This window comes from Gossypium raimondii, chromosome 7, assembly GCF_025698545.1.
Source record: "Gossypium raimondii isolate GPD5lz chromosome 7, ASM2569854v1, whole genome shotgun sequence".
Taxonomy (NCBI): domain Eukaryota; kingdom Viridiplantae; phylum Streptophyta; class Magnoliopsida; order Malvales; family Malvaceae; genus Gossypium; species Gossypium raimondii.
In genome coordinates, this window is record NC_068571.1 from 46,617,441 (window position 1) to 46,670,597 (window position 53,157).

Genomic DNA, 53,157 nt, shown 5'->3' on the forward strand with positions numbered 1-53,157 from the left:
TGTACATGATTCCAAAGAAAATTGAATAAAATTGTGTTTCTTCATGTGATACAAGGGTTGGGCATGATGTTACCCTTTGTTTTTTCACTACTATTCTATGGCGAATATGGTAAAGAAATTACTGAGCTTTTTTCTAGTTGATTTGTTGTAGAGGAATTTGGTGAAGATTCCAAGCTTGAAGTCTTAGAAGATAAGGAAACCCTCATCGTTAGAAGGTACAATTTGATTGGGGAAAGATAGGTTTTGGTTTTCAACTATTAATTCATATAAATTAAATTTGTGTTGATCAAGAAAAAAGGGAAACTAAGGTTTAAATCTTTTCATAGGTGGTGTTTGATTGCCAATAGAATCCCTAAAAGAACAACTAAGGAGGTTGAGAAGTATTGGACTTTAAGATTCTCTAATAATAATCAAATGCCCAATCTAAATTAAGGTTATCTTCATATTAGATCTTTGAGCTTTGCATTGGTTGATTGTTTCAGGGTTTTTTTTTTGTTCATTGTTGACTGTTTCAACTTTGAGTTGTATTACATACATGTTTTTCATTTCTAACCAGGCAAATAAAAGAATGCTTGGGCTTTGTATATTATCTCATTATTGCTATTTTTAAAAAAATCAAAGAGTTCTAATTTTTTTATATAGTTCTTCTATAATTTTATAATTTTTTTATTTTTCTATAATTTTTACCAATTTTTTGAATTTCTATCATATTTTTAATATTTTTTATTTTTAAGAATATTTTTATATTTATTCTTTTACATTTTAAATATTTTTTTAATTAATTGTCGACATGACGTGTCAACAATTAATACATGTGGATTGCCATGTGGCATCCATGTTAGCAAGTTAGCGACACTATTAACATTTTCATCAAATTCTGATCAATTTTTTTTAAAAAAAATAATAGTTCAAGGGCTAAAAGAGACAAAAAAAAATAAAGAGTTGATTTGATTTTTTAGAGAAGGCTGAGGGCCAAAAATGTCATTATGCCTAAATTTTAGCTTAAAATTGGTCGAGTGCATTTGGAAACATAAGATTTTGTGTTTTAAACTTAATTTAATATGACAAATATGTATGAATGCTTTAGGGCATGTTTGACAATGTTTGAGCTTGTTTTGGGGTTGATTTGGTAGGCTTATACTGTCTTTCTTTTTTTTTTGTAGATTTTTTGGGTTTTGGAGATGAGGTATCAAAACCTCTTCACCAAGCATCGGTACCTTGTATGAGATATTAGAACATGGATCACAATATCGATACATTGCATTATGTATTGGAACATTGGCTCTTATGTATCCAAACCTGTAACTTGCACCTGGAATTTTGAAAACCTGGTACCAAGTATAAGTACTTTGAGACAAGGTATTGAAACTTGTACCGTGTTTTTGATATTTTGGCCCCGAATGTTGTTTTTTAAGCTCCTTTTCATTGTATCTTTGCTTAACTATTGTCTAGAGTGCATGAATGCTTATAAATACATCTCATCATGTTTAATAAACATGAATTTGATTGTTTCGATTTTGTCTAAGGTTAATCCGGTAATCAATATGGTATCATGCATCCGATCATCTTTCGAGTTGGGTGTAGAGTATTACATATTCTCAATGGGCAAAATTATTATATTAATATGATTGATTACAAATTGATGTTATTGACCCCTATGTGATCACAAGATGTTTAAAAATATTATTGCTTCATGTACACCTTTGATAATCTAGATGTTGTGGTTACTCTAAATTACTTAAACATACATGATCAAATAACATCATAACTTAAAATTATACAATATTGTAAACTACAATTTATGTCATTCACCATATATAAGTGCAATATGTTTAATATATCATAATTTAGGGTCTGTTTGATTGACGGAATTGATTTTCCGGAAAACCATTTCTAACTTTCCAGCGTTTGATTGGCGGAAAACATTTTCCATTTGGAAAATGAACTCCAAAACAAGGGAAAATGGGTTACATTTTAGGGAAAATGTCTTACACTTTCAATTTCCGTAAGACATTTTCCGTGCTCTCCTCTCTATCGCCTCCTTCATTCCTTCATTCATTTCCGTAGAAAAGCGCTTACATTTATCGATTTTCCAAGAACTTGTTTTTTAATTATTCAATACTTGTTTTTAACACAATTACAAATAATTTATTTGATATTAGTTTTTTCAATTTATAACGATTAATATTGTAGCTTAATAATTGAGTATTATTATAAATAAATCATTGCAATATATGTAAAAATAATTTAAAATATAAAATTTATTAATATATATTAATATATGTAAAAACAACTTTTCCGAAAAATATTTTCAAAAATCATAGCAAGAGAAAATATTTTACATGATTCAATCAAACACCGAAAATATTTTCCAAGAAATCATTTTACGAAAAGTAAAACATTTTCCGTAAATCATTTTACGGAAAATATTTTCTTGGCAATCAAACAGAACCCTTAATGCATATGTATTTAGTATTTCAGTATTTTAGATGTTGTGGCTACTCCAATTTACTTGTACATATACAATCATATGACATCATAACTCAGTGTTATACAATATTATATTTAACATTGCATATAAAGTTGTATATACATAATAAAGTAAATATACATAATATCCATGCATTTTCCATACATAAAACATCAATTTATGTAAAATACAACCATCCAAAGAATCTCACAGAGTAATAAAATCCTTGATAACAAAAAAAAAAAAAAAAAGGTTTTTCTTATACGAGCTGATGTCATATTCCGGAGCCACGTCTTTTGTGCGGGCAGCCTACTACCTTCACTCATTGTGGCCTGCTGCCACAACTTTCTCTTCCAACCATCAAAACACTCGTCTAGTCGTCACAACCTCCAAAATTCAAGTTGCAACTTTGAAGTAAGTTTGATTATAGACTTAGAATGTTGCAGCTTGCTCCATAACATGGCCTTGGTTTTGAAAAAAGAAGAAAAAATATGAAAATTCTTTTGTATTTTGGAAACATAAATTTACAGAAAATTCAAGGCTACCATAGATGAACTTTTTGCAATTTCTCCAATTACCCAAAGTTGAAAAATACATAATAATGTCAAAATTTATTAGTCATCATAAAATCAACCAGAAAAAATCCGACCCTCATCGAGATGATAGAGGCAAGCAACCTATCAGGGGGATCATTGATGTGCTTGTTGGGGGCAAGCATGTAGAATGGGTAGCCTCCAATTTCAGGCGAAAGGCTCACCTTAGGAGTGTAATGTTAGGGGGCGCCCCAGTGAAATAGCCCAGGACTTCTCCATGACAGGTTTAGTTTTCGGAATTTGATGAGAGGGACGTCTTTGATGTTAAAGGAGACAGTCTTCTCATGGTTTTTGCCACTATCTTCTCATTTCAAGTAAAGATGATCTTGATCAACACAGGTAGCTCTGTGAATATTCTCATTGTCAAGGTTTTCAATCAAAAAGAAAATTTTAATATAATAATAAAGAAATATATTTTTAATTAAAAATGATAGGTATCATTACATAATCGGACCAAAAATCTTGGCATAATGATTTATTTAGCCTCCAACTTTATAAAAAATTTATTTTAGATATCCATTTAATTTTTCATCTTTTTAACTCTTAAACTTGTGTTTTGTTAAATCACCCTAAAATGAATGAAAAATTAACAAACATAACTTTGTTGTGGACTGACACGTAAATGTCACATCAACAATTAATTATTTTTAAAAATTCAAAAATATAAAAATTTATTTAAATTATTTAAAATCTTTTGAAAAATTAAAAATTAAAAATCTTAAAAATTTTAAAGGTTAAAAGAGGCGAAAAATTAAATGGAGTGCTAAGATAGTTTTTTTTTTTTTTTTGTAAAGGTTGAGTGCTAAATAAGTCATTATGTCAAAAATCTTTAATAACCAAAGTGAGAAAAATCATATACTTTAAATAGAGGTACTCATTGGTTGTGTCGAGCTGGGTTCGAGCTGAGCCCATGCAATGTATCTAGACTAATTGTCCAAGCTCAGACTCAACTCAACTTGAAAAATAGGCTTACTTTTTTACCCAAGCCCAACCCAATTTAAGAAAAGTAAACTCGGGCCAGCTCATATTTGATTTTTTTAAATTAGTTTTTATTTAAAAATAATTTTTTAGAAAATATAATATACTAAATGTACTAAAAAAAGCTAAAATAAAATTTTCTAATACATTAAAAATATTTTACCATAAATATAATAAACGTTTTATTGTATTAAATATAAATTTTATATTTTGTATTTTGAATTGAGTTATGTAGTTGAGAAAGGTTTTTTTTAAGTTTTAGATAATTGATTTAATTATTATTAGATTAATAATTTAATATAAATATATCTAATTATTATTTAACATATATAATTAATATAATTATTTTTATTGCTTTGAATTTAACTAAACTCATTTTGTAAAGGGGCCATCGGAATGAGCAGCTCTACTTTCAAGAACTAAAGTACGTATTGAAACAAAATTAAGTGCGCAACCCTAAAATAGTCATTTTGCGCGCTGCTTTCTCCTTATATTTGGGCTTCATCTGGAGTCTGGACTACGCTTTTCAGTATACGAAAACCCCTCCTCAAGAAATATTCAGTCTCTGTGCAATTACAACTCGTAAGTTAACTAATAATTTCTTTTCAATTTTTTTAATTTTCTAATATCAGTTTTCTTTTATTTTAATTCCCCAGTTGCTGCCTTCACAAAATTAGGGTTTTGTGTTAATATTATTTCTCTGTTTTCAGCAAGAAAAAATGGCAACGGAACTACCAAAACCGGCAACCGAAGACGTAAAGTTTGATTTGTTTGAAGATGATGATGAGTTTGAAGAATTTGAGATTGATGAAGGTAATTGTTTTTACCTTATTTTAAAAAAAAAAAGGAAAAATTCGTGGATGCTAGGGTTTAATTTTGGGTATACTAACTGATCAAAAATTATGAAAAAGATTATGCCGATTAGCTTGATTTTTTTACTTTCTTCTATAGTTTTCTTAATGTTGAATTATAAAATATGAGCTGTTCAATTTATTGAACTTCTACGCTTCTGGTTTTATCTAGATTGGAATTTATATTTGAATTAGAGAGGGAGTCTGTATTGCGGCGATACTTGTTGGAGTCCAAGAGGCCATTGGCTTTTATGGCAGATAGTCTTTGAAAAATGTGAATCTAATGTAGTCATTGCCTGGTTGCTGATTTGGTTGCGAACCCTTTTTTATATTTGTTTTTTTGTGTCCGAGACTTTGTTTCTCTTTATATATGATACTTATAAGCTGCCTGAATTCATTTGCTGGTTACTAGGATCATTGGAGTGCTTGTTTGTGCAATTAAAACTCCCATTTTTATATCTGGTTAACCATAATATACTAGGTCTAGCTTGAAATATTGTTATAAATTCTTGTTGGAAACGTACACAACTTGATTCTTGATTCATCAAACTCTTGTTGCAGTCAGAATGAGAGCTTCTCTTAGCCTCTCGCAGAATTTTGACACTCATAATTTTCTGACCTAGCCCCCAAGCTGAACTGACCTGTTTTCACCTTAATGACCATGTTAGTATTTGCAATTCACAAAATTTTGACATCATCTTATACCCATATTATCCTTCCATGAGCCTGACTTTCAAATTTGCTAATTATAGAATTATATTTACTTTCACCAATTAGGAATAAAAATAAAACATTGGATTTCAAGAGTTTTCCCTGGCAGCAGATCACAAACAATCTTTAGTATTCTTGGACTCCTAATCTCTGATGCAAGCAACTGATAACATGGTTGCATGCTGTTGGCTTAAAGAATTTGTGATGATAATTAATGTTCATAGTATAATTTAATTCCACGTAGTATACTTTTTGCTGCCCTAAGATCATTACTTGTTCTTCTGGGATGTATCATCTGTTTCTTTTCTGAATTACAGCTTGTTTCTTTTTGATAGCGGTACTTGGTTCACTAAATACTTGCTCCCTCTTGCTAGTCTCAGCTGATGGATCTGTGTTTGGTTTCAGTTTTTTTAGAGAATTCGTAATGTATTTAATATGATATCTGAGAGAATTGCAATCTGAACTTTTCTGTTTTCTGGCAGAGTGGGAGTTAAAGGAAGAAGGAAAGGAGATTACACAGCAATGGGAAGATGACTGGGATGATGATGATGTCACTGACGATTTCTCTTTACAACTGAGGAGGGAACTTGAGAATAACACTGAGAACAACAACTAAGCTGGACTTATGCATTCCTCTGCACTGAATGCATTCCTCTGCACTGAACTTGTCTGAATCGGGGTTATTTTTTTTGTTTGATTTTCTTTTCCATGCAAAGCGAATGAAGGAATGAGCTGTAACTCTTTATGCTTGGATGTACTGGTAGAAACTTAAAAAGCAGAAACTGGTTTGATGGTTCTCTAAAATATAGACATTTGATTTAGCTGCTTGTGCCGCGTTAGAGCTATTGTCTACGTATTGTTTGTTTAACTTCTCAGTATGATCTGCTCCCTTATTTACGTTTTACAACTTCCCAACCATTTCCAAGTAATCTAAAATGCAATCTCGAAGGGGCCCAAACTACTAATTAATTTTAGAACTTGATATTTGGCTTAAGCTCGATTAAGCTCGTTTATCAATTTTTATATTTAAGTTTGAGTTTGGCTCGATAATTAAATTTAGGGTTAATAATATATATTAAAGGTAATAATCTAATTTAATAATGTAAAAATATGAAAAGCTTGATAATGCTCATGAGTCCGTTCAAGTTGAGTATTACTATCAATAGTTAAAGTTGCATGAGCTCTAGCTCAGCTTGAAAATTATCGGATCAAGTTTGATTCTTTTTCGAGTTAAATTCGAATACTTCATTAACACCAGTATCTCATTTATACTCTTAAACTATGATAACCTTTGAGAATAACAAAATTTGTGAGGGATATGCTAAACGAAAACACGTCTTTTTTAAGTCAAAAAAATGCAGTCTCAACATCTAGATTCACATTAATTTTTTTTGGACCAACTAGACAACGAGCTTAGGTGGTAAACAATATTGATTTGTGATTGTTGATGACTGTTTTAGATATACTTGGGTTGTCTCTTTATTTTCAATAGACAAAGCTTTGAAAAGAAATTCATTTCCTGAAAATTAGTTCATATCGCATAAAGCCTCAGCTACACCCAACTCACCACTGCTCTCCACCATCCTTGCCATGCTTTGAATAAAGCCTCTGCTATACCCTCCCTTTAATCCAACTTCACTGCACCATTACATCGCACCAGGCAGCTTGGCATGGGATACCAGTCCCGATATAGGCACAATATGGTGACCAAATGATCAATGTTGAGGTGATAAGGGCAGGCGGAAGGGGGCTTTGTATGAAGAGCTATCGATAGGGCTTAAACCATTTGGTGAATGATGTAGAGACTGGGGACAAAATCAAGGAAGTGATGGGGAACCAGATGATGAAAATGGAAGCTGCAATAATCAATGAAATGGCAGGGCAAAGGTCAGAGGTTGGTGGGGGTTGTGAGAATATGATGAAGACACTTTTCCAAGCTTGTAAAAGAATCGAAAACATTTTTCTATAAATTTTTATAATCAAATAATTTTTTCTATAATTTTTTATAATTATTAATAAATTTTACATAATTTTATATAATTTTTTTTATATTTTTACAATTACCTAAAAATTACTAACAAGATGAATCTGGACAATCATTTAAAAAGTTATATGGAGGATTGTTGAGTTGGCAATCTGTTGGAAGAAAACAATAAAATTAATGGCAGTGATCAATTTGTAAATTTTTTTTATTTAGAGTGACTAAATTGAGAAAAATATAGTGACTAAAATAAGACAAACCCTATTTGAAAGTGATCATAGGTGTAGTTTACATTATTATTCATGAATCAAAATATATTTATATATATTCAAATAAATATTTGTTATGCTCATGTGCCACAGGTGAAAAGAAGTAAGTTAGGGAGGAGGTCGTAGTTAGGTATTTTCCTAGGGTATTGCAGCAATAGAAAGGGTTATAGAATTTATGATTCTTCCTCCAAGAAAATTTTGGCGAGTAGGGATGTTGTGTTCGATGAAGGTAAAACATGAAATTGGGATGCTACTGAAGTTGAAATACTTGAGCAATGGGAGTGCGAACAAGGTTCGCAAAATTATGATGATGGAAGCGAGCTAAGGCCGCAATCTGGTAATGATCTAATTGAAGCAGACTTTGACAACACTTTAGTAAAGGGCACACGATCGATTGATGAGATCTATCAGCAAGCTGATGTAGCACTACTTGAACTTGCGATCTTTAAAGAAGCTAAAACCATAGAAGGTTGGAAAGAAGCCATGCAAGAGGAGTTGAATATGATTCACAAGAACCAAACTTGGGAGCTCGTTGACAAACCGTCGTACAAAAAGGTTATTGGCGTTAAGTAGGTGTTCAAAACCAAAATTAATGTTGATGGTTCGCTCAATAGACTGAAGGTGAGGTTGGGTGGGAAAGGTTTTAGTCAGCAATATGGCATTGATTATTGGGAGACCAACAGCAAGGTTGGACATGATTAGATTATTATTGGTCTTGGTAGCACATATGGGTTGGAAAATTCATCAGTTGGATGTTAAATCAGCTTTTCTGAATGGCTACTTGCAGGAAGAAATCTATGTGGAGCAACCTCCTGCGTTCGCAATTAGAGGAAAAGAAGAGAAGGTATACAAGGTTAAGAAAGCCTTATACAGATTGAAATAGGCTCTGCGAGCTTGGTATGCTAGGATAGATGAGCACTTTACGAGTTTAGGGTTTCAAAAGATCCTTAGCAAGCCTATCCTGTATGTGAAGAAGACTAGCGAAATCACTTTGCTGATTGTTTCATTATATGTTGATGATCTGCTTGTGATTGAAGCAGCAATGATTTAGTAAAGGAGTTCAAGTTGCAAATGGAAAATATGTTTGAAATTTCAAACCTTGGGGAAATGAAATATTTCTTGGGAATGGAAGTGTGACAAGTTCAAGAAGGAATTTTCATAAGTCAATAGAGCTTCGCACTAAATATTTTAAAGAGGTTCTGCAAGGAGAAATGTAAACCAATTGGCATGCCTGTTGCACTTGGAGAAAAACTTAGCAGCAGTGAAGATTTTCAGAAGGTTGATGAAAAGAATTATCAAAGTCTCGTGGGTTGTTTGTTGTACTTACGAGCGAAATGACATGATATTATGTTCGCAGCTGGCTTGTTGTCAAGATTTATGCACTACTGTGATACTTCTCATTTGAAAGCTACGAAGAAGGTGTTGAGATATGTCAAAGGAACAATCGATTTTGGTGTTTGGTTCGCAAAGGCAAGCACGTTGAAGCTTGTTGGGTACATTGACAGTGATTAGGCTAGATTAGTGGATCATACGCGAAGTACCTCCGGATATTTCTTTTCACTTGGATCTGAGGTACTCTCTTGGATTTCAAAGAAGCAATCGGCAGTTGCTCAATCTACAGGTGAAGCAGAGTATGTAGTTGCGACAACAACAGTCAACCAAGCAATTTGGTTGAAAAAACTTTTGTTTGAATTGAATCTTGTACAGGTTAAAGCAACCCAAATTTTATGCGACAACCAGTCCGCCATAGCAATTGCGAAGAACCCAATCTTCTATGGAAAGACAAAACATTTCAAGATCAAGTACTATTTTGTGAGAGAAGTCAAATAAAGGAAAGAAGTGACTTTGGTTCATTGCAGTACTGAAACTCAACTTGCAGACGAGGTTTGAAAAGCTGAGAAATAAAATTGGTGTTTGCAGAATGAAGGCCAAGGAGGAGTGTTGCGAGATGACCATTCATGCAACATGCACATTTGGCTAACCCTCCAAGATTGGCGAACTCAAGGTAAGTGGTGAGCTACCTCAAATGAACAGTAAGTAGCGAGCTCATTACTTTGGCAAACTAGAATGTGAACTAGGGTCGCGGGAAAAATGCGAACTAGGATCGCAAAAAAGATGTGAGTTGTCTAAAGCTAGACCATGAAGCTGGGAAGCAACTGGATTTGAAGAACTTGCGTGCAAGTTATGTTTTCATATTATGTTTTCCAGATTGTTAGGAGATTTAGCATTTATTAGCATAGTATATTTGATGTTTATTAGCATAAAATCTTTGTTATTTCTTTCCATAATTAGGAGTTTTTTTTTCTTGTTATAAATACCATTGTTTCATTGTTCAAAAAGTGTGTAATATATGAAACTTTAGCAGACAGTTTTGTTGCTAAATTTCTTGCTTTTCTCTACAATTCTTCCTTTTTTAGCGTTGAAATTTCAACATCGACCACTTGCCCTCCAGAATGTAACCACCATTCAATCCTCTAGGCATTTAATCTACTGTTAAGAGCATAATCCTTTTGGTCACTAAACCCCCACATGGGTTCAACTCCGTACCTCAAATCAGAAAGAATGACAAGAATGACACCCATCACAGACATCCTCATCCTATTAAGGACATCTACCACATGTATCCTACAATGATCTACCACATAAATGCTACCCAACACGGGACCTCACCTATAAACACTCCCCAAGATGATGAAGTGGGGATTAACTCTTCAGCACACTTATCTACACTCTTCCAATTTATTCCCAACTTCCACCTCCACCACCTTCACTCTTTCTACTCTCCAGTTCTCGCTCGACAGGGTGAATCGATCTCCGTCAGCACCACCACTTCCTCTTCCTTGTCTCCACCTTGTTGATCCACACATCAATAAGAATCAAATTGATAGAAAATATAAATATTAAAGGCACCTTATTTTTAATCAATTTCAGATCACTCTCATATTAGAGTTTAGAGCTAAAAAGGATATAATTATGTTAGGATAAAATGAAAGTATTTTTAACCATTAAGTTATTATATCCAAGGCAAAGCAAACGCACCGCATCCTTCTCGGTTAGAGTGGAGCTCGCATGAAACTGATTAAAATTAGTTGCATGAAAAGCAACTAGTTCGACGTAAATTGCGTATGACCAATCTTTTCTTTTCTTTTTTTAACCTATATATGGAGAAGTCAAGAGTTCTCTCTCGATCCACAGTTCTAGCAGTACAGCACAGAAATAATCTTATCCAACAACTACTATTTATGCAATTTGTTCACTAGCTAATTTACTCCACATAATCCTACATTTCTAAGCATCATTGCATTCAAAAAAACAAAACCAAGGTTTCAGTCCTTTTTGTCCTAATTTTCTCGACCTACTTTCTTCTCCAAAGTTGCAGTCAAAATGTTGAGCACAAATGCGATTAGAACCATCGTTGGGATCATCGGTTCGTATCCAAATCACCATTAAATCAAATGCTTAGTGAATACACACATATATATACGTATGCATGTATTTTGTTATTATTTTTCTAACTTTTAGTATATTATCTCTTTTTATTCAGGAAATATCATCTCCTTGTTCCTGTTTCTCTCGCCCGTGTATGCAAATTTATGCTTCTAATTTTTACATTTTGTCATTTCTGTTTTTTTATTAATTGCTAAAAGTGTTTTTGTTGGTTTGTTTGCTTTACGATTAGTCCCACATTTATTAAAATATTTAAATTGAAATCCGTGGAAGAGTTCAAGCCGGATCCATATGTAGCAACAATCTTGAACTGTGCCATGTGGGTGTTCTATGGTCTTCCCATAGTCCATCCCGACAGTCTTTTGATCATTACCATCAATGGTGTTGGCCTGGTGATTGAGGGTGTCTTCGTAACCATCTTCTTTATCTTCTCTAACAACAAGAAACGAGTTAGTATAATTACATACATACATATATATTCACCATAATTTTCCATATATTGAAAAGAAATCCCATTCTTTTCCTTTTGCAGAAGAGGATTTGCTTTTATCTTTTGATCGAAATCATCTTCATGGTAGCCGTAGTTTTGATTACTTTACTTGTGTTCCAAACAACCCAAAAAAGGTCCATGTTTGTTGGAATTTTGGCCATTGTCTTCAACATTGGAATGTACACTTCACCATTGACAGTCATGGTACGTATGAATTTAGTTTTGTTTTTATACCTTTCCATTAGCTAAGTAAAATTCTCATATTTATTGAATTATTGACGTTTTGGCAGCGTATGGTGATTAAGACAAAAAGCGTCAAGTACATGCCCTTCAGTCTCTCACTTTTTAACTTCTTAAATGGAGTTGTTTGGGTGATTTATGCATTACTCAAATTTGATATTAACGTCTTGGTAAACTCTCTGCAAGCTCCTCTTATATATATTTGGAATATATGGTACAAGAGTATTAACTTTTATATATAAGGAAAGTGAACATAATCACGTATGTTACATGTCCATGTCTATGACCTTAATCGACACTTTGTTTTTTTGTGTAGATTCCGAATGGCTTGGGAACCCTGTCAGGTTTGGTGCAGCTTATACTTTATGCATGGTTCTATAGAACTACCAAATGGGATGAAGATGATAAAGCACCAGCTCAACAAGTTCAACTTTCCGAGATTTGATGATGACGCCATCAAATTTTATTTCTCTTTATCCTCCTTTCAGTGGATTTGTCGTTCTTGTTTGTCTATCATTCCCAGGTTTTCAGATTTTCGTAGACAAAATCTGTACAACAAATATTTTCTTGCCAGTATTTCCATTCCACTTTAATTGCAGAAAAATGTTTGGTTCCTGTTCCTACAAAATTTGAGTTCAATCTTGTTCTTGTTTCTTATTAGTTTACTACTTTAATTCCTCGGCTTCAAACAGGACTCATATGTGTGTGTGTGTGTGTGTGTGTGTGTGTGTGTGTTGCCTAAGACCACAATCCACCATTTGCAGACATGTTCTTCAACTTAGGCTATATCCTTGCAGAACATCTTATTGTGCACATTTCAATTTTGAGTGTTATGCAAATTTTTGTCAGACCTGACTATCTCAAGAGCCATGTAACCACAGGTTCCAATCTCTCTTGTCATGTCATTAACCCAAAATCAACAATCCTCACTGTACGTTTCTTGTCTAGCTTATTTACATCTATGTGAATGAAAGTAACTCAACCTACAAAATCATAGACTCCCTCTTAAGCATAAAGCTCAAGAAAATTACAAGACACACAGATATGTATGCATTATGCTTGAGCTATGAAACCATTTCACTACAACACAACAAAGAAAAGAAATTACAAACAACAAAAACAAGACCTAGGTACTCTCTTGCAATATCAAGGGAATGTTGAGCAACCACTTTAAAAGCTAGCTTTCTTTCTCCTATTCTTTGTAAGATAATAGTTCAGAACACCCCTAAGAAGATATTCAAGAACAACACAACACACACTACTTGGCATGCCTAATTAACCACCCTTGGCCTGTATATATAGCCTTGATGAGCTCATTGTTGCCCCTATAAACTATAACGTTTGAACCAGAATTAGTGAGATTAAAAATAATAAGAAACTACAAAGATGATCAACGACCACAAAAATAATTAGAACTTACAAGCATGCTAGTCTCTTTTAGAATACACAAAACAGCCAAGTCCTTATAAATCATCTGACATAAACCCCAAGATAATAACCCATAGTAACTTAGAACCACTGAGGCTAATGAACTATGAGACGAAGGGACCTAAAAGCAACAATAACGAGACCAAGTATTATAATATCCCTTGATTGCATCAAAAACTAGAGTAAACCTTAGTAGAAACGCCTGATTTTACCGTCTGCTTTCAGCTGTGAAATCCTATTAAAGAATAACCTTGATTACACAAAATTAAACTGAACTATTCACTAATGCAAATCATGTGAGAATATAAAACTTAAATTAGTCAATTCGTCTAAAAGGTTGTGGGGGAATAGCCTTGAAAGAAAACAATATCAAGGGAAAAAAGAATTATTTTGCATTTGGGCACTCTAAAAAGATTCTAACCAGCAACATCCTGGCCATCATATTTTCCACGGTGAACAGTACCAAAGGTACAATGAGCAATGATAGTTTTGATGATGAACTTGGAAGATCGATCCCCCACCAATGTCTCCCCTTCTCTAAAGTTGCCTTCTTAATGGTGCTATATTTGCGAGCAAGCCTCATCATCATCATCTCTCTTACTCTTGTTGTTGCCACTAGTCCTAAGTCCTAACCCTGTAAAGATACCTGTCAAGTATCTAATCGGCCCTCACAAACCTACCATAGCTATCCTTCATACTTTTGAAAAGGCAAAAACTTTTTACAGAAACTAAAGGAAGAAAAAAACAAATAAAAAAGTGAAAACTGAGAGAGTTGCTCAATAATAAGTGATGGGTGATTGTTACACTGGGATAAAAAAGACCAGCCTTTTAGTCCTTGTTTCTTCTTGTTTTTTCTTCTTTATTGTTGAAGTTGTTCCCGGAAGAGAAAGAAAGAGAAGAAGAAAGAGAGGGAGGGCCACATGGACGCATGGAATTGCCTGAACACAAGGTGTGTAGCTCACCCACTTTTGTCTCGTCTTCTTTCTCCAATGTTTCAAATTCTACTACATTCACCGTTTTTTTTTGTTTTTTTTTTCATTTTTCACTCTACATATTTTTACTTTTCTTTAATATTTCGGATTAATTTACTAGAAAAAGGCCGATTTCTAAAAAAAATTACGGAACTGTGTCATTTTGCCTGATATTTAATGAGATGGCCCATTTTTTGTAAAACGCGTTGAGTTGAAATTAATTTTAGAGAAAAACCAAAAAAGCGTGTCTAGCTCAATACTTTTTTCCCCTCTGACTTGTACTGTAAATAGCATTCATGTCAGCGCGTTTTACTAAAGCGCGTCCACATAAGCGCATTTTTTTCCTTATTCCAATGGCCATTTCTAACGGCAGAAAAAGAGAGTATAAACCCCCAACACATTTTTTAGTCCGCCATCATGTGATTGTGTCCACTGATCGAAGAGTATGTTAGTAAGGTATGTTGCCTCTGCTGAGTTAGTTGACTGCAATATTTCCAACATCTCATGAAAACGGTTCTTCATGATCTCATACCCTGTCAATATAAGTTAGCGACGATTACATACCAAAAAATATTTTTAAAAAACAAACGAAATATTACAAACCAAATAATATTAGTGGCGATTAAATACTCATGTTGGTCACTTGTCGTCACTCAGAGATACATGTCTCATCCATTAATTGAGTGTCGTGCAGAGGTCATGTATTCCATTCTACCACCAAAACCCAATGGTTCGGTGTTTTGCCTCCCATGATTGAAATCTAAGGCTGAGACGGATGAGTGTATTCCCATTGATGATTCTAGGATATCATAATGGGAACTTTCTAATAAAGTGGTTGGACTATCAACATTTTCAATAGTTCTCGCCTCTCGAACAGGAAGAGATGTTGAAGTCGCAAGTCCTTCATCTGGCCTTGAAAATTCCACTGTCAAGGTACGCCTACACCATTGCCTCCAAGCCCCGAACACCTTTGATATCAAATGAGTCATATCTCACAGGGTCGACCAAAGCACAAAATCAATACTTAATAGACAAAACTCTCATTGTCATAGATCCGAAGATTTTTCGCCTAATTCTTTTACGAAGTTCTGTCAACCCTATATTCTGGTTAAAAGCCAGTTGCGCTATGTTCTCCAATAAAAAAACTATGTCATTCTTGGTGTCAAGACCTCACCGTCGTTATAAATAATAACACTAATTCGTCCACTCATTTTCAACCAAATTATCTGTCGAGAGACATTTGAAACAAAAACATTATGCAAAAAATATAATGCTTTATATAAATATTAACACGAAAAATCAACTTATACCTTTCTTACGAACTTCTATTCTTCTAAACTTCTTCAATTTCTATTGCTCTAACTTATGCCACTAGAAGCTGAAATATGGGTCATTTATAGCCTAAGGGATAACATCTCACTCCTTTCTGTAAAATGCTCCGGATAGTTGGGGTTGAAATTTGTAGAGGAAAAACGCTCTAGGTAGGACGCACTATCAACAGCAGTGCTAAAAAAGGTGTCCAATTAGAAGCGTTTTCAGTACTTTTGCTAACAATTTATCCTGCTTACAGTGTTTTTCCTCTACAAACCTCAACCCCCACTATTCAGGGCATTTTTCACAAACCTTTTAGATATCCCGAGAATCTCGGGATTTTTTTTAGAATCATCTCTTCACATTTATTTTTTCAGAAGTAGTAGTACTGAAAAGGGCGTCCAGTTGGAAGCGTTTTCAGTACTTTTGTTGACTATGCATCCTGCTTGTAGCTTTTTTTCTTCAAAATTATTTCTTCAGAACTCATCTCGAAAAATTATTTTTTCAAAACCTATCTTGTCAAAATTATTTTTTTAGAACCCCTAAACCCTAAAAATTAAATAAAACACAACAACCCATAATTAATAAACACTTAAAAATAAATAAAACCCTAAACCTAAATAATTACAAATAAAAAAAACTCTAAACTCTATTTAAAATCCCCACAACCCTAATTTCATAAACCCTAAGCCCTAATTAACAATTAAACCATTGAGAAAACACGGGCAAAAACGTACTTATGTAGAAGTGTTTTAGTAAAACGCACTGACGTGGACGCTATTTGTAGGTAAGAGGGGAAAAAAGCTCTGAGCTAGACGCACTTTTCTAGTTTTCCCTTGAAAACGACTCCAACTCAATGCGTTTTACAAAAAGCAAGCCATTCTAGTAAATATCAGGCAAAATGGCTCATTTCCATAAAAAAAAATTTTTAGAAATGGGCCTTTTCTGGTAAATTAGTCCATTGTTCACATTCCAATTTCCATATATTTAGTAAATTTGTTCGAGCAGATCTATTCTTTGAATTTTAATTTTTAAAATTTTATAATATTTAATATTTAATTTATATATTATATAATTTATATTGTATGAAAAAAATAAATATTAAACATATATTAATTTGTCTATGTTTATAAATTTAATAAATATATAGACAATTGTATTGATTTATTGTAAGATTGAGGCATTCAGAACGTTGAGATCTTATGTTCAAGTATCATTATGTGTAATTTCTCAGTGCAAATTCATTTTGGCTTTTCCGGATTACTGAGTCTAATTGATATACATTTTTTACCATATTCGTTGAGTAGTTTTTAGTAAACTAACTAAACATTTGCAGTGTTTTATGGGAATTGAATAGTTATTTGGATGGAAATTGAATAGAGATGTAATAGTTATTAAGTTATTTGGTTGATTGAATGGAATGGTGAAGGATTAGTATTACTTTGTTTGGTTATGTAGAATAATATCAAATAATATGTAAGTAATATGTTTAAATGATATTTTAAAATATTTTAATGATATTATTAATATCTTGTAAAAATTTTAAATAATATCATATTTGTTAATATAGAAAATAACATGATAAATTATTTTAAAATTTTTACATATGATTTTTAAAATATATAAAATAATATTATATTAGATCTAGTGCCCTAAGTGTAATATTCGTTTTGTATGCTTGTATTTTTGAACAAATTGGTTTAATAAAATATTCTTTTTTTCATTTTTGTATAATGTCCTTAATAGCTTTTTTGTACGCAAAGCAAAACAAAAGCAAATATTAGCTAATTGGTTATCTAATGTTTAACTAATATTAAGCGGTATTACATGGTCAGATCGTAATACGGAAGGATAGATTGTATTAGTAAATAGATATAAACATGTCCTTAGTCTAATCAGAGATGAGTAAATCAATTGAAAGGCTAATATGCTGCCTATCAAGTCCAAATGGGAAGATGCTTCATCTTGAGCATCAGACCGGATGACTCTAGAAGATAGAAACATAGATGTGACTAAGTGGATTAATAGTATATTAGATATGACCTAAGCAGAATAAATCCTAGGTCTGTTTATAAATTTATTCACTTGTGATGTTCATAGTGTAGCGTACATTAATCTTGAGTGTTCATAATGATTTCCAACGATTTCAAGTGTTCACAATGCCAATATATCTTTTTTTTTAACACATTCACCACTCACATTACAATGGGGCTCCCAATACACATATGGGTTCGCACATATTCAAGGTTCCCATTCAGTATATGGCTCGCACACAACATAGAGCTCGCACATGTATATAGGCTCGCATAATACAGAGCTCGCACACATATAAGCTCACACAATTGTAAAGGTTCGCATAATATGCGACAGGGATCTCACATGCAAGGGGTTCACATAAATCATACGGGTTCGCAAACAATGTATGGGGTTCCCATGTCACTTAAGGCTCGCACATATCAATGGCTTGCATACAGGATAGGCTTGCACACAATGTACATAGCACTCACACTTGGTATCAGGGTTCGCAAGTCACAAGTCAGGGCTCGCATAAAAATATAACAGGGTTCGCATGCCTATCCTGGACTTTCTTGAGCACGCGAACTGGTGTTTAAGTGCGATATGCAAAAACACTCACTTGCAGTTCGCTGTTGATTCCCGAAGCTACACCACCTTCTGCATGCCCTTGTCCTTGCTCATGGACGCACCTTTGCATTGAGAGGCTTTGCATATAACATGAAACACACAGATTACTAACATTCACTAACAAAATAACCTCTTAACAACCCAATAGCAGCTCGCCATTCTTACAAACTGGCGAGCTCAACTCGCCTAACTTTAATCTTAAAATTACTTTGTTTTTAACTCAGTTAAACCCCTAATTCTTACTTCCTAATCTCATAACTAGTGTTTAATTGCAGATCTGGACCATTAATTCCATTCAATTTCACAAATCAACTTTTTTTCGGAAAATCACGTTTGTCTTCCATCTCAAAGAAGAAAATCATTTGATTCATGAAAATTCTTTAAGGTTTTGTTAAATCAAGTTTGTAAACCTCTTAATTACCTCAAAATAAGTTAATAATTGTTTTATAACCATCTCTTAGCTCCTTACTAAAAGATCCACCATTTTTAATCAAAATCAAGCTTTAAAACCATAGATCTTAAGTTTTCTTGATTAGATCTGTAAAAGTTTGAATTGAAATCACATAATAAATGTTTAAACCATAAGAAATCAGAATGTTTACCTTTAATTTGAAGATCTCCATGAAATTTGATCAATTTGAGCAAAAACGAGCTAAGTGTTAATAGAAAATTGAAAGAGAAAGAATGAATTCCTTTTGAAATTGAAGAAGAAAAGGTATTTGGATGTTAAGAAAATCAAAAGGATGGAGGGAATTCTGAGGGGAAACTCTTGATTTAAAATGGGTGAAAATGAGGAGGGAAAGGAAGGTGGCTGGTGTTATATTATTACCAACCAAATTTTAAATTTTGGCCTACTTACCCCAAGCCCCCTCCTATTTTCTCCCTTGTTCTAATAGCTCCCTTTTCAATTGAAACTCTTAATTTATCATTTGACTTCTAATTTAAAATTTGTTTCAATTTAATCCCTATTAGCATTTATTTATTAACCCGATTGTTTTTATTATTATTGACTAATTAATTAATTTTTTATTTCTAATTACTACAACTTTAATATCGATATATCTCTCGAGCGCACGATTTAATTACCTGATTTTACTAACCTAATTTTTGGGATGTGACATGCTACATTAGCTTAAGGTATATGTGGCACACCAGTTGCCACTGTTTGGTTGCTTCATTAGTTACATCATCACTTAAAAGTATAAATAGATTAAATTTTTAACATAAAATCAGATTGCTTTTTTATCTGAGATTAATTTATCCATTTTTTGAGTAGATGAGCAAAATGCAATCTAATTCCTAATAGAGGAACCTCTATGATACTTTTACTTCCTCATTTCATTCAAGGGGCTTAGATAAAAAGACTTTAAAAAATCCAAATCATCACTTAACAAAACATATGGATGAATTTTTTAATGGAAGAGTCAAATAGTATTTTTATCTAACGTATAACAGTTAAGTTATCTATTTTTTTATAAAAAAATACAACAGGAACCTCTATAATATTTTATTTTAATAAATTAGTCCAAATGAGAATTCAACAATGAACTCAAATTGCAGCTCGACCTGCCTCTATTCTAGTTTATTATGGAACAAGGTACAATTGAGGCCCAACCTGAGGTAGAATGTCCAAATTCAATCCACCAATACAAATCGATTGTTTTTCCTTGATTGGAAATACATGTGTTCAACAATTTCTAGGAGCTAAAAGATGACCAGCAGTTGCAGTTTTTGTAAGGCAAGCTAAATTGAATATGACTATGAGTCCAGTTCCCACAACTTTAAATTGACCATCACTTGCTTAATGTTTAAGTCCACATTCAAAGTTGGAAATTGGTTGTTCAGTTTGCATGATATTTAATTAATTTGATTATCAAATTTAGATGGCCGAATTAATTATGCTGTCATCATGGTTGACAGTTGACAGCTCTAGTCATTGCCCCACTTAATTGCCCTCTCCTTCAACCCCATGTGTGTGTGCTACCTTTTTCTCTGCTTCATTTTCTATCCTATCACGTTGTCTTTCGAACTTTATATGCTACATTTAACCTTTTAGTTCCGGTAAATTTGCACTGTGGCCAAAATTCTATTTTATTCCTTTTAAAAATAATGAAATTATAAATTAATAAATGATAAATTTATATTTTGATATTTTAAAATTTATAATTTAATCTTAATTTTTTTTAAAATTTGAATTCACCACTGCAAAAAATAAAAATAATTTTATATAGTGAATGATGTTTTGACATATAGATACCTTAAAATTTTGTTACGTATTGCTTAATAAATGTAATTTGTTTTATTTAATGTAATTTTAATTTAAAAAATAATAAACCCAAATTGATTATATTTTATTTTCCTCATTATTTACTTTAAATATATTTCAATGAAAATTATATTAAAGATAATAAATTTTAATTTTATAACTTTTAATTATAAATACTCAAATCTTAAGTTATATTTAGTTTGATATTCACTGTACAACTTTTTCTATAGTTACTTCTTTTTTACTTTAATGTGTGTTAGGATCGTCCCGATTAAGCAACAAGTAACAAAAATAGCGGAATAAATTAAGAAATTGAACACACAAATTTAACGTGGAAAAACCCCTCCAAATAGGATAAAAAACCATGGGCAAAGATAATTTTACTATAATGGCAAAAGAACGAAGAGTACAAAAGATGGAGATAAAACTAAACCTCAAAAACCCAAAAACAAAGAACCCTCAAAACGTAAACACAAAATTCTCTAAATGTGTTTTGAGTTCTAATATCTAATGGGTGTCTTTATTAAGGTTGTAAAAGAGCCTATTTATAGGCTAAATTCATATGTCAAATAATAATAAAATAATCTAAACTAATCTGTGTTTGACTGAAACAAATAAATAGAGTTTAACCAAAAGATTATTTTTCAAATTTGACTGAAAATAGGAGTCATACTTAACAAATCTCCACCTTGACTTATATTTCCACAACGCCATCTTTGCCAAAGCCCGCCACGAGCCTATCTTGAACTATGCAAGGAATTAACTGAGTCGAATCTATGCTTAGAAGCTAGAAGACTTCTAGCCTTCGACTTGTACACTGCTAAATCAAAACTAACTCGGGTCTGATTTTCACGAACACAGTGCCCTAACTTTTCAAAACCTGCATCCAAAAGAGAACCTCTCTTCAACGAAACGGTCATAAATTTCTCCCTCCTATGACCAAGTTGCCTCCGCTCCAAACGAGTTGACTTCGACTCTGTAACGGATGAGGGACGTTCGATTTCACCGGTCACTATAAAACCTTCCAGAATATAAAGACTGCCATTTATTTTACCTTTTAAGAAAACGAGAGCTCCACAAGATAGTGTAATACCGCTCGACTCGATGTTGATTCTGCATCCTTTCAAGTCTAAAATACTCAAGGAGATGAGATTCTTTCGTAAATCAGGTACATACCTGACATCTGAGAGTGTCCTAATCGTCCCATCGTGTATCCTAATTTTAACAGTATCAACACCAATTACCTTACTAGATGAATCGTTTCCCATGCGCACAACTCCACCTTCAACCGAACTATATGTGGAGAACCATTCTCTATTGGGACACATGTGGAAAGAACATCCCGAATTTAGGATTCACTCGGACGAGAGCTTGGAGTTATCGCTCGTTGACACTAACAAGAAAACATCACCGCTTTCATCAGCCAAATTAGCACCAGCTACATATTCCTCGTTATTCTCAGCAGCTCTTTTATTTTGCAGTTTATAACAATCTGCTTTGACGTGACCTAACTTTTTACAATACCGACACCTTTTGTCTCATTTCTTTGATGCTACCAAAACGGAAGCTTGCCTATTTACCTTGCTATCCAAATGAAGCCTATTGTCGAGTTTGTCTCTACTCAACAAATGACCCTTCACATCTTCGAACGAGATTTTGTCTCTGCCATAAATCAGGATCTCCCTGAAAGACTTGTATGAAGGGGGTAAAGAGCATAATAGTAGCATAGCTTGATCTTCACCATCAATATGAACCTCAACGTTCTTTAAATCATTTAAAAGAGTAATCAATTGACTAATGTGGTCTCTAAGAAGTTCACATTCGTTTATGCGAAACGTAAATAGACGTTGTTTCAACACTAAACGGTTAGCCAGAGACTTAGTCGCATAAAGAGTTTCTAACCTTTTCCACAAGGCGGATGAGGTCTTCTCCATCAATACCTCCTGCAATACCGTATTCGCGAGGCACAACTGGATTGCAGATAAGGCCTTTTCATCAAGCTCTTCTCATTCTGTTTTATTTAGATTCTCAGGCTTTTTCCCGGTAACAACCTTTTTCAAACCGAATTGAACTAGAATTGCCATCATCCGAACTTGCCACAGATTGAAATTTGTCTCACCATCGAACTTCTCAATTTCAAACCTTGTTGTTGCCATATCTAAATGGGCTGATCTTTGAACTTGCTCTGATACCACTTGTTAGGATCATCCCGATTAAGCAACAAGTAACAAAAATAGCGGAATAAATTAAGAAATTGAACACACAAATTTAACGTGGAAAAACCCCTCCAAAGAGGATAAAAAACCACGGGCAAAGATAATTTTACTATAATGGCAAAAGAACAAAGAGTACAAAAGATGGAGATAAAACTAAACCCCAAAAACCCGAAAACAAAGAACCCTCAAAACGTAAACACAAAATTCTCTAAATGTGTTATGAGTTCTAATATCTAATGGGTGTCTTTACTAAGGTTGTAAAAGAGCCTATTTATAGGCTAAATTCATATGTCAAATAATAATAAAATAATCTAAACTAATCTGTGTTTGACTGAAACAAATAAACAGAGTTTAACCAAAAGATTATTTCTCAAATTTTACTGAAAATAGGAGTCATACTTAACAATGTGTAAATACATTTATTTAAAAAATAATAAAAGTCAAAGTTTCTCCTAAAAAGGTAATATTCATGTATGGATAGTTAAATTCTTGATTTTTTTTAATTTTAACCACTGCATGCTATAATTATTTTTTTCAAAAATAATAAATGTAAAAAATTTAATTCTTCCTCGTTGATACAAGGAGGAGGTTATGATGGTTTACCTCAAAGGGTAAAGAGTTATGAAAGAATTAAGATGCTCGAGACATGGCTAAAGTAGGAGAGAATTGGAGTCTTGTTAGGAGAGAAGGTGTTTTTTTTTAAAGATTTGGTAACAAAGCTTTTACATGTAATTAAATTAGTGTATTAGTGAGAATAACTATAAGCGAATAGCTGTCCTTGTCAATGTTGTCAACATGGTGTTAGAACAGGGTTATGATTTTAAATAAAGTATTTATGATTGAAAAAAAATATTTGTAGTGATAATTAAATTTTTAAAATAAAATAAAGTAAATTAGACCATGGCACGATATAGGTCAATTTCTTCTTCTTTTGTCAAAGATTTTGGCTTTAATATATAAGATTCTGAAATTAGTGTATCGTTGATTACTTGCTGACGATTTATAAAATATTTAAGCAAAATTTCCTATGGTTTTCTAAAATAAAGTTTTGCATTTTAGATAAGTAAAATATTTAAGAAAATAATATGATGTATTTATATACATACATCAAAATTATTTTTTTCTAATTTGATTTTATATATAATTATGCCAATGTTTAAGTTATTTAATTTTATTTTTGTTAACGCTATAAATTATAATACTATTCTCGTTTTATTTCTATTAAATCAAAATATTTCTGGTATAAATAAAATAAAAACATTATCTTTGTATTAATGTTAAATATAACACCTATTAAAATATAATATAACTCCACGCATCGCATGAGTTTAAAACTAGTTGCTATTTAAAATCGTATTCTTTAATTTTGAATTTGTATAGTCTATAATATATATATACATATAAGCATGATTTTGAGAAAAATTTTAAACTCACGAGAATATTCTTTATTTTTTATCGTATTACTAAATTAATTTTGAAAATAATTATAATTTAATTTAGATTTATTTATTTATTTATTTATTAAACTACTACCCATAATCCCTCCCCAACCTATAAATAAGGGGATAATGCGCTTCATTGCACTTAAACTCACGTCGTCCTGCATTGACAACAATGCCCATGTCAATCAAGTTAAAACTCAACGGGTAATACAATTTATAATGATTAGTTAAAAAAATTGTACAGATTTTAAGATAGAATTATTACTTGGATAGAACTCTAAGCATAAAATATAGAAATATTTTTTATAATTATTATTATTTTTAAAAAATTTACTTTAAAAATTGTGTTAAATTTTTTTTAATTTGTGTTATTGATACAAAATATAATTTTACTTGAATAGAACTTTAAACATATTGATTATCACTTAATTAATATTAGTGTTATATACTAATTAAAATTAAAATTTAACTTTATAAATGGCATTCGATAATTAGGCATATTCAATTAAGTAGCATCTAAAAAATTAACGATAAAAATTAGAGATTTTAACATTAATAAGTTAGAATTACAAAAGAAAAAAGAAAAGAAAATTAAAGTCATGGTTCTTCAAAGAAGCACCATTGAATCATATTCAAACCAAAAGTTGACATTGGAGAGTGATTGAAGATTATATTATTTGATGAAGAAGTAAATATGATATTACAATATTTTTAAAAAAAAATCTATAAGTTTATTTTATGTGAAACAAATGCTCTTAAAGCAATTTTTTTTATTTATACATTATTTGTTTGGTGTAAAGGTGATCATGGGCTGGGCAGGGTTCGGGCCAGGTTCAGACAAAATTTTAGGGCCATTTTCTAGGAACGTGCCCGGCCAGGCCCAAAATATAGGCCTAAAAATTTGTCCATGCTCGGCTCGGCCCATATTAAATTTTACAACATCAAAATAGCATAAAAAACCTGCAAAATATAATCAACCAACTAGAATATCTATACATTAACCAATCAACATATTTAATTTTATAACAAACTATATTTAAAAATAAAAAATAAATATTTAATATATAATTCGGGTCCGGCCAGGCCCGGGCCAAAAAAAATTTTACCCGAGGCCCAGCCTGTTTTCTAAACGGGCCTTGTTTTTTTCCAAACCCATATTTCGAGCCTATATTTTTACCCGAACCCTCCCATTTTTCAGATGGGCAGTTGGGCCAGGCCAGATAGCCCAACCCATGATCACCTCTAGTTTGGTGCAAGTGAAAATTATTTTGTGGGTTTGTTTCGAAAAGGGAAAAAAATCAAATTTCAACAATTTTTTTAATCACTATTATTATATGTGTTTTTTAATATAGTTTAAATATATTTCTTATTTATCATGAACTATTATTATAATTGCTATATGTTATTTTACCTATTTTTTTCAAATTAATATTATAGTTCACTTTCTTATATAGTTGTAAATTTGTATATTATTTAAAAACTAAGTGAAATTATCATTACCAATGATAAGTGACAATAAATAAAAATATGTTATTTAAAAATTAATTAAAATTAAACGTGTAAATTTACATGCAATGTTAGAAACTAGTCTATTTAAAATCATATATAGGTTAAAATTTTCCATTAGTCCTTGTACTTTACGAAAGTTGTAGATTTAGTCCCTATACTTTATTTTGATAAATTTTAATTACGAAAGTCGTAAGTTTTGAAAAGTATAGGGACTAAAAAAGACCAAATTAAAGTACAGAGACTAAATCCACTACTTTCGTAAAGTACAAGGACTAATAGCAAATTGTAACCTAGGTATAATGACTTATTTGACCCTCTAATTTTACAAAAAAAAGGTCATTTTAGCCCTACATTTAATTTTTCGTCTTTTTTAGCCTTGAGCTTGTGTTGTTTATCAAATCACCCCAAAACAAATGAAAAAAAGTTAATAACTATTAACTTTGTTAACGTGACATACACGTGACAATCCAAGTTGTTTTTTAAAATTTAAAAATATTATTTAATAATCTTAATAAATTTAATAAATTTTAAATATTTTTTTTAAAAATATTTTATTTTTATTTTTTATTTTTTACTTTGAATTTTTTAAATTTTAAAATAATTAATTAATTGTTGGCGTGGCATCCATATGCATGCCACGTTAGCAAATTTAATAGACGTTAATTTTTCTATTTATTTTGGAATGATTTGACAAATAGTACAAACTTAAGAGTTAAAAGAGACGAAAAATTAAATAAAAACTATTTTTTTTTTGTAAAATTAAAGGGCGAAATAAAAGATTATACCTTTAACCAGTTGAGTTGTTAAAACACTAGTAATAAATATGTAAAATTAATGAGTAAAAAGAGAAACACTTAAATTTTCAAAAAAGAAATCATAAACGTATTCTTCCCATCTCATACTAAAATTAATATAGAATATAGTTTTGTATATTAGTATTTAAGCTAGGCATGATAAATATAATTCAGATGTTGCGTGTGGATATTTAAAACAAGTAGCAGAGTAGCATGGGTCAATTACTCCTATTAAATGCATCCACCAACAACCACCGGAATGAATTTAATGGTTTTAGATCAAAAGGTGTGGTGACCTTCAATCATCCCCCATACTTTTTTTCTTTTTAATCCATTCTTCATTATCTATCTAATTCTTCTGTGAACACAAAACCAGCTCTCAAACAAGAAAACTAGTTTTTATTTTAATCCAAGTTTATGATCGTATATGTTTTGCATGGGGTTCTCTTAAAAACCTAAACAAATTTCATTCAATAGCTATTTGATCTCATCATGAGGAATTCAGCAAGCAATGTTATGATGGAGATAGAATCCAATAAACCAGCAGGGAATGGGATGGTGATCGGTGGTTTAAGTCCTTTAAGTGAAAGCTTATGGAGAGAGAAGACTAACACTGAGTTTGTAGGAGATGTATCAGCCAGACTCACTTGGAAAGATCTCACCGTAATGGTAACTCTCAACAACGGTGAAACTCAAAAAGTACTTGAAGGACTCACTGGTTATGCTGAACCAGGTACTTTAACAGCTCTAATGGGTCCTTCAGGCTCTGGCAAATCAACCCTTCTTGATGCGCTTTCAAGTCGTTTAGCTGCCAATGCTTTCCTATCAGGAACCATTCTTCTCAATGGTCGTAAAACCAAGCTTTCCTTCGGGACCGCAGTAAGTAGTGTTGTTTAATCGTTCTAGTCCCTCACTTATTATGTCTTGAATCTTGAATTTCATTTACTTTTGTGTGTGTTTAGGCCTATGTGACTCAAGATGATAACTTGATTGGTACACTGACTGTTCGAGAAACAATCTCTTATTCGGCTCGATTACGTTTGCCTGATAAGATGCCATGGTCCGAGAAGCGAGCACTTGTTGAAAGTACTATTATCGAGATGGGGCTCCAAGATTGTGCCGATACCGTCATCGGGAATTGGCATTTACGTGGGATTAGTGGAGGAGAAAAGAGGAGGGTTAGCATAGCTCTTGAAATTCTAATGAGGCCTAGATTGCTATTTCTTGATGAACCAACCAGTGGACTTGACAGGTTTACTTATATCTCTTTTCTATAGATACTGTGTTTCCGACATAATCTTTTGTTTCAATTGGCTTAACTCCCTAATATAGTAAACTGTTCTTGTTGTTGATTTTGCCCTTTTTTTCTATTTCTTTCCTTTTATCACTTTTTGTAGTGGACTTGGTAAAATGTTTGGTGGTTTTTTACTTGTTTTTGGAATCACTTGTTTAAAGGCTTTTGTATTAAGTAGTAGATTACATTTTGTCTCCCTTACTAAAAAAATGGATAAATAAATCATTCTGTTAAAAAAATTATCCATTTCTACTATTAAAAACTAGTTCATATACATTGTGTCATTATTTGGTTATTTTGTCAATTATGTCAATTTTAACCATACAAATGAATGATTTTTTTAATAAAAGGACCAATTTACTCTGTGATCTAATATACAGAGATCAATTTACTCATTTTTAAATAAGTGAAGCCAAAAATAATGTAATACCTAATATGAGGTCTATATGATATTTTTACCCAATATAGATATATTTTGGGCACATATCCTCAATATGTTTATGATAATGCAAGATTTAGTTTGATGATGCAAGATTTATTATTGAACTTTACCAATTTATTATTTTGATTTTCAAAGTTAGTGTTTGTTTGATATGTTCTAAAAGGAATCTTCTAGGTCCTAGAGAACCTTCTTTAAGTTTTACCCTTATGGTTTAATTGCTAAAAGCTTAATTACCATTTAAAGCTTCGTTTGGAAGAATGGAAAGGAGTTCTCATCTTAATTTTGAAAATAAATTCCTTTGTCTTTGAGTTAAATATTACGAATTAATTCAATACTAATTTCATTTACAAAATATTAAAAATAATATCATGGGTCAAATATTAATTTGACTAAAGAAAATATTAAAATTAAAATTTAAATGATTAATAAATATTATTATAAAGTATTTTCATCTTTTCATACACTTATATGTTGTGAAGTAGAAGATGCTTTTAAAAATTTTGATAGTATTTATTATTGTTATTAAAATGTATTTTGAGAAGATGTCTATTATAGAAATGATATCGTGAAGTAGAAGATTTAATAGGTAATAAAAAAAGTGATTTCTTGAAAATTAAAAGCTAAATATTTTGACTTGGGTTAAATTTCGGTTTAAAATCAAGATTTAATTTGAAAAGCTGCTTATTGACCAAATTTTTATTTAGGTTGAAAATAATTTTGAATGTGAATGATAAACCATGCATACTCAACCTACCATTTTAACCAAGTTATATATAATACTTAGGGTTTATTTATCACCGGTTGTATCATAATACAATATTTATTAAAAAACTTTTAATGAGGTGTATTCCAATGTCTTAACCTACAATTGTTTCTTACATTATGTATACAAAATGGCAGTGCTTCGGCATTTTTCGTAACCCAGACATTACGAGGGCTGTCAAGAGATGGTAGAACAGTGATTGCTTCAGTCCATCAACCCAGTAGTGAAGTGTTTGAGCTATTTGATCAGTTGTATTTGCTGTCAGGGGGCAAAACTGTTTATTTTGGTCAAGCATCTGAAGCATACGAGGCAACACTTTTCTTCTGAGCTCTGCTTCCTTCTTTATAGATATACATTGGATATTTACTAACATACTCTTTATTGAATTGTGGATAATGCATGCAGTTCTTTGCTCGAGCTGGATTTCCATGCCCTGCCTTGAGAAACCCATCTGATCATTTTCTTAGATGTATCAATTCTGATTTTGACAAGGTTAAGGCTACTCTTAAAGGTTCCATGAAATTACGGGTATCTCCTTCATTTCCCTTTCTTTACTATTCCTTCCTACTTTGCTACATTCCACATTTATATGACTGAAATCCCTTTCTTTACTTATAGAATGCCTTATTTATGTTGGTAATTGCTTTATAATCAGTTCGAGGCAAGCGATGATCCACTTGAGAAAATAACCACAGCCGAAGCCATCCGAAAACTTACTGATTTCTACCGAACATCTCAACAATGTTACGCTGCAAAGGAAAGGGTTGATGAGATATCCAAAGTTGTAAGTAGTTTAATACCCACCTCTCCTTGCATTGGTTTCCATTGATAGTTATTGGCAGTTGAATCATGTTTTTTGGTATATTGCAGAAAGGAACCGTGTTAGATTCTGGAGGCAGTCAAGCTAGCTTCTTGATGCAGTCATACACTTTAACCAAACGCTCATTCATCAACATGTCCAGAGACTTTGGCTATTATTGGCTGAGACTACTAATATATGTTGTAGTCACTGTCTGTATTGGAACCATTTATCTCAATATTGGAACCAGCTACAACTCAATTCTGGTACTGTCTTATAAGTGCTAGTAGAACAACAGCTTTTTGTTTTTTTTTTCTCTAGAAATTGTGCTTATTAATCAGCTTTATTATCTTATGTACCAGGCAAGGGGTTCATGTGCATCTTTTGTTTTCGGTTTTGTCACATTCATGTCAATTGGTGGGTTCCCTTCTTTTGTAGAGGACATGAAGGTGAGTACTCATATGATCGACGGTAAAAGTACCGTGAAGGAAGTAAGGATCGAATTGCAATTTGTCCCCTCTACTCAAAATATGAGTAAATTAGTTCATGTACAATAGATGAAACAACAAACTGGTCCTTCTATTAAAATTTCATTCATTTCTACTGTTAAAAACTGGCCCCTGTTCGTCAACAAGAGGTGCACGTGGCACACCATGTGTAACTGTTAGTTATTTCATCAGCCACACCTATTTTTAACACATGACATGGATAAAAAAATTAACTAAAAAGATCAATTTGCTCTTTGATTTAACGTACAGGGACTAATTTGCTAATTTTTTAGTAAAGAAGGTAAATTGCAATCTGACTTCCATGACAAAGGGGGCAATGCAATGGCCTTTGCCCCCAAAAATGGTAGATTTATCATTTAATCCCTCAATTTTAAAAAATTACATGTTAGTATAATGATAAAATTATATTTTAGTCCCCCAATAATTTATGATTCATCATTGGCCCCTGGCTTCGTCCCTGTTTTGTAGGTTTTTCAAAGGGAAAGGTTAAATGGGCACTATGGTGTTACCGCATTTGTTATTGGGAATACAATCTCAGCTATGCCATTCCTCATTGTGATCACTTTCATCTCTGGAACTATTTGTTACTTCATGGTTCGTCTTCACCCGGGTTTGGAACATTATTTGTTCTTCGTATTGTGCCTTTATGCTAGTGTTACTGTGGTTGAGAGCTTGATGATGGCCATAGCCAGTATTGTCCCTAATTTTCTGATGGGTATTATCATAGGAGCAGGGATTCAGGTTTGTCTTACTTTCACAATTATCCCTTTTTTTACTAACGTTTATTAGGAAGGATTACACAATAGTTGTGTTTTGTTGCAGGGAATATTCATGCTTGTTTCTGGGTACTTCAGGCTCCCCAATGATATCCCAAAACCTGTCTGGCGTTACCCAATGTCCTACATCAGCTTCCATTTCTGGGCTCTACAGGTGAAGTACCAAATGAAATTGTTCCAGTGGAAAAATAGTACTTTTTCCCCATTAAAATTTATAAAATTATAAGTTAGCAAATGGCTAAATTGCATTTTGGCCCCTTAAAAATGATAAAATTTAATTTAATCTTTTAAAAATTATAAAGATATAAAGCTAATGCAACATAAAAATACATATATTAATTCTGCTCCCCAAAATATAAGTTTTGGCTTCGCCTTAGTTGTTAGGATTTAAGAATGGTTGATGGAACCAGCGTGAAATCAGAAATTTTTTTTTTGGGGTGCAGAATTGAGTAATTTATTCTTATGAGAGCTAAAATACAATTTCATCATTGTATTAGCTTATAAATTTATAATTTTTAAAGTGTTAAATTACATTATTATCAATTTTGGAGGAGGCAAAGTGCAATTTAACCATTTATTAATTTATAATTTTATAAATTGAAAGGAGTCAAACTAATATTTTCACTTACCATTTATTAACTTATAATTTTATCATGAGTGTTTCCCTAAAATGGGAAATATCACTTTAGACCTTTCTAACTTTTATAAAATTATAAGCTAGTAAATGGTCAAATTGTAATTTGCCCCTAAAAATGATAAAATTTTAGTTTAATCTTTTAAAAATTATAAAGATATACCCTAACACGATGATGAAATTATATTTTAGCTCTCATAAAAATATATAACTTAATTTCACCCTTTCAAAATAATTTCTGACTTCACCCCAATTGTTAAGATTTAAATACTGGTTGATGGGACCCCAATATTTGGCCTATTGGCCGTGTTTACCCCATAGCCATAGCTCACATCGTGGGTTTGAATAATAATGTGTTCAGTGATTTACTTCTGCCATGGTTGCTTTGTAGGGGATTGATGCAATTGGCTCATTACTAACACTGGTTTTTTTTTTTCAGGGGCAATACCAAAATGATCTAAAGGGATTGCTATTCAAGAACCAGTCCCCAGAGCTTCCCCAGATCCCTGGTGAATACATACTGGAAAACGTGTTCCAAATCAATGTAAGACGGTCCAAGTGGATCGATCTGAGTGTTATATTCAGCATGATCATAATATATCGAATCATATTCTTCTTGATGATAAAGATCAGTGAGGATGTTACACCATGGATCAGAGGTTTGATAGCCAGGAGAAGGATGCAACAGAAGAATGGAATACAGAACACGACGGTGGCACCTGATGGTCTCACCCAGTCACCTTCCTTGAGAACATACGTAGCTACCACAAGGGATAAAAGATAGATTTTAGGTTCATGCTTAGATTTTAGGTTCATGCTTCGCATGCTATCTCACATCATTAACATCTCTTCCTTAGGCTTTACTTCTTTTTTTTTTTGTTATTATCTATTCTATATATAAAATGGTGGGTTAAATTAATGTTACGAGGTAATTAATACTATTATGAGGATATATCTTTTCATTTTTTTTTATGTAATCTTTGAATAAAACAGCTAAAAAACATTATTTGAAAATCATTTACAAGAGATGGTAAAACTCAAATTTCCCAATAGATTTTGAATTCATCTGCTCTAAGTGAAGTGAATTTTTTTTTTGAAAAGCGGACGTGGGACGTGATGCGATGGGATAATTTTTTTTGACACCTCATTTCATTATATGGAATTACAATTTTATAATTGCATATATATATAATTATTAAAAAGGTAAAAATGTAATAATATGTTATAGAAAAATTCATATGTTTTATGTTTTGATATTTTTTTTTTATGAATTATGTTTAAATATTTACTTGCCTTGAAAAATATTGAAAATATTAAAGATAAGTTGCAAAAGTTTAATCGAAGCAAAACAAGGTGGGGTGAAGATGGATGCATCTAACATCTATTGAGGTGATAATAGTTTTCAAGATTATACATCCATAATGGAGTGGGTGGATGGTGGAGCAGAGTGACGATTGTGAAGCAGTGACAAATTTAGTTTGCCCCGCTCTATTATCATCCTAACCAACAAATTTATATAGAAATCTTTTACTACTCCACCCATAGCCATTTGTTGAAATAATTTTATAAATATATTTTTAATATAGAATATTTATGTTGTTTAACTTAATCAAACTAAATTTTTAAGTCTGAATCAAAATTATCAGATTTACTTTTAATTATCAATACATATTTAAATTAAATAAATCAATAAATCCTATGAGTTTACATTTGATGCACAACAAGTCTAACTAAATGACCTCATCTTAATCTCATGGCAAAAGTGGGGACAAAGAGGCAGGCATGAGCCTTAGCCCTAAACAATATACAAGAAAGGTAAGAGGGATCATTTAAAGAATCTGAACGGTGAAGGGTTGCAAATCAATGAGAAGAAGTTGTCTGATTTGTATGACGATTCGACTATCAAGAAGTCATAACAAAGTTGGAAGTCTAAGAGTTAAGAGTTGGATTTGGTGATTTCAGAGCATTTTCTGAAAAAATAAAGGCCAAAATTAGATCTAGTGGCTCGAAAACTGTTTTGATGCACTGATATTAACATAATAGGTTGCTTTAATTGCCTTAACACTCGAATAATGATAAATCTCGAGTTTAACATCACATATACCTTCGATTTTTTTTCTTCACAACTCCATTTTGTTGTGGAGCTTTCGGTATTAAAACTCGATGAATAATACTTATTTAATCATAGAAGGTTAGAAATTCACCGTTCTCGAACTCCTTCCCATAGTCACTTCTGATTCTGATCACCTTACCAATCAACTAATTGTTCTTATTCATGAGCTTGATGCATTAACTTCTTTAAGACTCCAATGATCTTTGACATTTCCTTAAAAAATTCATACAGACAAATACATGGGCTTTTTGTTTGCATAGGACCCATTAGATCCATATGAAGTAACTATATTGATATGTTGCAGCATTTTGTGTCACCTAATGTTGTTTTCCATTCATGCAATCTCCATAAGGATTTGTTACTACTCCATCAAGTTTAGGTAGCCTTCGTATTGCATCATATCTAACTATTCTTTCGAGACTTTTATAATCCACATGGTCGAGTTGTTGATGCCACATTTCAAGGTCTTGTTTCCACTTCATGGAATCCAATGTCCTAGCTCCTTCCATGATTTGCTTACTGGTTTGATCCGTTACCTCACATCCTTCCTTTGGGAACTTTACATGAAGTCCTTGATCACACAAATGAATGATTCTAAGCAGGATTTTTTTTAGTCCTTCAACTGGAAACATGTTCTTCAACTCAAGTAAATCCATCAATATTTAGAATTCCCTTACCAAGAATCCTTCCTTTCTTCTCATCATCAAATGTGACTCTTTCGTAGTGATTGTTGTAAGTCTTTTAGGACTTCTTTCCCTTTAATCATATGTCTCGAACATTCACTATCAAAGAAATACGAGCAGCAATCAGATATTTTGTATTTTTTCTGCCTCTAATCTTATTTCCACCGATATCCCCTCGTTGTTCTTGGTTTTTATGTAACATAGTTGCAACATCTCAGATCATTAAGAAGTTTGTAGCAATTTGGTTCAACGTGACCAATCATACTAGAATAATGGCATATTGGCTCTCTTTTCTACTTGATCTCTTTGGTCTGAGATATCTCTTTCTAAAGAGAAGTTTTAGCAACTTCTTAGTCTCTATTCTACTGGAAGCAAGAATTTTATTAAGCTTTTAGCTTCTGGCTCCTGCCTTCTTCAAGATGGCTTGAGCAACAACTACGCTTCACGATCTTCTATAAGAATATACTTTTTATTTTCATTCTTTAAGCCAAATATCTCATTTTTTTAAGGATTCATTGACTTTGGAAACGAAGTCCCATTTGCTCAGCATCACCATTGAATTCTTCTAAATCTTACTTGGCGGAAATGTTTATAGTCTCTGATTTTACTATAAATGCAACATAGTTGCCAATGTGCTCTTCATCTTCTCCTCATCACTCCATGTTATATTAAAAGACTTGTTTTGTTAGTGTTGCCATTGTATACAGTTCTTTTTCTCCTTGGGTTTTTTCTCTTTAACATTTAACCTTTATTATTCCTGCTAAGAATATGTCCTACATCTTCACTCTTATTCGTCTACTGGAATTTTCTAAAGATTTTATTAAAATTCTGTGAGAAGTGAAAATTGTTTTTACAATTCTTTTGTTGAGGCAGATGTTGCAACGGAGGTTTTGATATTCAGGGCTATGCTTCAGTCAACTTTAATCTCTTTAAGGTTCATCTCAAAAGTTGGTAAGAAACCAATCAATTCATCTATTCTCAGGGTGTCAGATATATTTTGCCTTAATGACTCCAACAACAAATGGTTTTGGCAAAGACCTCCTCACCTTTCACATTAATTTGACATTTGAATGTTTCACCAACAACAAATGCTTCATTAACGATATTACATAACTTAGCATAAAAATTAGATGTCTAAAATTTTCGAACCTAAGCCTCTTGCAAAAACAGATTTTGAAATGTGCATGAATTCTTGAAGACCTGTGCATGAATTCTTGAAGACCTTACTCATTGAATATTGCATTCAGAAAAGCTGACATTCTTGTACACCTACCGATTCAGGAATTGTTCCAACCTTAATCTAATGCACTTTTAAGTGAAACTACATCACAAAATCGGTTCTTCCTACACAGAACAAATTAATCTCTCTAATAAACAACTCAAAATGCTTCTGATTCTGCACTCAAACAAAGGTTCCTCAAAGAACATATTTGTGCTCATTTAATACACACCCGACAATGAGAGATAAACATTCTTTTTATAAGCACTTAATCCAGTTATTGTGATTGTTTGGGATAAAGTAAGCCTATAAGAATTTCCAAAATACACAATATTAATTCCTTTACCATCTCGGTCAATCTCCTCAATTTACAAAAGAATACCACTCCCATTTTATCAGATTCCTATATCTAGTTTCCATTTTTACAAACAAATCACCTAACTTTGCTGCCGCTAAAAAGAGAAAACTCAAAAGGTCACAATTCAAAATTGGCAAAAATTAGAAAACTCGAAATACCCAAAATATTACATTGCAATGATGCAACATACAGTGTCGATTTTTTATTTTCAACAAACTGCACAAACATAAATTAATTAAAATAACAATTTCAGCTGCTAATGAGTTCTGAGATATGGTCCATTTCTCTACATGCTTAAGCAATACAGTGTTTATTGTTATATATACCAAGGGAAATCAGTGGTAAAAGGTCATTTCATTTCATCATTAAGAAACTATGATAACTACTAAATAGTTCCAATGTCCAATTACCTTCCTACGGTTCCTGGTGGTTCCCAGCCTACACTGCTCAGTTCTTATGTAGTAGATCATAGAAAACCTTCAGCTTTCTACAGTCCAAGATGCATAAGGCCTGCATAGCATATATTTATTTTTACCCAAACAATTCAGTTCTTATGAAGTAGATCATAGAAAACCTTCGACTTTCCATAGTCCGAGATGCACAAGGCCTGCATTGCATATACATATATATATATACACCCGAACAATCTTTCAGTAAAACAAATACAAAAAAAAAAAAATTTAATTTGTTCTGATCACAAAAAGTTCTCATACTTGATTCACTTGAAATGTTCCATATTTGAAAGATCCAAATTCCAAAAAAAAAAAAAAAAACACACAAACCCAACTCTTACCCAAACTAAAAATGAAACAAAAAGTTTAAGACAGAAGACCAACTCTATCCGCACAATTAACCAATTGACTTCATCTTTCCCTGTGACAATAAGAACAAAAAATTGTATCAAATATCTGCAGTTCTGCACCTTTAAAGGGATCTTCACACCTATCTCATTCATTCTTATGAGAATTTACTTCATTATATTTATAAGGGTGTTTAGCAGAGATGTCGGAAAAATAACACAAAACGGTGTAAGAATAGGATAATGTAATTTTAAACCCTTTTTTATATTTACTTGGAGAGGATAGGGTCAGAAAAATGTTTTATTTATTATTTATTTATTATGTTTGGTATAAGAAAAGGCCTCAGACTGATAAAGGGAAGGGATGCAGATACTGGAATTCAAACTCCAAACCTGCTAAATACCACATCTTAGGAACCAATTGAATTAAGCACCAGTTTAAACATGTTTTATTTCAATCCTATGGAATAGTAATATGTACACCCATATTGAAGTTCCCAATATCTGCAAATTTGGAAGCTGCTTACACATTTAAGTTTATAACTAATCAAGCACAAGCATGTTATCAATATGACGCATAAATATGCATAAGTTTCTTTCTTCCTTTTTTTGTGTCTCATAGTTACAGCTATACTGGTTAATATCGATATTCAAAAAGTTTGTGGAGCTCACCTTGCTCGAACAAGTTCAAGTGGGAGAGTTTCCATTGCCATCTGAAATTTGAAAAGACAGATTTAGATGCAGCAAAAAGATTCACTTTGGAAAGAAACCTGGAATAATACTTACCCATAATCTTGGAGTTAGTGGATCAGATTTTGGATGTAATCTGGATAATTCAGACTGAAAGAAGATGACTATTGCAACTTTGAATTCGATAGAGAATGGACTGCACAGAATATTTCAGAACATATACACAAATTACATAGAAAATAGTTATAAGAATGATATCAATTGTGAAAACTATTATCATGAAGAAATGTGAACACATAATTCTTGTTGCCTGCTTAAAATTATTGATAAATTAACCAATATTGCTGTAACGACTTTATTGAAATGTCTACTTTCACATTCATTTTAATTGCAAAACTGTATTTCTATGCAAACACATCAGGATCTGGTAATCTACTGTAAATTTTAACAAGTATGATTGAATTTATCAAGGTAAGATAATCTTTAAGCAGTCTCTATCAGATTGACAATGACTATAGTGAGAATATGTATAGGTTTAAAATGACTTAATAAATATTAATATTACTAGGGCCTGGCAGCAAAAAGAAAAAGTTATTCTAGAAAGGAACTTGGATGATGAATTCCCAAGAAAGACTAATAGATGTATTACAATCAGAATAATCTCTAAGAGATTATTAGAAATTAGATTAGCTTGTTCCCAATCTTTTATATACCAAGTTCCTCTTCGTTAAAAGATTTCTACGCTCACAGCCAGATATGACCTGGGCATACACTCCTAAGCAACCTCCAAATAGAAGGAAGCTTAATTCTAGGGTGAGAACCTGGTTTATTGGTTAATAAGTTCACAAAAGTTTGTAAACTATCTTTAACGAAACATCTGAAAGCTGAAAAAGCCCTGCTCCCCAGAAAATTAGGTAGTCTACAACTGGTTGATGTTCACTCATCAAATTATATTCCACACAATGGGGAACAGGTCTGCATCAAGATATTAAAGATAGACCACACCAATGCAAAAGGCCTTATATCCTAATAAGGGAGGAAAATAGCCAAGAAGATGCTTTTTATTTTTTTCATCTAAATTTGTTAGTTTTGCATCATTTTTTGGTGAAAGATATTGCAGAAGTTATCAATATCTGCCACATTCCAACCTCTTAGGTTTCAGCCCCTTTACCTTGCTATGCAGTATATCCATTATTTGTAAACAAGCAGAAAATATCCTATTAACATAGAAAGCATACTCTAAAATATGGTAATTTATCAAGTTAGCATGCCAAGAAGTTCCCTATAATTTACTTAACATTTTCATTTAGAAGTCATAGATAATGATACTCATTTGATCACTGGTTAGTTACAAAGTTTACCAGGATAAAACACAGTCACTTGCATGCATTTGCAACTTACCCGGCTAAAACAGTTGGACAAGTCAAAAGACGGGGTAATACAACATATATTGGCAAAGTCATATTGCGACAGACATCTCCATCTGCTATCTAGAAGAGAATAAGTGAAAGATGTTACATGATACATCAACTGATTTTTTTCTTTTCATCCGAGATATATCAAATGAATAAACAGTTACAGTGAGTGAGAAGAATTGCACCTGTGTAGTCTGTATCAAAGAAGTTTCAGTGATGATTTTTTCCCCAAGAAGAACTGACTCTACACGAAGTAAGTGAATGTCAATAGAACAAATGGGAAGCACAGATGCTTCCACTGTTAGTTCTCCACTGAGAGGTTCAAGCATCGAACATTGCGTGGATATTCTTCCTGTGATACGAAAGCCACCTATTGAGCCAAACATCCAGTCAGCGTGGGTTAATGAAATCACCATATAAGAATTCAAATGCAATGATGTTGAAGTTCTACATCATTTGATCTCTTACAAATGTAACTATGAAAAATATACCGAACATTCCCTGCTTTAAATTTTGAATGATGCTAGAGCAAGAACATGGGAAATAGCAAAAACCTGATTTCAGTTCTGGAAGTATAGGATGTCTTTGAGTGTCCTGAGTAATGTAAAAGATAACCATCTCAGGAGAAATTGGTGGATTAAGAAGATCAGCTGCAAAGATGTCACAAAAGACAAAGCCCATTTAATTTATTTCATGTTGATATAATTGAGAAGAAGACTTTAAACTGAGCCATGCCTTTATCACTTTCTACTATGAATTCCACTGTAGCAGATAATGATTTGTGCAGGTATCCTCTCATTATATCTACAGTTGCCAAATACTGTAACATGATTGATTAAAATAAATAAAGAGTCCAATAGTGACTGAACAACAAGATTAAACAGAGAGATTTCTAGGATAAGAAAATAGTCACCTGGATGCTAATATTGGTTCCATGGAAGGTCTCATAAAACCTTTCTGAATTATCTTCTTTAGGATTCCGCAGAGTTATAGAGAAAGGTATCTGTCACAACAAACAAGCATGACTTCTAATGGACATATGTGGTACTTGCAGTTGATAAAAAATATGAGAATCAACCATCAAGGGCAGAAAACTAATTAAAAGATAGTTGCATCAACCATGTTTTGTTAAACTCTTGTTGCCAGCACACAAACCAGAATTCGGCCCTTCTAGTTTTTAGTAGAAATGTGGTGTTTAGGCCTCTCAGCTCTCTCAAAGGTTAGAATTTATGGTAGGGGCCGTGATTCATGCTCAAGTACCACTATTACAGAGTTGTATTTTTGCATTGAACTTGTTAAACTCTCACTTAAGCATACAGTAGTTGGCGTGAGTTGTCTTCCTCTTAGTTCAAAAACTAAAAATAAATAAACATATGTAAATCCTGTATACGGCAATAATATACATTGCAAAGGAAAAAAAGAGTAAGAAATAAAAGGGAAAATTGAAATACAATTTGCACAAGTACACAAACATAAGGGAACTATAAATTTCATATTGATGTACTACCTCTGTTGTACCTGAAACAATTTTCCCAGATGGTCTAATCTCAAGGGTCCTACTCCTGTAAAGATAAGAAGAAGAATAACTTCTAAATATATTTGCATAGGTTCAACATAAGAAGTGCTTGAGAAAATTAATATAAGTCATACACACATGATGAATTTGGAATAACCCTTGGGTTATTTTGAGAACTACCACAAGTAATAGTCTAAGTAAAAGGATTTCCATAATGCATGTAGCGAGTACACCTCCAAGCTTCGGTAAGAAAATAATGCAGAAAGAAAGTGAAAATGATACCGTTACTATCAAAGAAGTGCTTCTAATAAAGACTTCAAGCACCCTATGTTGAAGCCTAACACCTATGCAGGACAAGGTTTCCTAGGCACAGTTGGTCTAGAGCCAAAAATATGGGATTAGGAATAAAAGCTTCAAATAACATGACTAGCTCCTAAGCCATTTCAGCTGTTAAAGAGAAGTACCGCCCATTATTTTCCAAAGCTAACCACATAAAATGTTAAAGCATCGAGAACAATACCATCATGTATACATGTGTAACTATCGAAGGTGTGAGGCCTTGAGATCGAAATCCCAAACTTTCTAAATCATAAGAACCATCCCCTATTAATTGTTTCATTTACCAATGTTCCCAACACCAAACTAGCTACCATTTAACCGTACGTTACTTAGAAGTTGATTCCTCTCTCTTGACAATATAGACTTGATATTAAATTTCAACATCATTTGCTCAATTATTTGAAATACAAAATAAGACACTGCTATACATAATTCAGCTTTCTTCCCATCCATCCTAAACAAATCAAATGCCAATTTTTACAACTTAAGCAAATGTCTGGGTCAGTTAGCAATTATAGTTAAGTAGGAATGATGAGAGATAATCGAAAAAATAAATCTATCTAAAATACAAGCGTACGTAGACAAACTGAGATTAGCTAAACGCTTAAAGGGATTCAGGCACAATTCGAAATCAGATTTTAGTAAAGAAGGCTGCATATTGTTGAGGTAAACTTTCATGTTTGATTTCAATTAGCCCACCTGTGTTAGAGATGGTGATTTAATATCATAATCATAAGTAAGCAAAATAAAAATAAACGTACAGGATGGTAATTGGTTTGACAACACCATAAAAGGACTCGATGACTCCTGCCGATCCTCCCCGAACCTTCAAACAGGAAAGATGAGGAAAAGAAAGAAAGAATAGTCCCATAAAACTCTGGTAGCGTGATATCTGGCAACAAATAAAGTGGTTACAGAAATTGAAAAACCTGGAGGTTGACTGAGCCGTTGATGGCCATGCGAATTCCATAGTGAGAAATGGAAGATGCAGACTTCACCAAGATTTTGCCTTCAAGAGGCTCCTATAAGGCAACATAAAATCCATCGTTAATCACTTTAGTTTTAATCCATTGCGGAAAATAGGGAAAGAAAGAGAGAAACACGCACGGAGGGGCGATAGATGCGGTTGGGTCGGGAGAGTGAGAGGTCTATTTTTGTTGACATCGCATCTATGGAAGCTTCAACAACTCCTGTAGAATAGATGAAGGATACCCAAAAAAAAAAAAAACAGAAACGGTATGACAAAAAGATTGGAAAGGAGAAGCCATAAATTTGGTAACTTCTAAGCTTTTTAACGTGGGTAAATTGCCACATACTTCCCTAAACTTTGTTTAAAATTACGATTCAATCACCCAATTCTTTTAAGTTATTAACTATCAATAACATTATCGGATTGTTATAAAATGAGACTCAAATTAACCATTAAAGTTACAATTGTCAAGCATCTCCAGACGATATGCATGCATTGTTGGAACTATTGTGAGCAATAACATCACTAGCATCCTCCTATCTTATAGCTCGTGAACATCTATCATAAATGAGTGTTGACTACAATATTTCGAGTAAAACTCACTAACATTCATTGTTGATTGAACCTTCGACATTATTGACGCCTAATTATAGAAACCAGGATAAGTGCCACTAATATTCAGTATTGTCAAATTCCCTAGCATTATGGAGGTCTAGGTATAATATTCGTGGAAAGGACACGAACTACCCGATAGTGATTAAATATTTGATCCATATGCATGCCTCGGAATAGCTAATATTCTCGCAATATTGGATACCTATACACAATATTAGGCATACCTTCCACCTCAACCGACAACTCCATTGAAACATCCTCACTTTTTCGATGCCCAAACACCATAGCCTCAATATCTTCATTATCGTTCAAATACACTGTAATGTATTTACAAACTCTTCTAGTGGACCTCAAGAATCTAGACTCCATGCTAAAGATGCACTTAATACTCTTCCTGAGGATCCTTATTTTCATGTTATCTAGAGAAGCATCATTCTTAAAGATTATGTTGAACCTCATTCTCGATTAGAATACAACTTCTTCATCAATCAAATAAACCTCTTCATTCAATTTTGTGCCAAGTATCGATCTGTCATCTTTGGCCTTCCAAAATGTAACTTTCAAATATTACCATAAATTTTACTAATTTATACAATTCTTAATAACAGTGATTCCAACTAACTCATCATCAATTAACTTACTACAGTGACAACTATAAACACAAACCTCATACCAAAAGTAGAACTTATACAATAAAATAACAACATAATTTACTTATACCCATGCATAAAACATATCCAACAACTACGAAAGCTTTACTAACATAACAAAACTTAGAATTTCACTTTCAACATTTCATTAACACGATAATAGCAATAATTTATCTAGTATAGGAAAAGAACATTTAACTGATTAACTGAATTGATGCACCTTAACGTTGAATTTTGGGTTTTTGCAACAACTTTACGGATGTGAATATTTTCAAAGACACCCCACATTTTTAGGTTTTCCTAATTATACCTTCAAACTAAAAACAACAAAATTTATAGGACGAGAGAGGGTTTAAGGTTGCTGAAAGTTGACAACCATAGATATCATTCATGTAAAAATTTATTAACTAGTCATTTCAGCATTGCTAAACCTAATGAACTCGATAACCAAAAATGTTGTGTTTAGAACTTTTTTTAGAGACTCTTAAAACCTCGCCCTAACACTGACCTCGGCAACATGTGTCGAGTTTAGAACTTTTTTTTAATGATTCTTGGTAACTTGACCTCTCCCGAATATTCTTGGTAACCCTGATCCTATCCCTACTATCTGAACTCAACAACTATAGTTGTCGAGTTTAATGTTATGTTGCCGCGGCCTATGGTTGTTTACTTATGCAATTTCATGACTAAAAATAAATGTCATAGGTTAACCATGGAGAAATAATGTAAGAAGTTAATATATACGATTACTACCATAAGGGTTCAATATTTTCACTAATTTGAAATGACACATGGGAGGGAATTTACTTTTTCTTTTTTAATATTTCTCATTAAGGGTTAGGAAAAAGGGAAAGCACTTTCTACCAGGCAAAGCCATTTCATTGGGTTTAATCCAATGTGGGAGCATTTTTACAAACGGTCCTCGCTCTTGTGAAATATGGTTCCTAGTGGCTTAGCCAAATGGATCACTTGTCATTGGTATTAGTGGTTCTATATGGATATTGCCATAACCATATGTCATTGAGTAGTCACAAGGTTAACCACACTCAGTGGGATAGTTATTTGCTTGGGACTAACAATCATCGAACATGAAAATATTATGGCTTAGTGACCGCATTCACACGTGCGCATAAAACAAATAATTTATAAAACAATTTTAAAACGCGACTTTACTGTAAGCGTACAGGTCAGTTGTAATATTTATAGTGTTACAATGGAACACTAGAGTATTCCAAGGATCGAACCCAAAGGAAAAAAACGATTGAGAGATAGATAGCATATACTATGGAGTCTAAGCGGCTACTGATACAATTTTATAGTAGGACAAATCATACCATGAAATTTTGCAAGAAAATTAAATATGTTAATATTGGGACTAAATTGTAATGAGTACAAAACTAAGAAATTAACCAAATTAATGACTAACGGTGGTTGGTTGATTTCGATGTGGTTTGTTGATCCTCAAACAAGTGACTTAAATCGCTTAAATTACTAATTGACTCCATTTTATCTTTCAATCTCAAGTTTACCGACTTAGACGAATTAATTCGATTTATCTCTCGATCTCACCGATTAATTCGGGACTAACGAACGAGTGCGAAACAATATTACCTTTCGGCCTCACTTGCCTAGATATTCCCTTAGGGGCGTCACTTTCTAAGTTTTTAGGTTTATTCGATTTAGTCTAATTTTTTATGATTTAGTCCTTTGTCCAAAAAGCAACTTATCCATATCAACCAACCTCCTTTTAGGTTTAGCTACTCATGTTGAAAACAAAGAGAATGAACATGGAAATGAAAAGCAAAGAAGCCATTAAAGTAAAGCTTAAGAAAAATATAAAAGTTTACATTTTATGCAAGAAAACTTAAAGAACATGAAAGTAAATGCATTCAACAAGAAAATCTAAAGCAATAAATATAAAAGGAACAAACTTTAGCTGATTGGAAATAAAATAAAAAACTAAAATACATTAACCTAAAGTTAGAAATGTCTTACAACCATGGTACATGGACTGAAAGTGTAAATAAACCTAAGCTACAGTGATAACTGACATAACTAACATAACTAACACTAAGAACATCAAGAATAAGAAGTAAATGCAAAAAAATAAACTCTAAAACTAAGAAAGAAGAAGAGAAAATATAAACCCTAGAAAAATTGCAGAAAGACTAAGAGAAAACCTAGAGAAAACTAAGGCAGAGAAAACCTAGAGAAAACTAAGGCTAAAACTAAGCTAATATGTGTGTCTCTCCTCCTCAACCAAATTTGGTTGTTTTAGGCTGAATTCTGATGAATTTCGTTGCCAAAATTTTCACTACACGGGCCTTAGGTGATTAGTGGATCGAGTGGACAAAGACTACCCTTTTTGTCCAATTTTGTCCCCCTCACGATATCGATGTCACGATACCCAGAAGAGAATATCGTGACACCTTGGGCAATTTTGAGCCTTAAGGTCTTTTTTGAAGGGTGGATATCATGATACCTAAAGTGGATATCACGATACTACTAGAAGGTGGTCTCCAATTTTCATATTGTTGGAGGTATCGCGATTCCAAGGTGTGGATATCACGATACCCTTTCCTTTGGTGTCATTTTCGCTTGTTTTTAACATCCAACACGCCCCTACACCACTCAACCACATGTTAGGCCTCTCAATGACACTAATAACCAAATTGGGTCACAAAATGAGCAAAAATGAGCCATTTTCATTTATTAACTTAAAATCTAAAAATTACGAAAAACTATACAAAAGACGTTACTTTACTCGAGAATAAGCTCCTTAAGTATATCGAAAAAGCCTGTCATATCAAATTATGACAAATCACTTAGTATTCATGCATAGAGGAGGCAAGGACCATACAAAAATTGTTTTAATTGTTATTCCCAATAATCATCAAGTGGAACTTTACGGTGGAATCGAGGATCCGGTTTATGACGTTTCATCCTCTAAATCTATAGTTATATTTAATGCACATAATTACATTAGTTAACGTATAATATATGTTGTCAATTTTTGCAATTCATATAGATGTTGTATAAATGAATGATAGAATTAAATAGATTTGATGTTTATTTAATCTAATCCCATATATATTTAATACTCAGGAAAAACAGTTACACAACCGAATACAAAATTTTAAGGGTAAATTGCACCCTAAGTCTCTAAACCATAAATAAGTTTATGTTTTGGTCACTCAACTTTAAAAAGTTACAAAATGGTCATTGAATTATTGAAAAGTTTTCATTTAAGTTACTAGGCTGTTAAAATTGTTATTGTATAGCCTTCTTTGTTCGCACCACCAACACCAATTGAAAGCTCTTTTTCTCCTTCACGCTGCAATTCAATTTTCTATGAAATAACTTTGAACACCACAAATCTATGAACCAAAATCCAAACAACTTTCATCTCTGATCTCCGACACTGACTGGTTCATGCATCAAGGCCCAACAAGAAGATCATGGACGTTATGGACTTTTTTTACCTCAAGGCCCAATAATGAAGTCAAAGACGAAGCAAATCAAGGCAAGATTGAATAAGACTATCCAAGACTTCGTTACAAAGGCCCTAGAAGTGCATATAAGGAAAAAGGAAAATCAAGATTCACTTTCTTATTTTCAAGAAAATCAAGAAACCAAATTTTGGTCCAATTTTCTTATTTTGGATGATTTCAAAAATCAAGAAAATCAGTACTTCAAATCTTGGAATTCTTGGTCTAGTAAACCAATTCTTGAAGCTAGTACGCAATGGATCACACTTTCGAGCTTGAATGAGCCAATTTTAAAGGCAAATGGATCACAAGTTCAAGTTCTTGAAATTTGGCCCATTGAGATGTTAATAAGCCCAATATGAAGTTTATTAAAGGACTTAGTTGAATTCTTGGTCAAATTCTAAAAGTGGCTTGTTTTGTAATTCTTTTAAAATTTTAGCTCAAATTTGAATTCAATAAGTGTTCATGTGTAAAAATTTGGCCCAAGGAGCCCATTATGAGTCTTGACTGAATTTCCTAGCATTCTACACTTTGGCTCTTTTGTCTCAAGACCTGTAATAAGGGATCCACAAATCAAGTTGTAAACATTTCAGAAACAATGTATTTCATTTTCATACATTCTTGGACACTTTTCAAGCTTAAAAATTTTACTAAAGGTCAATCTAATCTTCACAAGTTCATTTTAACTTCTCACAAATATTAGCAATTTTACTAAGCGTGAACCTTATGAAATTGTTAAAGAATGAATCGATGAAGATCGAGTCATCTCAGTCGTTAGTGTTCAATCTAATGGTGGAGAATTAGAGTATCAAGAGAAAAGAAAGAAAAAGGGTGAAAATCATGATATTGAATTTGTTTGTATTTCCATTTTAAATATATTTTTGATTAAATTTAGCTAATAAATTTATTTTTTTAGCTTTTAGATTAAAGGGATACAAAGAAAATAAAATTACAAAAGAATCAAATTACAAAATGTGTAAAATGTTACGAGTTAATTTTTAAAAATCAAGACTAAATGACACAATGTATGAATATTGAGGATTGAAATTACTATTAAGCCAATTTTAAAAGCTATCACATCATAAAGAAAAATTGAATTGTTGGATGATCATTTTGTAACCTTTCATAATAACTTAATTCACGATTTAGCCTTTAAAGTATACCAATTTTCCCACTTTGGTACCTAAACTATTTTTGTCCCAATTTTGTACCTAAAGTACCAATTTCCACTATTTTTGGTCCATTTTGTAATGGTTGTTAAAAAAATCTGTTAAGCAACTTTGGCCAATAGAAAAGTGCCATGTGATATGTTTTGGCCAATGAAAAAATGTCCCGTGACAATTAAGTTTATTTACAATAAAAACGTTAAATTTAAATTAAAAATAAAAAATATAATATTAAATATTTAAATATCAAAAAACACATTTGACTTTAAATGATAGTTGATCAACATTGACCAAGCTTTAACCGACCACGTGGCGCTATTAGAACACGTCATGTGTCCTTTTTTATTTTTTAATATTATACATATTATATTAATTAAAAATGTAAAATAATGTATATAATAAATATTTTTAAAAAGTTAAAAAATAATTTTTTTATAAATTTCTAACACATATAATTATAAATTTTAAAAATTCAAAATAATATATAAATATTAAAAATATACAAAATTGAAATTTAAATATATATTAATTTTATAATATTTTTCAATTTTTATATACTATTTTTACTTTTTATATATATTATATATTTTTACATTTTTAATCAATATGATATATATAATATTAAAAAGTAAAAAAGGACATGTGGTGTGTTCTAATAGTGCTCATGGCCTGTCACTGACCAATCAATGGATGGTCAACGCTAGTCAACAATCAATCAATGCTCGTTCAACATCGATCAACAATCGGTAAAAGTTTAAATTATTTTTTAATATTTTAATATTTAATAATATAATTTTAATTTAAATTTAAAGTTTTTATTTTAATAAACTTAATTGTCATTTGACATTTTTCATTGTTCAAAACATGTCACATTGGCGCTTTTCCATTAGTCAAATTGCTTAGCGTATTTTTTAACATTCATTACAAAATAGACTAAAATAAGGAAATTAATATTTTAGGTATCAAATTAAGACAAAAAATTTTAGATATCAAAATAAAAATAAGTATACTTTAAGAGTTAAATCGTGAATTAAACCTATTATAATTAAGTTACCAAAGTATTACTTACTAATAGTTGATTCATTAATATAAATTTTTTATAAACCACGTAACTCATGACACAAAGTAGTGTAAAGCTTAAAAAGAGATGAAAATTATATAAAAACAATCATATATAAAACAAAATTTAAGAATAATTATATTTTCTGCAATTTAAGTAATTTTAGTTAATGATGCTTTGACCTAATAATAGAAAGAATCTAAAAATTTTATCAATTTAAATTGTTAATTTAATAACTTAGTAAAATGAAAGATTATAATTATACATTTTCAAGAAAAAATATATTTTTTAAAATAATCCATGTTTTCTTACTTGATAAAAAGAATAATTTTATACTTAATTCATAATTCATTTTAGGTAAATTACACCCAAGTCACTAAATTATTAGCAAGTTTACATTTTAGTCATTCAATTTTAAAAAGTTAAAAAATAATTAATAAACTAATCGAAAGTTTTGATTTAAGTCGTTAGATTGTTAAATCATTGTTGTATGACACTCTCTATTTGCACTGCATGTGCCAATTGAAAGCTCTCTTTACCTTTCTTTTCTACGATTCAATTTTATTTTTTTTGTAAAACAACTTTGAATGTCACGAATTTACAAACCAAATCCAAATAGCTTTCTTCTCTGATTTTTGACATTGGTAGTTAAATCAACTTGGATCCAATGTATGTTCTTCTACTCACTGATGGGTCCTGATATACTGTATCAATTATCGAATGGTCATTTGGAACTCACTAACTGGACTTTTGATAAAATAAAATAAAAACTTAACAACCCCGTGATTTGAAAACTTTTGAATAATACACTAACTTAAATGAAAACTTTCGAATAGTTCTATACCTATTTTGTAACTTTTTGAAATTGAGTAGCTAAAACATAAATTTACTAATAATGTAGTGACCTTGGTGTAGTTTACCTTTTATTTTATTGCTGTTATCAGCCATTGGTGGAAGCATCTTTGTGTTTAGTTGTTTTCAGTCGGATACAGTTGTTCTGTTGTTGTTGGGGGGTTAATTTGGACTGTTCGGGTAAAGCTGTAACTGTTGAACTCTCTGATTGAATTTGAACGAAAGATCAACAGAGACAAAAAAAAAAAACTCCCAAAAGCCATGGAAAAAGAGAAGCTGGACTTCATACTGGTTCCGGCGGGTCTACTCCAGCTTGCTCTCTATCATGTTTGGCTTCTTTTTACCATTCTCAAGCATCCCACTAGAACCGTGATCGGCTTAAATGCTGAATCTCGTCACCAATGGGTTCTCTCCATGATGTCTGTAAGTCCTCTCTCTCTGCTATTATTATTATTTTAATTTCTCTAGCTATGAATGAAAACATGTTAGAACTTGGGAATTATATTAATATTGTAGGATATAGTGAATATCTGGCTGTGATTGAGCTCTTAGGAGTTGCAGTACTTGAGGAATTGAAGATATTTGACTTTAAATTTTGAAGGTGGATAGATCTAGCTACAACGGAGTTCTTGTATTATGAATCAGAGTGCATTTTGCCTCTACTCAAGAAATGGGCAAATTAATCCCTGTAGGTAAGATCAAAGAGCAAACAAGCCCTTCAATTTCTACTGTTAAAATTTGTTCCATACAAGTCAGCATGAGGTCTCCGTAGCCGGTCACTTGTAACTGATTGGTTATTAATCACGTCAGTTTTTAACATTAGAAATGAACGAAATTTTAATAGAGAGAATCAGTGTGCTCTTTGATTTTGATTTAACGTGCAGTGACTCATTTGTTCATTTTTTTAGTAAAGAGAGCAAAACGCAATCGGACTCTTAGTATAGGGGTCTCCATGGCAATTTTACCGATGGATCTATATCTATTGCATATAAATACAAATCTTCATAATGAAAAAGGTGTAGCTTAGCTTGTTCTGTTTCTAAAATTCCTTCCTTTGGCTCAATTTAGATAGTTGATATGCTTTTATACTTGGCTTGAGTATGAGGTTTGTTATGCTACATAAGAAATTGTAAGGACACTTTTGTTCTTTGCTTCATCTTTTTGCTGTTGTAACTTATTGATTAATCATTATGTAGCATATACATGCTACACACCACATCTGAATATTGAAGGGAATGAGATTGTTATTTGGATAAGTTTGTTAACATACCAATTCACTCTGAGCTGCTATAAGAAAGTCTAGGTTCTTGGGAGATTACAGAAAAAGACAGCTTCTAACCAAGATATGCCTTTTATTTTCTCTAATTAATGAGCTTTAAGATTATGGCATGTAGATCTTTATGAAAGAATGCAACTTCCTTGTCTGGTCTGAAATTTTGCAATAATCAGATGTAACATAAGGAGAATTTTTTGTAAGCATTTGCATGTTGTTTTGGAGCATTACCAATGCCCTTTGAAAATTCAGTTGATTATATGTTTTCTTTGTCGCATCCACCATGTAGAGATATATTTTGAAGATTCAATGTCCGCAAAACAGTGTGCTATAACAGGGGAATTTGCTGTTTGCAACATATGGGCTGCATTATTTATTTTTCTTTAAATATTTCTTGCTTCCCAACCTAGTAAAGAGATATCAACTTCAATGTTTGTGTCTAGAATGGTCCATGTACTAAGCATCAGATCTTGATGTATCAGGATCCCTTGAAAAATGGTGTTTTAGCAGTACAAACAATACGCAACAACATAATGGCATCTACACTTTTGGCAACCGTGGCAATCACTCTTAGTTCGTTGATTAGTGTTTTCGTAACCAGCAGCTCGGACTCTAGCAACACAACTTCAGAAATATTTTATGGCAATAAGAGTCGTATACTCTCTTCAATCAAGTATTTTTCCATCTTGCTATGTTTCCTTGTTGCCTTTATTTGCAATGTGCAGTCTATTAGATATTATGCCCATGTGAGCTTCTTGATCACTCTCCCTTCATCAGTAGACAATGTGGAATCTGTTGAATATGCTGCAAGAAACTTAAACAGAGGAAGTTATTCCTGGTCGCTCGGGCTACGAGCCTTTTACTTATCCTTCCCCCTATTGCTTTGGATCTTTGGTCCCATACCCTTCTTTTTGTGCTGCTGCATCATGTCATGTGTTCTTTATTTCTTGGACACAACAACTAGTTTCACACGCCAACTTCATCGCCGCTCATTCAAAGAGGAAACGCTGAAAACTGGTTATCTGGAATAATTGGTCAATTATCGCAAGTGATTTTGAAGCTTTTAATATTTTTTCTAGAAACTTTTTTGTGTGCATGTGATTATGACCTTGGTGACTTATCCTAGAGAATTCCTATATTAAGATCAATTTCCTTGTTAATCTAGAATTTCGTTTGGTGGGTTCTTATTCTTACCACCATTTGTACTTACAGTTGTTAGTTTATGGATATGGGAGCTTCATGTTGTTTTGAAGAGAACAAGTTTAATGTGTATTCACATGTTTATAAATAATTACCAGGCATTGCATTATATGTTGAGTATTAATCGTGAAATCTACATTTGCTATTTAGTGGAATGACTTGCTTTTATAGTTCTGTCTGCTATATAGTATTGTTAATGGAATGGGTAGTAAAATGTAAGTGTGATAAACTGAGGAGTGAGCTTAAAAAAAGGGTGATATCCGTACTTTTTTCTTTGTTGAAATAGAATATACTAGGCTTTACAGGGTGGGATTTGGATTGGTTTTGTTCTTTTTGTTGGAAGATTTTCAATACATACTGTGCCCTCATAATTGCAAATGAAAAGTTATAAATAATCAAAAGTTATATCACTTGGTTATTAACAATGAATCATGATTATTCAAATATACATCTATTGAATAATCATATTTATTGTTAAAAATGTAATTATTCATTTAAATAGTTGTGTACATATGAAGAGATATGAAAACTCCTATAAATAGGAGTCAAATTTCATTTGCTTGACACGCTAGAAAAATACATCAAAAGTTTCTTTGTATTCTCTTGCTATCTTTTATATTCCTAAATTGTTCTATAAATTCTTTATAAAAAGTAATATCCTTGCTATACTCCGCTTAGTGCTCAATAGACTATTTCCATCAATACAATATGTAGACAGTCATCGGTCATTTGTCGGTAACTCTTTTGCACACTATAATATAGGTTGAGGCGAATAGAACCTTAAAAAAATGGGATTGATACACACTTTGAAGCTTTCATTAATTTCTCATAAGTTTATTTTATCCTCACACACCAACACCCTTTACTTAAAAAATAACAAACTAGTCATTGTGCGTTAGATTAAAGAGCAAACTAGTCCTTTCT

At 32.2% G+C, this 53,157-nt stretch overlaps 5 protein-coding genes and 1 long non-coding RNA gene across 7 annotated transcripts; 4 read left to right on the forward strand and 2 right to left on the reverse strand.

The window, feature by feature from the left end:
• Positions 1 to 4,456: 4,456 nt before the first annotated feature.
• Positions 4,457 to 6,424, forward strand: LOC105787152 (protein DSS1 HOMOLOG ON CHROMOSOME V). The gene is made up of 3 exons (XM_012613599.2): positions 4,457 to 4,623; positions 4,752 to 4,854; positions 6,086 to 6,424. Exons 2-3 carry the CDS (start codon positions 4,761 to 4,763, stop codon positions 6,217 to 6,219), a joined length of 228 nt encoding a protein of 75 aa, XP_012469053.1. The 5' UTR covers positions 4,457 to 4,623; positions 4,752 to 4,760; the 3' UTR covers positions 6,220 to 6,424.
• Positions 6,425 to 7,431: 1,007 nt separating this feature from the next.
• Positions 7,432 to 12,500, forward strand: LOC105770455 (bidirectional sugar transporter SWEET4). The gene is made up of 9 exons (XM_052633966.1): positions 7,432 to 7,543; positions 8,113 to 8,422; positions 8,468 to 8,540; positions 8,641 to 8,697; positions 9,561 to 9,655; positions 11,533 to 11,749; positions 11,833 to 11,994; positions 12,081 to 12,200; positions 12,347 to 12,500. The coding sequence occupies exons 1-9, from the start codon at positions 7,432 to 7,434 to the stop codon at positions 12,473 to 12,475; spliced, it is 1,275 nt and encodes a 424-aa protein (XP_052489926.1). The 3' UTR covers positions 12,476 to 12,500.
• Positions 12,501 to 17,772: 5,272 nt separating this feature from the next.
• On the reverse strand, positions 17,773 to 19,160 carry LOC105787145 (uncharacterized). The gene is made up of 2 exons (XR_001131456.2): positions 18,986 to 19,160; positions 17,773 to 18,460 (listed from the first exon to the last, which is right to left on the reverse strand). It is a non-coding gene; the product is annotated as an uncharacterized LOC105787145 (long non-coding RNA).
• A 7,768-nt stretch (positions 19,161 to 26,928) lies between these two features.
• LOC105787136 (ABC transporter G family member 11) lies at positions 26,929 to 32,879 on the forward strand. Its single transcript, XM_012613579.2, has 10 exons — positions 26,929 to 27,489; positions 27,573 to 27,862; positions 29,247 to 29,418; positions 29,515 to 29,637; positions 29,765 to 29,893; positions 29,980 to 30,174; positions 30,271 to 30,357; positions 30,886 to 31,158; positions 31,240 to 31,347; positions 32,267 to 32,879. The coding sequence occupies exons 1-10, from the start codon at positions 27,103 to 27,105 to the stop codon at positions 32,609 to 32,611; spliced, it is 2,109 nt and encodes a 702-aa protein (XP_012469033.1). The 5' UTR covers positions 26,929 to 27,102; the 3' UTR covers positions 32,612 to 32,879.
• Positions 32,880 to 36,355: 3,476 nt separating this feature from the next.
• LOC105787109 (uncharacterized) lies at positions 36,356 to 42,202 on the reverse strand. Of its 2 annotated transcripts, XR_001131454.2 has the most exons (13): positions 42,067 to 42,202; positions 41,889 to 41,981; positions 41,721 to 41,785; positions 40,612 to 40,666; positions 40,018 to 40,107; positions 39,840 to 39,924; positions 39,659 to 39,754; positions 39,290 to 39,474; positions 39,091 to 39,179; positions 37,786 to 37,885; positions 37,672 to 37,712; positions 36,994 to 37,073; positions 36,356 to 36,807 (listed from the first exon to the last, which is right to left on the reverse strand). XR_001131454.2 is itself a non-coding variant. In XM_012613566.2 (12 exons), the coding sequence occupies exons 1-12, from the start codon at positions 42,121 to 42,123 to the stop codon at positions 37,064 to 37,066; spliced, it is 966 nt and encodes a 321-aa protein (XP_012469020.2). In that variant the 5' UTR covers positions 42,124 to 42,202; the 3' UTR covers positions 36,895 to 37,063. The 2 variants fall into 2 exon arrangements, 1 of the variants encoding a protein (XP_012469020.2); XM_012613566.2 differs by lacking the exon at positions 36,356 to 36,807 and having other exon boundaries at positions 36,895 to 37,073.
• A 7,709-nt stretch (positions 42,203 to 49,911) lies between these two features.
• LOC105787102 (uncharacterized) lies at positions 49,912 to 52,342 on the forward strand. The gene is made up of 2 exons (XM_012613550.2): positions 49,912 to 50,183; positions 51,516 to 52,342. The coding sequence occupies exons 1-2, from the start codon at positions 50,022 to 50,024 to the stop codon at positions 52,062 to 52,064; spliced, it is 711 nt and encodes a 236-aa protein (XP_012469004.1). The 5' UTR covers positions 49,912 to 50,021; the 3' UTR covers positions 52,065 to 52,342.
• Positions 52,343 to 53,157: the final 815 nt, after the last annotated feature.

Coding starts and splice junctions, on each gene's coding strand:
- LOC105787109 (XM_012613566.2), bottom strand. CDS start 42,123: ATGTCAACAAAAATAGACCTCTCACTCTCCCGACCCAACCGCATCTAT. Junction 40,108..40,611: donor TTGTTTCAGGTACAACAGAG/GTAGTACATCAA, acceptor TTGTTGTGACAG/ATACCTTTCTCTATAACTCT. Junction 39,180..39,289: donor CTTTGATACAGACTACACAG/GTGCAATTCTTC, acceptor ATTCTCTTCTAG/ATAGCAGATGGAGATGTCTG.
- LOC105787102 (XM_012613550.2), top strand. CDS start 50,022: ATGGAAAAAGAGAAGCTGGACTTCATACTGGTTCCGGCGGGTCTACTC. Junction 50,184..51,515: donor GGGTTCTCTCCATGATGTCT/GTAAGTCCTCTC, acceptor TTGATGTATCAG/GATCCCTTGAAAAATGGTGT.
- LOC105787152 (XM_012613599.2), top strand. CDS start 4,761: ATGGCAACGGAACTACCAAAACCGGCAACCGAAGACGTAAAGTTTGAT. Junction 4,855..6,085: donor AGAATTTGAGATTGATGAAG/GTAATTGTTTTT, acceptor GTTTTCTGGCAG/AGTGGGAGTTAAAGGAAGAA.
- LOC105770455 (XM_052633966.1), top strand. CDS start 7,432: ATGGGGAACCAGATGATGAAAATGGAAGCTGCAATAATCAATGAAATG. Junction 8,541..8,640: donor ATTGGGAGACCAACAGCAAG/GTTGGACATGAT, acceptor GGCTACTTGCAG/GAAGAAATCTATGTGGAGCA. Junction 11,750..11,832: donor TCTCTAACAACAAGAAACGA/GTTAGTATAATT, acceptor TTCCTTTTGCAG/AAGAGGATTTGCTTTTATCT.
- LOC105787136 (XM_012613579.2), top strand. CDS start 27,103: ATGAGGAATTCAGCAAGCAATGTTATGATGGAGATAGAATCCAATAAA. Junction 27,490..27,572: donor AGCTTTCCTTCGGGACCGCA/GTAAGTAGTGTT, acceptor GTGTGTGTTTAG/GCCTATGTGACTCAAGATGA. Junction 29,419..29,514: donor AAGCATCTGAAGCATACGAG/GCAACACTTTTC, acceptor TAATGCATGCAG/TTCTTTGCTCGAGCTGGATT.